The sequence below is a fragment of the Embiotoca jacksoni genome, unplaced genomic scaffold (assembly GCF_022577435.1).
Source record: "Embiotoca jacksoni isolate LCO1_2020_lvr unplaced genomic scaffold, fEmbJac1.0.p SCAF_11, whole genome shotgun sequence".
NCBI classification, from domain to species: domain Eukaryota; kingdom Metazoa; phylum Chordata; class Actinopteri; family Embiotocidae; genus Embiotoca; species Embiotoca jacksoni.
The window spans coordinates 5,415,745-5,476,692 of record NW_027185241.1 but is presented as its reverse complement, the minus strand read 5'-3'; the positions used below and the strand labels follow the sequence as shown (position 1 = coordinate 5,476,692).

Below are 60,948 nucleotides of genomic sequence, written 5' to 3'. Positions count from 1 at the left end.
TTGAGAGACCATTGCCATCCAGAATGTAATAACACTTCAAAACTGCTCAAAGTAATAAAGAAAGATGGTAAAAATGCTGAGTTATGATTCACTCATCTTCACGGAATCCATAAAAGCAGACATGGTCTCCTTTATCTTCTGTAATTGGTGTTTTAGGCTGTTTGTTTGAACATAAACACACATTCTACAAAATCCAAACAGGCAGAACAAGTTTTATTCATGTGGCAGTAAAATCAACTTGGGCTGCAACTAATGCTTGTAATGCCTCTATGCCGGCGACAGTCATATGTATGCACAACATACATCCAAAACTAAATTGATTAGATTAAGGGGGGGTCAACGGTCAAATGTGATAAAATGTGATATCTCAGGAACGCGTCTTTTGAGTTTCTTCAAATTTGGCACAAATGTTCACTTGGAATTAAAGATGAACTAATTCGATTTTGGTGGTCAAAGGTCCCTGTGACCTCACAAAATATTTTTGTGGCCATAACTCAAGAAATCGTGCACTAATTGTGACAAGATTTCAGGCAAATGTCTAATAGGATGACATTGTAAGGTAACGGCATTTTATATCAAAAGGGTCAAAGGTCAACTTTACTGTGACATCAAAATGTTCTCCAAAATAGCTTTTCTGCCTGTCATTCAACACCATACCTCAGGAACGGATGAGAAGATTGTGACCATTCATTTAATATATTATATATAGGTTTGGACAGACAAGGATGTAAACTGTAACTTGACTGGTTGGTGTAGGCACACAACCACAAGGTGACTTAGACTTTATTAATCCCACAGTGGGGAAATTTAGTCGTGGTAATTCTTGCTTGCCTTACAAATTGATATGTTGATGATTTTTTTCTCAATTAATTGAATAATAGATTAAAACAAAACTAGCAAAACCTCCCAATTTCCTGGAGTCTGAGGTGACCTTTTCAAATAGCCCAAAGATATTCCGTTTACAATATATCTTAATGCTTACACTGAAAATGTGATGTTTTTGCAATTAATTAATTATCAATATCATTATCATTATCATTAAAACAAAAACAAAAACTCAGTGATTAATCAACCTTTAAGCAGTTTATTCAATAAGCAAACTGTGGTTGCCATGGAGACTTCCAATCATATGTTCAGTGCAACACGTGGACTGGAGAGGTGAAACACATGTGGAAAACATGGAGCTGTCATCCATGATTAGTGCAACATAAGCCTGGCCCAGAGTGGCATTTTCCTGGCCTCACACTAATCGCTTCTGTCAAACCCACATTCATCGAGGGGCAAGCCAAAGCCAGACCTCAACTCACCTGATGGTACTGACTGTTTTTTAACTTCAGTATCTCTGACTGATCCCTGCAAACAGCTGGACCGTTTATTACACCAAGGGTCATTTTCTATGTATATTGCACCACCTGCTGGTTGTATCAAGCATTGCAAAGGGCACGTTTGAGGCCCACTGCTTTATGTGTATGTGTTCTTTAGTTGAATATTTAGTTTTGAATTTAAAGGTTAAGGTAATTTAGATCCTCAGACTTTTATCCATCACATGATACCACCACGGAGTCTTCTGATTGTCCCAAATTAATTCTGCAGAATGACAACAAACTCAAATATATAGCCAGAGTTATAAAGAACTATCTTCAGTACAAGAAAAACACAAAGTCCCCCACAGAACGAGTTTGGCGGCAAAGGGTTGTCACACCAAATATTATTTGATTTAGTTGTTTTCTGTTAACTGCACTTTGTAGTAATCTGATAAACTATTTACTGCATTTTTGAAAGCATCCCAACTTTAAAGAATGACCAGAAATGGTAAAAGGGGGCACACAAAGGCATTCAATTGTAGCTGAATGCTAAAGTTTAACCAGACTGGGGCAGGGAAACACTGAAAAGCATGAAAACTGTGATGGGAAGGAGGACAGAGGGAGGGGGAGGAGGAAGAGAAGGAGGGTGCAGGACAGGGAAGGAGGGGAAAGAAGAGAAGACAAAAGATTCATAAAACTAAAGCAGTTGTGGACGACAGCAAAAGTTGTGAGTACGAGTTCATTATGTTTCTTTTTCACCTGATTTTTACGTATTTGGTAGGAAATACACACAGGAACATCTGCAGATGGAAGATAACTCATCCACAAACATGAATTGAAGGATATGTCCTAATGATTAGATGTAGACGTGAGTTATTAGGAAATGTTTGGTTGGTTAACTGATTCACTTCTTAACTGACTGTAAAATAATGTGATGTGTGGTTGGTTGCATGCAGAGAAAAAGCAGTGAAAAATGTGGTCCTCCCAAAAACAAATCAACAGGGACATGCAGCCAGCTAAACCAGGACAATGCACAGTTTTCAGTTCAGTAATTGCAAATGTGTGACTCTGGGCTTAAATCTGCTGAAAGACTTGTGACAAAACTGTCATGCTCGGACTGGCTAGTGATGATTGTACAGTTGGAGAGCAGTGATATGTTCTCTGAAAGGAAAGCTGGGAAAGAATGTGCGACTGTAACAGAGGAGGGGTGGAGGGGTGCTCAAACAGGGCACAAAAAACACATTCTTTGGAGAGAACTCACATCTTGGACTCCAAAGTTACACTGACACATCACAAGAGGAATGATGCAGGGCGGGAGAGAAGAGAGGGAAGGGGAAAGAGGAAGAGGGGAATCAAAGAGTCAGGCAAGGAAGAAAAACAAATTTTTAGAGGTGAGGTGTTTTCTTTAGTTGCTCCATTGCTACTTTATCTAGCTGTTTACAAGCACTCCAATAAATAGTGTAAATAAACGTAGGAAAATGACATCAGGCGCTCTTTCATAACCATGATAACTACCCAAAACATTGCACTGTATGCTACACATCTGGGATTTTAGCTGAAGCAAAACTTAAGGGAAAACATTACAGTGACCTGGAATGTTGGAGCATTTACATGCAAGGGGATTAAAGAAACATAAACAGTATTAAAAAAAATCATAGTGAGGATATTGAGCAGTTCCACTCTGTGAAATCATCCTGACTCTTTTCCTCTTCGGTTTCCTCCAGCTCGTAAAGTTTACCTCTTACAAGCTGAAGGAATGGGCAGCCTCCCAGTGGTCCTGCTCCTCTGCAGTTTCCACGGTAACGCTGCCAAACAGAACACACAAATCATCCTGTTTAATTATGGTTGTGGTTTGTTTTTATGCTGCGAAACACTCCCCTCATGTGGTTTCTGTTCCACAGCGCTCACAGCTGTAGCCCGAGCCCAGCAGACCGGTAATGTTCTTGCTTCTTCTCATAAGTCACACTTTTGATCAGGAGGAGTGACATCTGTCAGTCTGTGAGTCACTGACCCAGGTCACTGGTGAGATGTTTTCACAATCCTGATGATGTTTTCTTTCCTTGTTTCCAGAGACCACTGAGGCAAATGGAGGTGCTTTACCAGCCAGTGAGTGACTGCAGATTAAAAAAGGGTCTCTAAACTCCCTCTTGGAGGTCTTGGGGTGCTTCATTATAATATAGTGATTTCCACAATATGAATATGACATGTATCTCCACTGTAACTCTCCACAGACTGCAGGGAGGAGATGTATCCCTGCACCAGGATGTACTCGGTTCACAGACCCATCAAGAGATGTATTGGTGGTCTTTGTCTCTACAGGTCATCTGCACATTTTCTACAGAAAATAGTTTTACTTTGCCAGCAGAATGGTTTGCTTTGAATAAATGAACAAGAACAGGTTTAGAGTTGCACATATGATATTCGTGGCTGTTTCTTCAGTATTACAAAGATCAGTGCTAAAAAGAGAGGACAAATGCTTTAAATAAATGCAGTAATAACACTCCATTACAGGTGAAAGTATTCAAGATGAAGTGTAATCAAAAGTGTGTTTGACTGTGTTATTATTGATACATAAATGTGCCAGCAGCATATTAATGTTGACATATTGCTAATCAGTTTAATCCTTAAGAATTTTCATGTTGTATAAACTGATGATGTTTTGTATGTAAAACCTTGATTCTCAAATAGCCAAATAACAAAGTCTACAAACATCATATGAGTAAAGGAAATTGAGCAGAAAAATGGAAAATACATCAAGGACAACCCAGTTATGTGAAGTACTTGTGTAAATGCACTGAGCTACTTTTATATGCTGTGCAAAGCTTAACCTTATAAGGATTATTGAAACGCAGTCACCCCTGTCAGACTGTATCCCCACCGCTCTTAAAGGCAACACACCTAATGTTCATGTTTTATCCTGTTGCTGGCGCAGCCTCCCTCGCGTCTACGTGATCAACAACGAGATCTGTATGAGGACAGTGTGCCAACAGGATGAGTATCTGAAAGGTGAGGCAGTATCATGTTTAACAAGGTGATGTGACGTTAGGATGCGTGATTACACATTTGAAGTAATCGCTTGACTTTTGCACATCCCAGCGGAGCTGTGCAGGGAGCTGTCCGGGTGGCCCAGACGTATTGAGAGGTCATCTAATAGGAAACGCTGTCGCAATCGCCGTAGCAACCCTAAAACCTGGGCAAACAAGGCCTGACGTTGTCCAGAGTGACGAGGTGACCACCAGTGTGGATGGTGCCCCTTTGGAGAGACAATCCAGGGGGCGCTGTCATAAAAATAGCCCATAACACCATAAACACATAAACACACACACACACACACACACACACACACATACACACACACACACACACACACACACACACACGAGCTGAGTCATATCCATGTTGATGAATTAGTCTTTAAATTGTGTGTGAATATTGAAGGTGCGCTCATTTTCTGTTGATGGACACAGATCATGTCTTCCATGGTTTACGATCCATTTAAGGTACTGTAGTAATGGGCCTATAGCAGCACTGAGTCATTTCATTGTAACAGGAAAACAGAGAAGAGAGAGCCGCTCTGTTGTGGATTGTAAGGTACTCATTGACAATCCCGTATTATGTGCACTGTTGTATCCAATAAAATAATAATGAAAAAAATAATGGAATTTGTTCATGACTTCATTTACCTGCTGATATAAATTAGCTAGTAGCTAAATCTGGTACAAAGCATTTCCTCTCTTTTTGAGATTTATGTATTCTGTACAAGGTCCCTACTATAAACAAACGTAAACTTGTTTACTTTTAAGAAAAAAAAAACAACAAATTAAAGTTATGGTCATGGCGTGTTTTCTTTATATTTTTCTTTGCATATTCATTTCCATACACATTTACAGCTTGAATAACAAGTAGCATTTGGGAGAAACACGTATAACCTAGACAATAAACAAACACTGTTTGGATTTACACTCACACAATCTCTGCGTTTCAGTCAACATCCAGCATCACACCACTTGCCACAGCACATCACATGTGCAGGTGATATCAGTTCAATAACAACATCACAACAAAATACTGCATCACACACGCATTAGCTTAGTCCCACATTACATGTATCTGCATCAAGATACCATTAATAACATTATAGCTCGAAATGGAATACAAGTTCACAGTTAAACTCATTTGCAGAGTACAACATGCTGAGGTCGACGACCCTCGTCACCTCTCTCACAGAGAATTAGGGGGATGAAGCAGACCTATTCACGGAGGAGGAGAGAGAGATCATGACCGCAATGACTCACCAGTCACAGCTTTAACAGCTGTGCTGAGGGGAGATGACATAACATGGACTAAATCATCTCAGTTCCCCCATGAGGCAAAGATAAAAGCACTTGTTGCCGCTCACTCTTTTGCAAACGCCCTCTCCCATCTAACATTTCTGCTTCCATGTGTCTTAATTTACAGTTACAACAATGCACACAGCTCCCGTGACCCCATTCCCAGTGGGATGTGTTCAGCAGCTGCAGAGCCACAAGAGTCAACTAGAGAGGGCCAGAGAGCACCACTACTCAGTAAATCAGCTGCAGATTGACAGGTTTCTTTCAAGTAAAACCATTTTGTGGTAAACTTTGCCAGTCTAAATCTAATATTTGACAATCCCTGCGTTAAATGCAGACTTTATGAATTACTCACCCCATAGACAGACTCGACTGTCAATCAGTGCATATAATCAGTCCCACTGCCGGAGACTTGGAGAAAAATAAACTACAGTACGTTAAGGTGACAACACCAATGACAATAATTGCAAACCACTGACTATATATACACATTTAAAATAAATATTCTCTGTACATAAAATTCATTCATTAATATATTTTATTAGATTTCATCAATAGATGTTGATGCATCTCTTGATATACCTATGATGTGTACTCTACGATAGAAATTAGCAATTAAAACATTGTAAGGAGGAGGAAGAGGGCAAAGACAGATTCCAAACTGGAAACTAGAGGTTAGAGCGGATACAGAGAAAGAGGAAGATCCACAGAGACGTAGAGAATGATGGGGATGCAGAGCCTGCTGAGATGGCCAGTAGCTCTAAATGTGTCTGTTTAAGAATGTGCTGTGAGGTCAGAGCAAAACCTGTGAGGAATTCCAGGAAAATAAAACAAAATAGCAAAGGGGGTTACCCTGCTTGGCAGGGAGAGATACAGGACCCCGAAACAGGGAGAAAAAAAGTTGCAAAAAGTGCTGCATAAATACACAGAGAAAACGGGGAGAATAACAGAGCAAATATCTCCTCAGTTCGGGGATACAGAGTCAAAGTCTCCCCACAGGTCAGAGCTGGCTGTGGAGGTGGGGTCGGATGGAGCCACTGAGTTGGAGTTGCTGGAGTCCAGGTCTAGCAAAAAACCTTGGGTTTAGAAAGAAGAAAGTATATATTCTTTAAGTCACTTTTCTTAAAGTGTAATCTGACAAATGTATTTTCTTAAAGGACCAGTTCCCCAAATGAAAAAATAAACATAGTGTTTTTGTACTTACCCTCGGGGTATCTAGTCATGCAGGTGGCTCCAGTTTTATGTGCGGAGCTTTTGAGATGTCTTACTGTGAAAGTTTTGCCTCCATTTTGTGGATTTGTGATTTTGTGGATTATCCAGACAAATTAAAGCATCATTACTGGAAAGACAAATTGTTGAAACTTTCAGACGTCTTTCAATGCTCTGAGCACCACAGCCAAAATTCCATTCACCTTCATTGTATTGAGATGGCTGAGGAAGCCTCATCTCCAAATTTTAGCACATGAAACCAAAACCGTGTGCACGGCTAGATACCATGAGAGGTATGTAGACAAAACACTTTATGAAACAAGGTGGTTTGCAGTATAAAAGGTATCTCTGCTACAGATAAAACAATATTTATCAAAGGAAAATTCCATTATTTTACAATTTATTTGCCATAATTTTGGCTGGTGCTCCTGGAGGTCAGTAAAACACTGCACTCACCAGCTCCACTGTAAAGACGTGTGCTCCGCTGGAAACAGACCCCGGTGGGTTCAAGAAAATACAAGCTTTCAACGATGCAATAACTTTCCTCTGCTTAATCCAGACCATTTATGTTAAATTTCATTCTGTATGACATCTGAGGTGCCACAGCCATGTAACATTTCATGTCCCACTGTAAAAAAAAACCAACAACAACAGCTGGAACAAGCTCCAAGCTGAACGTGGACGTAAAGTTGCCAGCAGAGCTTTACTGAGGTAACAATGTTTAACGTAATTTACACTGTACATTCAAACTAGAATTTCCACCTTGCGGCTGTACGCATCCACTAACCAGTCTAGTGTCAATCTGTTGAAATTATTATATGTTATGAAGACTCTGAAAGAGTTTGGCTATTAAAGCCAATTCTGATAGAACACAAAATTGTCACCATGACGGCAAACAATATTTCAAATAGCGATGTTGTTTAGAAGGAGCTACAAACTCTAAAATGCGGGGATGCTTCACACACATCTTCATCCCAATAGAACAGATCTATACAATCACCACACTGTCTCGGTGTGCATGCAAGATTCAGCCCCCCCCCCTCCCCAAATGTGAAACATGATCACAATCTGCCCTTCTGTTCCTGAGTTATGGGGTTAAATAACAGCCAGAAAAGAATATTGTGATGTCACAGTCTATTTGACCTTTGACCTTTTGCATATAAAATGTAAATTTCATCCAATTACACATTTGTGTGGAATTTTGTCATAATTAGTGCATAAATTCTAGAGTTATGGCCATGAATGTGTTCTGTGAGGTCACAGTGATCTTTGAACTGAAATCATATCAGGTCATCTGAGAGTCTAATGAACATTTGTGCCAAATTTAAAGAAATTCCCTCAAGGAGTTCTTTGGATATCGTGTTCGCCAGAATGAGACGGACAGACGGACAGAAAAAACACAACGCCTCTGGCTAAAGCTGTCGCCAACGCAGGGGCATAAAAACAGCTTTTGACAAATGAGTTCAGACTGGGCTGAACTGTTTCCAGCAGAGTGCACAGTCTCTCCAATAAAAGTGCTGAGTACAAGACTATCCCGACCCATAAAATATCTTGGTAAAACAACTTATTGATGGGAATACATTTTACCATCTTACCATAATGCTTTTTTAAGATCATATTTTAGTTATTTTGAATGTGGTCTAGAGATAAAAAGCTATAAAACTGCTTTCTTCTGATCCTGGGAAATTTGTTTTCTGATTGCAGCTTATTAGGTTGTGGTCATGATATATTTTTTTACTGATCACGAAAAAACAAAACAAATCATGAGACTAGCAGAATTATAGTTACTTACCAGTGTCACTTCCTCCTGTTGGTGGTTGTGTGTTATGATTGATGGATCTGGATGACGGGGGAGGGGCTAGCTTGCCCCCAGGAGGAGGTGGAAGGAGCCCCAGCCCGCCTGAACTCTGTGGACGGGACCTATCCTTCTTTTTTGATTGCTAGATTACGTTTAGACAGGAGAAACAAAACTGAGTGAGTGAGTGATTATGGATAAAAAAAAAATAATTAAAAAAAAAAAAAAAAAATCCCTATGGGTTTCAAAAGCATCAAAAGAAGAAATCACAGACAACAAGAGTGATAGTCAAACCAATTGAGTTCTACATTGCCTTAAAAAGACTAGGCTCCAAATTAAATAAGCAATGTTGATGTTCCAACCATTCAAAATATGAAAATAAGGTTACCCCGATATTAAGAGTAATGGTCTGTCCTTCTTTGAAGCCCAGGTCCAGTTTAGGGGTGGAGTCTGGAGCCTGAGCCTGCTTGGTAAATTCATCTTCCTGTTTCACCCATCTGTGGAAGACAAAGGAGGAAGGCAGAGATACAAAAAGTTTACTTCAAAAATGCCAAAAGAAGTCATTCACGACACACTATGGAGCAGCGGCATACTTAAAGTGGTCCTGAAGTGCAACATTGAAGTCAAAGGCGTCGCCTCGGTCTGCAAACCCAATGCCTATGAACGCACTTCGGCCTTCGAGAAACAATAACACAACATAGTTAGAGCAGTGCAAACAAAAACAAACCAAACCTGCGTGATGTTGTACAGAAAATCCAGTTCTATGATAACTGATATGCCCTTTGGTCAGACATCTTCAAAATTCCTGAAATTTTGAGCACATTTGCAAAATATTTATGGCTTGGCAATAAACAGTTTACCTACCGTTGTCATCTTGGATGCGGAGCACAAAGTAACGACTTGAGTCACTGACTGTTTCCACGACGATGCCAGGGTACTCATCCACTGGTGCCTGGGCAAACAGCTCCCCTGTGGGTTACAACAAAAGAAATGTGTTCATTATCTATTTGGCAAAATGATCTGCAGGCGATTTGGACCATGAAGAAACACTGAAGCTCGAACTCCACTGAGAAACTATTGTACTGAAATGACTTGTTTTTTCTATGTAAACAAAAGAAAAGATGGATTTTCAGATAACAGATCATATTTTTTTTTGTTTTTAAAGGGCCAATAAAAGGTGTTTTTTTTTTAAGAAAGCCAGCACGCTATGTTTCTAAAATGCTCTGACAGCCTTTTCAAATCGACATAAACAGCTTACTTGGATGCAGGCTGGGTCACCTTGGAGTAGATGAGTAACAGAGAGCTGGGTGGCGAGCAGGAGACTACACAGTGAGATGATTTACAGCAGAGGCAGTGCCAGTAAACAACGTTGCTGTCCTGTCTGCTTCTCACCAGAGATTTTGTCTTCCAATTTCACGTAGGCCACTTTGCCCCGGGCCGTCACACGCATGCGGCCCGTCCAGTCAGGAGCATCCAGCTTCCAATCAGCAGCCCTGGGACACAAACACACACACACAGCCAGTCATGATGTAGGTGAAACGGTGACAGACGTCTTTCTCGAGACTGATGTGGACAGAGGAGAATAAACAAGAGACAGCAAAGTTACTGTTATGATTCGTCAGTCTCACTCAGACACGCTCACTCTGTATGCGAGCGAAACGTGACTAAGGCATCAGACAGGCATTTCACTGAGACATTAGGATGAAACATTACATCATCGCCCTTACTCACTATACATATGGTCACTGGTTGACCAATCATGTGTCTCGTGGGACTCGTCCTACTGTTTGGTCGGTGCAATGTCCAGTCAGAAGCAGCTGCAGCAGGTCAGCCAATGAAAAATGAAGTAAACAATCTACTTAAAGACATAACAATGCATCACAATAACCCAATAACTGTCTTTCAGTTGGAGCATCTGTGTCCAACCCCTCGACATCAAGCATCATAAAACTCTGCTGAAGTATCCTTGTCCAAGACCCTACTTACAATTTTAAAGGTTGAGTGTGTGGGATTTACGGGGATCTATTGGCAGAAATGGAGTATCTTATTCATAATAATGTTTTCATGAATGTGTAATCACCTGACACTGACAAAGGTTGTTTTCATTGCTTTTAAAACGAGCCCTTAAAGGCCGTTTGAATCCGTAGCAGTTCCTGTGTTATCAATTTTCGTTTTTAGCTGTGTAAGCATTATTTCTCCTCTGGACGAAAGCCAATAAACACACGGACACTGACAGGAGGTTGAGCTCGACTGCCTGTTCAGTGGGCTAACACAGTGCCCGACAACCGTTCATTTGTTTTTTTTGTTGTTGTTTTTTTTCCTTTTGCTTCTCGTGACCTTGTAAACACGCAGCATAAACAACCGGTCTACAAAACTACGGCCGCCGTCACGTGAGGCTGCGTGACTGCGGGGGATGAGCCCGGTAGGTAGGTCGCTCAGGCACGGGCTGCTTCACGGCTGCAGCTCGCGGACGCGGTGGTCGGAAAGCTCGCCGCCTCCCGCTCCTCACCTGATAGCCCGGTTAGATGCTCTCGGTGGGATTCGGTAAACGTTGACTTCAGGTTTGACACAGAGGATCGACTCGTACTCGGACTGACCCTCGGTCGCCATCTTGACTTCTATTCAGTCGTACTGCGCCGGTGGCGGTTGGAGGTGGTGGTGGCGGCGGCGGCGGTGACGTTAAGTGGTGTGTCCGTGCAACGTTAACGGCGGCGGGACCGTAATAGACGGTGTATGTGCGCAGTGCGCAGTGCGCAGAACCAGGCGACCCTGCACTTCTGGTACTGTTCAGTGATGCCCTTAAAGGGGCATTCTACTAATTTTGCACACACAGAGCTGCAGACCGCAGATCGGGACGGTGCTCGGTATATGGGCGGGGTCACATTTAACTCCGCCCACATTGAGCACCACCTTGCACCTTTTGAACTTTCCAGTTCAAAATGCCATGCTAAACTTTGGCCGTTATATAACTCTTTAATTAGTTCACAGCTAATGTACCTTTTTATTGTTGCTGTTAAGAGGGCTTATGATTACAAGATAAAATTTTAAAAAAGTGTTTAATGTCAAGTGTTTCTACATTTCAACATCTACCACTATTGAAGCTTTGCCCGTGACAGGACGTAATGTGTGGCGTTCCTGTAGCTTTCAAAATCAAAACATCCAGCCAAGCATTGAGCAGCACGATACCCTGTTACTTCCAGTTCAAGATGCACTGGAAAATAAACAAATTTAACTGTTATGTTTTAAAGGTTAAAATAATGCTTGAATTCAAATACTCTTTGAAATGGAGATAGGCGGGTTCATCTACAGAATTACTTGTAAAAAAACAAAAATATTATAATATTTGAAAATAAATGATTCTGTCATCATATTGTCTTCTGGTGCGGGTGGACTGCAGCCAAATTGACGAACATGGGTACCAAATTAAAACGGGGCAAAGGGAGGAAATATGACAAAATTCATCTGAGTGAAACATATGCAGTACTATACACAGTACTGTACTTAGTTACCAAACCAATGTGAACAAAGATAAGGACTAGATGTCCCTTAAACGGCAATTGTGAACAAAGCATTCCAAAACCTTAATTACAAAGTTATATATTGCGCTCTTAGTTTGGATTTATCCTCCCACTGATGAACCGGCAGGATGCTTTTATTTTGAAAGATACAGGCACTACGTCCTGTCACGGAATTAGCAAAGCTTCAATAGCAGTACACGTTGAAATGTAGAAACACTTGACATTAAATAGGCTTACTGTGGCCTACATTTTTGAAGCATTTACTTTACTTGAGTATTTCCATTTTTTGCTCCTTTATACTATAGGCTACTATACAAATAGGCTATTATACATTTCAAGGGCAAATATTGTAGGATACTTGTAACTTTCAACATTTGTCTGACAGATTTAGTCACCAGTTACTTTTCAGAATACAATTTATCATATCCTTCCTGTCCAAATAAAACCACACATCTCCGGATTGGGTGATTTTGAATTGAATTGTTCGTAAAAACTGAAGGATTAAATGTTTCCTTTTGGGTGGAGAAAATGCCCCTTCTTAAGCTAAGTAAACTATTGAAAACCCTCTTGGATCAGCTGGAAAATGCATTGTCATGAAACTGAAAACAGGGCCGTTTTCTGAGCTGGTTGACTTGTTAGAGTTTTCACAACACAGCAACACTACAAACATGATAATCGTATATGATATAGCATTACTGTCGATTAAATTAACCAACAGTACTTCAAATTAGCACAACCTTAAATAACTACAGCAGTAACATTGAAGCAATATTTTTAATCCAGAAACATCATATATAATAGTCAAACTCTGACAGGGAGCATTTTCTGCTTAGTGTGCACTTTTACTTTTGTTACTTTAAGAAGGTTGCGCATATAATCCGCACACATTTTTGCAGGATACAGGACTTTAACTTGTAGTGGAGTATTTTCACGTTTGGTATTAGAACTATTACTTAAATATAGGACCTGAACACTTCTTCCACCACTGATCATGAATCAACATCAGTAACACAAAACAATATCTCATTGTATATTCTTTTATTTTATCTGACTATATTGTCTTACAAACAGCAAGCAGCAGCTACCTAATGTTACAAGCCTTGCCACAACTTGGAAGCTATTTTTTCTCAGTTTTTCAAATTCTCAGTTTAGCAGTTGTAGTGATGGACCAACACCAACATGTCTTTTTCTCTTAATGCCAGACAATCATGGTAACACCAGAGGTGGTCCGGGTGTCTTTCACAGTCCAAGAAGCTTGAAGGCATCCCTTAAGTCCTCTGTCTCACAGGGCTGGGGCAAAAGAAAAATAAGAAGAGATTATCATTATTGCATTGGTCTCATCCTGCTTCCTTGAAAACATGTGATAAATGTTGTACCTGGAGGATGCGGTTGAGTTTTCTGGCCAGACGGACAGAGTTTTGGTGCAGCTCATCCCAGGGCTTGAACCGACTTTGTTTACGAGCCACAAAGGTCTGCCAGCAATAGAAGAAGTCTAAGGAAAATTGACAAAATAATTATTGTTGTTGACACCCAGAGAATGATTAGAAAAATAAAAAGGACACTTTCTTTTTTGTATCTCTGCCACATATACACAGAAAAAGCCTTCACCTTTGTAACTCATGACTGTAACGTGCACGCCGGCTTTTTTCAATAGTCTGAGACCGTCTCTTTCACGGCTGTCCTCCATGTCACAGAAGTAAAGGCGAGCGACAAAGATCCTGAGGCGAAGATTGGGCGTCTTGCTGAGGAACTGGGCTAGTCTGAAAGAGCAGTTGGCACAGGGAGACCAGGAGCAGAACCAGGTGACGGAGTAGCTGAGCCTCCTCTCTCCAGTACCTCCTTGCCCCCACAGACCCGGGCACAAGGCTCCCAGGTAGCGCAGGAACAGCAGCTACAGAAAGAACACAGAAAATGCAAGAATGTGTATATATTATAATCATCCTATATTTTCAATTGTTATTTTCTGTCTTGCCCCCGAACAGGCCCTTCTCATGCTACACCATCTTCTCCCACCTTACTTACCTCTACATGGCATCCGCTGCGATTACGGAGATGTCCGAAGTCAAAGGACAAGGAGTCCGGGCCCATTCGCCTTTTCACTACAAAGCAGAGGTATGTCTCGTGCCGGCCCCTCGCCCAGCGCATGTTCTTGTAGTGATAAATAAACTTTTTGGGGGGCAAAAGCACACTGGGACAAATGGAGAAAATGAGCCATTTCATTTGCTAATGACATGTGAGGCAGGTAGAACAGAAAACGGCACCACAGTGAGCATAGTACAGCTCATAAAGAGAGTATTTTAAGTTTCTTTTAAGTCTTAATTCAGTCAAGTGTTACCATTTTCTAAACATCTTTGGTATCAGATAACGTCAGCATAAACAGTAATTTCATGACAGTAAAGTCTGAGACAAAGCATTCGTTAAATTAGCATACTAGCATATTTCTATGCAGACGACTCACTCATTAATTCAAGTTTTATTACAATAAGTTAGCGCAAGAAATGCAAAAACCTGAGGTTAACCAAATGTGCTTGATGGACAGTCAGAGAGCAGTTAACATTCACTAACTAACAAACTTTCTTCTCACTCTCAGTTTCACAACTTTTAGTGAAAGCAAGGCAGATGTTCATCAGTTATTAATACTGAAACCTTGGTGTTGCTCAGGAGTAATTATTGAAACCAATTCCCATTGAAGAGTCTTTTAATACTAATATATTAATGATAGTTTGTAAAAGCATTTTTTTTTTTACTTCCAGATTTTTTCATTCAATCATTTGCATGAGCTATATGTACAAATCTTCGTCGTTCGGAAAGATAAATGTAATGTATGAATAGAATATATGCGTTTTGCTCACCTGTCTAGCTTTGTAATCATTTCAAAAGACCCGCTTTGTCACTCGTCGGCGGTGGGTATTAAATGGAGGTAAATGAGAAAGAGTGAAAGTGTGTGTGTGTGTGTGTGTGTGTGTGTGTGTGTGTGTGTGTGTGTGTGTGTGTGTGTGTGTGTGTGTGTGTGTGTGTGTGTGTGTTGATGATGATTAAAGGGAGGGAACTGAGAACATATATCTCTAAACGTAAACATCCTGCATACAACAGATGCAGGTTCTGGTTGGACAGAGTGATTTTTCAAAGTAAGTTTGGGGGCGTGATACAAAAGAGATGTTTGGAGGACATTGTCTCTTAAACAATGAAAGCTTGAAATGGATTGTTTTCTCATGTTTTTTTTTTAATATATATATATATCTTTTAGAAAAGTAACAGTTAGTTTACATAATGATTTAAGTGAAACCATTCTTTTGGTAGAAGGAAAGGGCACAGGAAAGGAAAGGAAAGGAAAGGAAAGGAAAGGAAAGGAAAGGAAAGGAAAGGAAAGGAAAGGAAAGGAAAGGAAAGGAATTTTACTGGAGTGGCAGATTACACAATAGATTTCCCAAAACAATCTGAGTGATCATACATGAGAGGAGTGTGACGTGATTTGCAACCTTTGGAGTTTTTCACAGACGTCAGTAAATGAAGCCAACTGGCTGGAACTTTCCACACACTTGGTGCTCAGTGTGACCAATTCACTGACCTCCCCACTTTTTTTTTCCCTCCAAATCATTAAGTAAAAACTTCCAGATATCTTCTCACCTTGATCCACAGCGGGATCGCCACTGACCCCTCCTGCTATTCAGCCTTTCCACCTAACTTGTCCCCTACCTCCTCGGGGCCCCAAGATTTGGTGGAGTTACAGGCGTTCCCAGACCTGACACTTACTTTGTCCTCTGATCTGGGTTTTTCCAAACTGTGTCAGGCTGGGAGCAGAGCTGTAATCGACCTCCCTCACCCTACGTGTCTGCTCGAGCGGCCAGCCAGCTGACCGACCACAGTGTTCGGATGAAAGTCACTCTTAAGCCTTTGAACCGTCAGATGTTGTCATCCGTTGGTGCCAAATCAGGATGTGTATTATTTTGCTCTTGTCTTTATTTTGCTCTGTCTGTTTTAGCTCTGGTCCAGCCTGCTCACTCAGTGGCACTGCACTCCTGCTTTCCCATGACTCCCCTCACCCTCGCATGCACTCTGTGGTTTGGGGAATTCACCGTTTCCCAGGGTGGCTGTTTTTGGAGCTCATCTGTGTGTATGTATGCTTGTGTGTGTTAGCCATCTGTATGAGCATGTCATTAACACAGTCTATATGTTGTACATCATCTGGAACTAATTTATCTAATTTATCCTACGATTGTGTGGTGCCCCAAAATTTTAGAGTGATTCATGTGTGTGTGTGCGTCTGCATGCTCCGAGCAACCTCACATCATATTGCATTACTCTGACAGTGCACTAAGCCTAATGTCTCTGCACATTTGATCTTATGTGCATGTGTCTTTTCTCGACTTCAATAGGCTGATTGAATGCCAAACTACATGTAACCACTTCCCACCCAGCGCTCTGGGTTTGACCACACTTGACCAAGGTCATCGCACAGTCACACATGAATGCTCACGTGCACTACCGCCCCTCTCGTGCACTGTGTGTGTGTGTGTGTGTGTGTGTGTGTGTGTGTGTGTGTGTGTGTGCAGAAATAGTAAGAGTATGGCCAGACGTGTGCATTTAACCCGGAGTCAGGGGCAGAAACTGGGTGTAAGAAATGCCGAGTCATACTTTCCAAAACCCACCCGCCCACACCCTTCACACACACGCGCATACACACACACACACACACACACACACACACACACTCACTCACAGCCATACCGTGCAGACGCGTATGACCACAGTCACAAAAAGACTTTCTTTCCAGTGTGTGAACTCACATCTGTTTCCTGACAACAATAATAGCTACAGATGAGGCGGGTAGAGGCCCAGCTTACAGGTGCTTGTTGTTTGACAGTCATGAGGAAACAACCTGATGAAGACTAAGAAGTGTCACGAGTAACAAAAAAAAACAGCTTTTACAAGGTGAAAATGGCCCGACCACACACCTAGTGCATGTAACAACACTGTCGTGTTACTAGGTGTCTCAGCTTTTTCATTGAAGGTAATTAAAGGATGGTGATTTCCCGCTACGGCTTGGCTTGCAGGATTTTGCAGTGAAGTATAAGCCTATATTTGTCTTCACATCATGTGAGATATGCCTCGTTCCCACACACATTAACAGTGTACAAACATCCTGTGGTGTTTGTGTGTGGCAGATTGATGCTGTACTGACATCGTCTGAGGTTAGTAAACTCACGATGTGAGCTTAAGGGCTGCTAAACCATATTAAGGTTAGCCTCAAGCAGAGCGCTGTGTGCATTTCCCCACTTAGTCACATAAACTGCCATTTACCTGCAAGCCACACACGTGTAAGTCAGAGTAGCTCTGCACATATTAAATGTGCTACGCTACAATCTGCATGCAAATGAAAACACAATGTCAAACAAGATGTGATTTTGATTAAATCTTTCTAATAAAATATTTTCAAATTATTGCAAATACAAGTTATCTGTAGTTGTACTTAATTAATTTGATAAATATGTATCTTCAATTGATAGCCTAAATTTGGTTGTAGAAGTGCTAAAGAAATCTTTACATTTGAGGGTTTGTAAGCAGTAACACTTGTTTCTTATTTGACTTGACAAAAAACATAATGGACTATAGAAATAATACTGAATAAAATTCTAAACTCTCACTGAACTGTTTCCTGTCAATCAATTATCCAATAAAGAGTCTCAGCTCCTGTACCAGTAGTGTAAAACACTACTTTTATCAACAATAAAGAATGCAGGATGTAGAACTCTCAGTCATTTATGTCCCTTCTAAAATATAACAAAGAAAAGTAAAATTGGACTGAAGAGAAAACAGAAGAAAAAGGGGGGTGTGCTGCTTCTGCAGACTCATGGACCCACAAACTGTATGCAAAGGTGAGCAGCGAGGAGCGCACAGATCAATTCTGCAGTCCCATTAACCACACATACTTCCTATACAGCAACTGTACAACCTCCTACACATCTTGATGGTTTCACATTAAAAAAAACGTGTGCAGTACCACTTAATGTACTTGAAATATTCAACAAAAGATCCACACACATGGTTTAGGAAACACATTTTTAGATACACATTTTACTTCACAAATGGTGAGAGAACAGCACACCTGAGGCAGCATAATGTCATTTTAAAATTATTGAATAAAGAACAAACATTTGTTTTTATAAAAATGGAGATGACATTTTAAATGATAGGATGATATAAAATGTACTTAAAGTAACAATCATAATGAGCACACATACAATAAATAAACACTTGAATAAATAACCATAAATTATTAACTCAAATATCCAAACATGCTGCAGCAATGACATTATCAACCTCAGCAGAGATCTACAGTTTGCACTTATCTCTTCTTTACCTTTTTTTAACTGCATGAGTCCATCACCACTCAGTCACAAGTCTTTGTAAAACACCTTAGTGAGGGGGTATCCCAGAAAGCCCCTCTCCGGAGTCTCCCGTTTCACCTCCTCATCCTCTTCTTCATTAGTCTCATCCCCCACCTGCTGATAGCCCAGTTTCCTGAAGAAGGCTTCCCCCACCTTGGAGGGGTAGGGTACGTGTGCATACACTCTGTGTGCCCCAGTCTCCCGCTCTCTCTGCTCCAGACTCTGGACAAGCAGTCGTCCCAGGCCCTCCCTGCGGTACCAGCAGCCTGTCACCAGACGGCAGATCCTCCTGATGCGTGCTCCCGTCTCACTCTCCCGGAAGAGGCAGCCCAGGATCTCCCCATCGCTGTCTGCCACCCAGACCTGGCCTGCTGCTTGCTCCCTGTCTGTGGTGATTTTCTCTGTTGACATCTCCTTATCTTTGTCTTTGGAACCAACTTTGCGCCTTGACTGAAGAAAAGACTTAACATGAACTGGCTGTGGAATTTAGTCACTATAGTTAAAAACAAAGGGCAAATGATTGCCCCAGGAGCTGCTGCACGCAAATGGACAAGAGCACCGTGCGGTCCACTGAGTAGGTTTGAAGTTATTGCCTTCATGAATAAGTTACATCACTTGATCAACATCAGCACATGAGTTAGACACGTTTTTGTGACCACAAGTACAGGCGCAAGCTGTGATGTCACCGTGGACCTGAAACTTATGCAGAGAGTGCTCATCAAATTTTTTTTATCAAATTTTTGGGGAGCAGAAAGAAGTGGCAGTGAACCAAAACCGATGAGTAGGAGGGGTGGGCAGCTGCGATCGTATTGATGTAGGCGAGAAGAGCCCTTTCAACCCCTTGTGAGCAGGCGTGGGGTCATGTGCCATCGCACCACAGTTTAGCTCAGTTACTTTCTGCCCCTCCTAAACATCAGTGTCATCTCTCCAGCCTCATTGCTTCATTGCTGTAGTCTATCTGAAGCAGTTCAAGGGTCTTTATTGACAATTTTTAGAGTCTGACACAAAATTGAATGTGCACTCGCTACTTCAGGTCAATGGTGACATTGCAGTTGTTCATGTACCAGTGGTAACAAAAAAAAAAAGTCAAATCAAGAGACTGACCTTTTTTATCACTGGTGTCTTGCCGCTGATCCTGCAGTAGGGATTCTGTAGTGTTTCATCCTGTGTCCCTCTGTAGCTGCTACCCACATAGTCCCAGCAGGGACGGCTGCTGCCTAGAACCCCTGTCGACCGTGGCATGGTGAGCTTGAGAAAGATAATTAGCAGGAAAACAGGAATAGCCAAGGCCAGGATGAAAGAGTGGACAAGGCAGCGCAGGATAGAGGAGAAAACAGCCAGGATGAAAAGGCAGAGTGGACGAGTGAGGATGTGGAGGATGAGACGGTTTTCTGTGCCCTCGCAGCCCTCCTGGAAATAAATTGATGCACATTCAAATCAACACAAGCCGCACATGGGTATGACTCTACTCCTAACACGATAAAAGCAGCCCGATGAAATCTTACTCCGAATATGTTCCACAAACCTTGATGAGGGCTTTGACCATCTCAATGTCGTCCTCCTTCATCCTCCTCATCACCACCTGGTCCAGCTCCAGCCTCACCATGTTATGGCTTTGTGCTCCAACAGCAGGCTTGCTGCACCACTGTTTCTACACACAGTGCGTTGCAAACTCCAACATCCACACTGTGTGCACATTTAAAGAAGAGTACATGGACAGGAACACTTTTAAATGATTGGTTCTAAACCACAAAGAGGACTTGACAGACTGGTTAGTGTCTCACTATGTCATCTATGCTATGACAGAAACGCTGTAGTTGAAATGGGTCAGTGTATTTACAATTATGCAATGCACTAGACTTTGCCTCCAGTGAGCCAGTAGTTGCAGTGTAACAACACGTCCACAGTGGCTCAAAATAACAAAGACAGACAGGGGATTATTGGGGATTAGTTGCATATGTGGAGAGAAGAAAAAAAGAGAGGAAAAAAAAAAAATCGTTTTTCTGTACATGTACAAATACGCACACTTTGAGCTTCCATCTCCCCGTTTAACAGCAGTCATCAAAGGTGCAGTCGAAAGCGACCGGGTTCAAATCCTTATATGGTTATTACGAAGTGCTGCAGTCCCCTCACTCATGTCCCCGCTCCCCCTCCCCCCGCTTCAGCCTTGAAGCCCCGCACCGCTTACCTTCTGCACCACGCAGCTTAAATCAAGCTGAAAGATACTAAATACACGCTGTATGTTTGTTGGAAGCCCACGTTTGATTGAATGACCACTAAGTCGTTTCTTGCGCAAGGAACGGAATTCTGAATACCAGCGTACTCCGTTTTATGCCCCGTTGCGCGTTATGAACGTGCCTATCTACGTCATTTGCGTACGTGCAATACGCACTACGTAGATGCAGCGTGAATAACAAACACAACGTCATAGCGTTTACTGGGCTGTCTTCGTTGACTTTTCTCTGTGTAGATTTAAACAGAAACTACAAGAAAAGGAAGCAACAGGCAAATGATAAAATGTATTACCAGATTTATTAATAATTAGTTACTATTTACTATTAACACTTGTGAAGAAAGTAGGCCATGTACAATATTTATTCACAAAACCATGTTTACTTAATAAACAAACTGCCAAAGACAGTATCATTTAATATATATATATTCTGAGGTCCATGTACAGCCTATTTGAATGTATAACATTTCTAGTAGGTGGCACCATGGCATTACAGCACAGTACTCATCTTACTGCATGTTCTCTCAGTCCCAGGAGACTCAACTGACTAAAGTGCTAACAAACGGCCCTCAAATTGTGAGGCATTCACTCACACGCAACCTTTCTTGTTGTCTAACATGCACACAGCTCTCAGTTGGAGAAATGTATCTCTTTAGAGTTAGATATAGGTCCAGCTCTTATTTCTTCAGCTGACATTTGTACCTCTGTGTTGTCTGTGGAGTTGTGCTCCTTTACAGACTTTTCCTTCGTTTCAGCCGTTTCACCTTCATATTTCACCTCACTACTTTGCGACATCTCTCCGTCCCCTCCTCTCTCCATTCTTCCTTCTCTTAAGCTACTGGTGCTGACCTCAATTATTACAATTTCATCTCCGCTTTGCAGCTGGAATATACCGTCCATGGCTCCTCCACCCTCAGTAACCGTGTCACTGCAACCTGCATTGCAACCTGGCCCCTCTTCTCCCATCATTCCTCCTTCACCTTCTATCAGTGCTATCATCTGCATACCCTCCTCACTTTCCTGCTCAATCTTGGTCTCACTACCAAGCTCAAACACCACCTCCTGCCCATCAAGAGGTACCAAACCTTGGGTAGGTGTGCAGGAAAGCTGCAGGCTGTTGTCTTGCCCTTGGCTGAAGGTAGCAGTGGATGGACCACTGTCCTGCGCCTCAGTGTGGAAATGAAGGACATATGACTCTCCCTGGCTTCCTTCCCCTCCTGCTCGTCTCGCACTCTGTTTTTCTCCACCCCATTCACGCAGAAGTGACATCATCCCTCCCTTGTCTACCCCCTTTTCTCCCTCACCTTGTCCATCGGTCTTAAATTGCAGCACAAGGGACTTTCCCTCTCCAACCATTCCCCCATCAACTGCCTCCCCAGATGCATTCCCTTCAAACTGTAACACATATGACTCCCCACTTTCCTCAATATTCACCCCCTCCTTTGTCTGTCCTTCATTATCAAAACATAACACAAACTGTTTCCCCGTCATAGTTTCCCCTGTCCTCATTTGCTCCACAGCGGAATGAGGTTTTCTTTCTAGGGTAGCAGGGACAGGAGTAGAAACTGATGCTGTGGCTGCTGGTGTAACCATGGTAACAGCTGGTGGAGGTCCTGAGGTGTCCACTGTGGGGGTTACAGCGGTGGAAGATGAAAGAGTTGGGACAGTCGTGCAAGACGTTGACAGGGGCAGGTGGGAAACAGTGGATACAGAAGGTAGTGATGACTCTGTCGTAGTGTTAGCAGCAGTAACACTCTGGGTACCACTGATCGCATTGCAGTTTGTTCCTGGAACAGCTCCACCTGCAGTCTGACTCAAAGGAGCTGTTGCAGCTTTCTGAAGAGCAGCTTTTGGTTTGCGCCCCCGTCTGCCCCTTGCTGTCCGTGTGCTCTTCCCCAATATGGGCTTGGTTAGTAGGGAATTGGCTGATAGGTTGTGTGTTGGTGTGGCAACAGGAGTATTTGCATTGTTATTATTGTTAGTGATTATGATCCTGGTCTGCTGTTGCTGTGATACAGCTGGAAACTGGGGTATCTGAGTCTGTGTTTGGTTTAGGACGGGCTGGAATGCTTGGATAGTCTGGAGAACAGGGAGGGACTGAGGCTCGGAACCTGGCGGAGGGTTGTTTGCTGTGGGGACGAGAATCAAGCTCGAATGGCTGCCGTTGTTGGAGGGGCACTGCAGAAGGAGAAAGTTTTGGGTCTGGGACGGAGGTGGTGGTGGTGGAGGAGGAGGTGGAGGGGCAGGTGTAGGCAATGACAGAGGAATGAGCTGTAGGCCGCTGGCTGTCTGAATCATGAAGTAGTTCTGGGAGGTGTTGGGGGGGATATTAAGTGCTGGCTGGGACACAATCAGGCTGCCACTGTTTCCTGAGGCTTCCAGGGTGATGGGGTTGAGCAGGGTCGTGGTGGTTGTTACTCCTCCGACGCTGGCTTTCACAGCCACACCATCTTTACCTCCACCACCAGGGCAAGGCAGGGAAACCACACTGCCATGTGTGCGGATGTGCCTCTGTAAATAGGAGTGCATGACAAACTCCTTGGAGCAGTACGGGCACTTGTAGTCCTTACGTGAGGAGTGTGTGCGAAGGTGGAGCTGCAGGTTGGAGGAGTGTGTGAAACTTTTACTGCAGTGGGTGCACTGGAAAGGTCTCTCACCAGAGTGGGTGCGCTCATGCTGCTCTCAGAGAAATAATAACAACAAGACAAGAAGAAATCAAATTAGGAAAACAGTTTATAAATCAGATGTATTCAGTTTGAACGGCTATGAATCAGCATGAGGTCTGTTTATACTGACTGCACTGACCTGCTTGAGATTTGATGTCTGCGAGAAGGACTTTGAGCAGATGGAGCACGTATGAGGCCGTAGACCGGAGTGCATCTGACTGTGTCTACGCAGGCAGCTGGTGTTCTTGAAGGACTTGCCACACTCTTTACACACATATGGCCTCTCACCTGTGTGCTGCCGCAGGTGGTACTGGTAGTGAGAGCTCCATTTGAACGTGAGAGGGCAGTGAGGGCACTGGAAGGCCCGTACTCCCGTATGTACCTGGATATGATATGTAATAAACGGAAAATATTTGATCACTTTTTGGCATTGAGCTTCAAGTTTTTGGTGTCCTCTCAAAAGCTCTATCTGATAGTCCTGGCAATAATATAAACCCTAAAACCAATCTCTGTTCACCCAAATTACATATTTAGAAAACGTGATTCAAAAAAATCAAATAAAAAAATGCATATTACACTTAACTGTCAGTGTGACCTGAATGCAGCCCAAACGTGTCAGGCAGCGTTGGGAACATCAATAAACAGGAAGAATGCTTACGGAAGGACTGCTCCAACTGAGGCAATGTTTGATAATAAATCCTTAGCCACAACAGCCATATGACTGCAAAGTGAGTTAGTGTATAGATCTTTTTATATATACAGTTTTTTTTCTTCTGCTCTTTAGATTTGTCTGTTGTAGAGTATATTCAGCTGCAGGGGTGAATGATATGCCTCAGAGATGAAGAATAAAGAGTTTTATATTCCTAAATTATGAAATTTGACTTCCAAATGGTGATTTTCTTATTTGGGAACTTGTGATTCAGTTCAGTGTAACAGAAAAGTGAGGCTTACCCTCTGATGGATAGAGAGCAGTGATGACCTCTTGAAGCTCTTTCCACACTCAGTGCAGCGGTAGGGTCTTTCCCCGGTGTGATCCCTCATGTGGTACTTTAGTCCTGATGAACCTTTGAAGGCTTTTCCGCACTCTGAACAGCGGTATGGCCTCTCTGAAGAGTGAGAACAGTGTAAGAGAATTACTACAGCAGGTGTGAAAGTACAAACCAAAAAGCAGAGTCTTTGGGTCATATTTACCTCCAGCGGGAGCGCTCTTGCTGGATCCTGTCTTTTTGTGGGCTTTGGTCGGCTTGGCTGGCTGCTCCTCTTGCTCCTCGCCGACAGCAATGATGTCAACATGGATCTCCCTCTGGCCCCCCTGCTGCTTGTCAGCCTGGCTCGGCAAGGAGGGCAGGGGGAGAGACAAGGAAAGGGACGGAGGACACACTATCTCAGCCTCTGCCTCAGCCAGAAGACGCTGCTCAGGGGTGTGGGAGTGTTGGTGGGTGAGCAGTGAGGAGAGAAGAGGGAAAGAGCGGTCACATGCGGAGCAGCTGAACTGGGAGCGGGACTGTGATGAAAGAGAGTGAATCTGGAGAAACAAAGGAGGAACAAAGGGGATAAAGTTTATTTTAAAATGAATTGGTACCCAAATTTCAGTGCTGCAATCTGTATAACAATGTTCTCACCAGCGAAACATGTCTGTTGAGGCCTCCACTGGTCTTAAAGGTCTTATTGCAGTAGCCACATGACAGCCCTGCCCATGTGGTTCTGGCCTCTGGCTGAACGGTCTCAGAGCTCTGAGTCACCTCGGTGAAGCTCTGCAGCAGGTCAATCTGCAGATGGGTGGTGCCGACATTCTGAGGACAAACCAAAGGAAGTAATACATATCAAAAATATACAGTATATCTTCAAACTGAATTCATTAACTTTATAACATTGGATTTTTATAGATCGATTCAAAATAGATTATCTAGACAGAGGAGTGGTTTGATTTTACAGGTTGGATTATACAATTTAGCCAAATAAAGAGGCTTAATTGGCTTTTTGCTTCACTTCATTTATTTTGCCTGAGCTTGTGTTTAAGTTAGCAATGCATGTTGGGCAGTGGACCTCATCAGTAGTGATCAGTAGCAGTATATTTTGCACTTCCTTCTTCCTCAGTTGACACAAAAGCACACGGTAACAGTTGTTGGGAAAATTAAAGGGGACTTATTCAGCGACATTTTCAGTTTTATTTCTTAATATATTCTGAGACTCTTCTAGAGTAGCTTTGCATGAGTCACATTTCAAAAAGTCCTTTATGGTCCCAGTTCAGTCCTTTATGCAGCTTCTCAGTTCATCGTCCGTCTCAAACAACTTGTTTTAGTCTGTCTCTTTAAGGCGCCCATCCCTGATTTTTTTTTTTTGATTGGCCAAATACCAGAAAGCCTGCAGAGCAGCAGCACCCTGTGCCCCCTGCCCTGCCTCATCCTATCGCCGGCGTGGAGATTACGACAGTTAATCTACTTGCATAAATGGAAATTTTGTGACAAGCTGACATCAGCAATTTGCAAACCGAGTGTCGAGGGCTTTTTTTCTCGCAGAAAATACGTTTTGACCTTAATATTACAAACTTTGGCCACGTTTAATATGAACGTCTGACATTGGAACATTTTATGTACATGACAGAAGAAACAAAAAAGCATAATAATCCTGTTTAGTGACACAACTTTGCATGAATGCTTGGTGGCTAGCTAGCTATCTTTGCAGGAAGATTAAAAACTCCCCATTCCCAATCTCGTCTACTAACCTCTGTTGGCTGAAAGGGGTGCAGGGCTCTCATAGGGCACATTATCAGACTTATTTGAGTTGCTAAATTGACCAAATCTGAGATGTGCGTGCTTGTCAGCTTCAGTATTTTTGTTATACTGTGATGTGGAAGGGTTTAATTCTTCTCATTTGATCACTTACTGCATTGTTGCCATCTGCTCCCTCCGTTAATCCAAGGAGCACCTCTGTCGTGTGTCCACTTTCAGCCGCTGCGGTAGTCTCCACCACCTCCTCAAAGTCAGCCAGCAGGTGTCCAGCTCCCACCAGCCCATCTCCGACCTCCATCCCTGACCCCTGCCCTGCCTCTCCACCGGCCCCGTGTTGCTCTGGACCCATGTGGATGGCCTGGTGCTCCTCTAGCTCTGTTCGTGTGCCAAAGGTGTGGCTGCAGCTGCCGCAGCTGTACAGCAGCACACTGGCTCCGGTGTCGGTGCTCAGGTGAACCTCGGTCCCAATGGCCCTAGATGTGCACACGTCCTCCCCGGAGGGAGTCAGGGTGAGGTGGGGGAGAAGGCTTGGATTCTGGCCAGAGGAGGTGGTTGACAGGAACACTTCTTCCATCCCCAACCCGACTCCATCAGTTCCTTCCTGGCTCACAAAACCCACCATCTCTGTCAACATTGACGATGTCACTTCCTCCGCCCCGACCACCACCTCCACTATCTCACTTCCCTTCCCTTCATTCTCTCCCCTCTTTCCCTCCTTCCCTCCTGCATTGAGGTTGGAGTGAGAGTTCTTGTGAAGGGCAAGGTTCGATGAATGTGTAAAGCTTCGTCCACACTCACCGCAGATGTAGGGCCTCTCGCCTGTATGTATCCTCATGTGCTGCCTCAGGTTGGTGGACTGAGTGAAGGATTTGTTACACACCGAGCAGGTGTAAGGCTTGAGACCAAGATGGACATTCTTGTGTCGCCGCAGACTGCTGGAGTTCTTGAAGGCCTTGGGGCAAGTGTCACAGGGGTATGGGCACTCTCCAGTGTGTTGGCGAAGGTGATACTGGTAGTGAGAGCTCCATTTAAAAGTCAGGGGGCAGTAGGGGCACAAGAAGGTTCGCACCCCAGTGTGGACACTCTGATGGACCTGGAGATGGACAGGGACAGTAAAATCACTCTCCCATTTGTAAGCCTTTTATTTTTCATATTTAAAATCCTTATTTATAAAACACATTAGTTTGACATCTGACCTGGAGCAGAGATGAGCGTTTGAAGGCTTTGCCGCAGTCCTGGCATTTATAAGGCTTCTCTCCTGAGTGAGACCTGCAAAACAAAAGTAACAGCACGGTTAATTAAAGGTGTGAAACACAGTCAGTAAATACACACATTGTAAAGCGTTCTCCCTGTTTTACAGCGGCACCAATTTTGTGGTTGTGAATTTTACATACTACTTTGCCATTTTAACATTTTTTTTTTGTTGACCTGAGTTGGTCCACACTAAACAGATTAGGAGGCAGATTAAAACGCACTCTGTTCTCTGGCTACTTAAGGTATACTAACATTCATGTGAAATACACCCCCTCTTATTCACTTTAGTTGAACTCTGTATGACAGATAAAGTCAAGCATGCATTTCATGTTTCTGTCTGATCTCCCGGCCAGAAGTGACAGGTAAGGATTTTTACTTTGTAAAGCTGCAAATTGAAATGGTCAGCCAACAAAAACACTCATGCACTGGGTTAAGAAAAGGCGTTTTTCTTGGATCCTTGTTGTTTTTTTAAACAAACAGTATTGCAATATAATACGATAAGATTTATCTTAAGGATTGCAGACATTAAAAGAAAAAAACTTAAAACTATTATGTGATTGTTATTAGTTCATAAAACCACAAAAATATCTTGTGGATATCAAAGACAAAATGTATTATATGGGACATTTTATTAAAAAAAAAATGGCAACATCAAAACACCAGGGACAACAATGAGAATTTGATGACAGAAGTAAAACCTTCTTTGGAAAATTCGTTATTACCCCAGTCATGACTTGACTTCTATATGCCCCTCTCTTTTTTTAATAAACACTACACTAAAATGTACAATCTTCACAATTTTGATTACTCTGCTGCGTATTTATTTAATATCACCAAAAATTGATGTTACATCCTTTTTTTGTGGTTCAGAGAGGGGAACTTTTGCTGGCGGCCAACGCAAGCACTTTACACCTTCGGCTTCGATTACCATTTGAATGGTAGCACGTGTGGAGGCTGACCACATCAGTACAGGTGTGGGAGGGTGAATACATTAACTATTATTAACTGATTAGGTCATAGTTGTATCAGAGGTCCAGTATAAGGATGGGAAAAATATTTTGGCTGTGGGTACCGTTGGTGGTAGAGCAGAGCAGAGGAGCCCTTGAAGGCCTTGGGGCAGAGGTTGCAGCGGTAGGGTCTCTCATTGTTGTGGCTCCGCTGGTGGTGGGTCAGCCTGGACGACCACCTGAAGCTCTTACCACAGTCCAGACACTGGAAGGGATGATCCGACTGCTCGGGCTGCTGGGCTGGTCCTGACACCGACGACGACACCATGTCCAGAACCACCTCCTCTCCACCCTCCACTACCCCCTTGTCTCCCTCCACCAGCTCTCCTCTCTCCCTGTCATCCTCGCCATCCTCCCCTGAGCCAAGAAGGGATGGGAAAGGGGAGAGGGAAGATGTGGGCGGTGGCGGTAGGAGTTCTGCTTGGACCACTAAGGCCACCGAGTTAGCCATTCCCAGATCAATCTGGTGGCAGATGAAGGTATTCCTTGGAAGCAGGTGTGGATCAGTTCTGGTGCGGTATCATGGCCTGTCTTTCACCTTTCCTTAATTCAGTCATGTTTTCTTCTGTCTTCGATGAATTCCTTCCCTGTCAGCCACTGGAAACACCAGCTGTCATCCCAAGCAGTGAGATCAGGGCAGATCTGACATGGAGTGAAATGGAAATAAATACACTGTTAGAACTTGGTAACTCCGGGTAAGAGTGCTCCCTTTAAATTCCTCCCCCTCCCACCCTGTAGTCCCTGACGCTGGTCCTCCCCTCCCCGCTGTCTTTTCTCTCCTCCGGCCGTCAGTCCGTTCACAGTCTACGGTTTCTGTCCGTCCCCGCAGTGCGGTGCTTCACAGCAACACGCACGCACAGGCTACAGCCAAATTACACACCAAGGTACTTTTAAAGTGAGTCCTAATAAAAGCGTTGAGCCCGGCAATCCAGCAGACAGCACACACATTTTTTTTTTTTTTTTTTTTTTTTTACAGTATCAACAAAAGCAGTCAGTGGCCTGCTTTTAAAGCTAATCAAGCCCTCCTCAATGCGGAATAGCTTCGTTAAATTGCCCGGTAAGGTTATGCATGAATACAGGCGGAAGCAGTACTCACCGCGCTCATTTACCTCATTTTAAAGCTATAGTGTTGCTATATTGAAAAGAAACTGGGTACCGCAGTGCTAATCCACACAACCTTAACAATAAACACAGCGCAAACTAACAGCAGTTCTCCGCCCGATGCCGCCTTCCAAGAACAGCGACGGCGATTGGCTGTTCGTTACGATACATGAGCTACTGCCATTGGCCAAGAGCGCCAACAGACAGATTGACGTTTTTAAACCGTACAAGAAAATATTTACATCACCCGAATCTGACGAAAAATACATCTTAGTGAAATCCATACACTCCAAAACTTTCAAAATTAATTTATAAAACTTTATTCAAAATTAATATGTATAAATTTTATTCCGACTCTGCCGCACAGACTTCTGGGTAACGTAGTGTCCACTCCATCTGTCACAGTTGCAGGCAAGGCAGGTCATGGGTATCAAAGATATACTCAAATCCATTGTGCACATTCTTTAGCATTTATTTCACCAAGGCACATATTTCACATTGAGGCCAATCAGTGTGTGGAAGAGGCATCTTGATGTTACAACAATAATTTAAACGTGATGGCGTAATAATAGTGAATAAGAATTAAAAACTGTATAAAAGTACAAAAAGATTGGAGACTTGCTCCACTGCAGCACAAAAATAAATAGTTCCACCAAGTTACTTAAATAAATAGTCAATACTGTAACAAATACTAGAATAGGAATGAATAAAAATTATAGTGATAAAATTGGTGAAGTAATCTACATTATATTGTAGAAAACCACAAAATACACAAAAGCACTGTATACAACAATTTACATTCTTGTACATTTATGTACACCTGTACAGAACATAGTGTCACAATACATAGTATTTTAAGGCTTTGGGTGTTTAACTAAAATAACAAACTGTTTTACCCAAAAGCACAGGTTCAAAATCAGCCATCTCACTCTTCCAAGAGGCTAATCCTAACAAGTTTGTGCAAAGAATCTAATCAGGACCATCAGTGCTCAGCAACAGGGCACATTCATACAACTTTACCACAATGTTAATATGCCTCTTCACGCAGAACATGATAGGCAGGCATTGAAAATAGAAACTCTGCGTGTGGTACACAAGGAAGGGTTCACTTCTCTTTGGCTGCTATGCTGACATTTACAAATAAATGTAATGGATTTGATTAGCCATTAATCAATGCATCAATACGTGGCATGTTTACCAAAGCTTCTAAAATGTTTACTTTAAGGGCACTGTACATGAGAGATAGTGAAAACCTTGGCTGTTCCAAATGTGTGCTACATCTACTGGAAAAATGATTGGATGAAGAAATATACAAATACATTAAGTTTAAAATAAGTTAGTTCCAACAAAACTTATTATCAGAGCTATAGGTCCAGGAATTGCTACTGTTTTTTATTTGGGGGGGAAAGAGGGTTGGTGTTTTTTGAGGATCAGTGAGACACAAGAGAAAAAGAAAGGTTACAACAATGAGGGCAAATAAATTCACGTTAGTACAGAAATAAAGGTGAAAGTGACAAATTACAACTTCAAATAAATAAAATTAAATAAATTACTAAAAGTCAATAAATAAATAAATACATAAATAACATGGTCATGAACAAGGCCTTTAGGAGAAAGTCTGGGGGAATCATGACATAATCGTTGTACTGGCTGTTTGCTTTAACGGTAATCTGGATGGTCGTAACTGGGTGCAGTGGAGTGCATCCTCATTGGCTCTGATGGAAAGACACAATCTTCAACGCACATGTCATCGGTTGTTGTTTGGACCTCTTAAGGGATGCATTTGACTACAGTGCACACTGACGTGGTCCTGGTTCCCCTTTGACTGAGGAGGAGCTCCGTGTATCCTCACGGGGCTCTTCAGCCATTCACTTTACGGATCATCATTGCACTGCAGACACTTTGGGCTTGAGGCTGATGAATGCTCTGTATGCCCAATCGCAGAAGAGCTTGAAGTGTTGAAGGAGCTCGTGGCTCGACTGCAGGACATCAAACTGATAGGGGAGGTGAGGGGGGAGGGAGGGGGTTGCAGGAGTCAGCCTCGGTGCTTCAACTCTCAGCATCTGTGGAGGAGAAGACAGGCAAACAAACCGATCAGAAAAAAAAAGTTCATTTATTGGAGGCCTGGTCCATTTACTGCTGAAACTCACATGTAGTTTAAGATTAAACAACTGAGAATCAAAAGGGAAAACCCAGCTCTTTACCTGACGGTGCAGCAGACTGATGAGAGATTTCATTTCTCTGATCATCTCCACCAGCTTGGGCACGGCAGGGTGGTGGTGCTTCTTTGAAACCTTGTTCAGCCACTCGAAGTGGTGCTCATACAGCTTCAGGTCAGCATGCAGCTGAGAGAGTGTGGGCTTCAGCTGGAAACAGCACAGACATAGTTTAGAGACTTAGCATGGGTGTGGCAAGATGTAACTGGTAGAAACAGGCCAGCCCCTCTCCCTCCAATTGCACTCATATACACACACAGACACACACACACACAGACACACACACACACACACACACACACACACACACACACACACACACACACACACACACACACACACACACACACACACACACGCATTATCAGAGCATTACCTCAAGATTGTTGAGGTCATTGGCTGATCTGTTGCTCATTTCTGGCAGAGACCTGAACCTGTGGGGCTCCACGTCTGAGTCAAATGCGTGCTCCTTCTGAAAGAGAAAACAAGACGCAGAGCAGCCCGTTAGTAATTTGCATCAGTGCAATTTTACTCATCCTGAGACAAGTCACGGCAACATGAGGAAAGTATTAGTCTAGCACCTTGATTGGAGGACTGTTTTCAGTGCTTAGAGACAGTAGCTCTCACTGAGGGGAGTGTGGTTGATCGGGTCAGTGTGAGTTCACCCACATTCAGCCTCCCCAAATGTCAACAATAAGAGCAAAGGACCTGAACCCACAGGATGTTTTCTGCTGGGACTGAGGATAACAACATATGCAGTGACTAAGAAAGCTCCAAGTGGGACAGACAACACAGGGCTGTAGGGAAACTCCAGGGTCACAGCTATAAAAAGATAGAATGACGCAGTGCTGCTGCCCAGCTAGAGTTGTGTTGTAAACTACATCCAGACAGGGGATGTAGTGCTCGTCTTGGCCAGCAGAGGGGGATAAACAACCTGACTGCAGGTTTATGGTCTTCAGGGGTAGCTGTGCTCATTAGTAGGACAATTTAGTATTAACGATTTAGGCCTGATTCAAGGATGAATGGGAACAATTGGAGATGACTGATGTGGCCTGCGTCATTTTCAATCAGTAGAGGAACATAACAACATCAGGATAATGAGTGCTGAGAAATGTTTTGGATAAACAGGTTGAGTGTGCTTAGTGCTTCCCTAACCTGTTGTGCTGTGTTTCCCTTGCACTACTGTTTGCTTCCAGTTGTTTGTGGGGATGTTTTTCGTGATGAATGTGCTGTATTGTCTCCATCAGCTTTTCATAAGCGCTCACTTTTGTTTTGCTGTCCAATGTTTTGTCTTCTTCGCTTTTGTCCCCCTTCGTCCCTTACTTCCCTCCTCTCTCCCCCTCTCCCCTCTCTCTCTGTCTCATACCAGGTGCACAAGCACATGCAGCATCACGTGCACATGTGCATGCATGCACACACATACACCACTGGCTTGTCATCTAGTTGGCCCTCTGATCTCTTCATCTCTTGTGGTTTTTGCTCCATCTTTCTCAGCCTTTAATTCTCCCTCTTATCCTCCTTTTTCTTGCTCTCTCTCTATCGTAGACCATGACCTCACCCGACAGAACTCAGCATCCAGTCTTTTTCTTCCTGAATGCAAATACTGGAATGTGATAAATCTTTTTGATTTTTATCAAGTCACTTTGCTGTGGCGACTGAAAGCAAAACACTAAACACCACACCTATACTACCATGGCTATTTACAGAACCCTCAATGGACACGCACACAGCCACAAAAATGAATACACACAAATGCATGCACATATTTACACATTTGCACCCATATTTTATGCTTGCAAACATGCACAGACTCACGCTCACACACATAAGTAGCCACGTTGGAAATATATTGTACACACAGACACCCATTCCTCTCTCTTTAAAGCATCAGTTTCATTGCTTTTTTGCAGGGACTTTCCATGGATTCCCATTCTATTTATCTTTCCTAACTTTGTCCTCTCTTTAGTGGAATTCCACACAAAAAGGAAAAAAAAAAAAAAAAAAAAAAAAAAATTAAAAATAAGTCTTCCATGCTACTGAACACTGTGTAGTACTGTCCCCAGCGCCCTGTGATAATACAGACTTTTTCACATCTGGATTCCAGGTTATACTGCTACCACACAATGGCCTGTAACATTGTTTTAAAACAACAAAGCCACACGAACATTCAGAACACACACGCACACACACTTTCTGAACACTATCTACTGGCCAAGACTAGAGAGAGTATGTGGCTATTTTTTGATTTTATCCTCTGAACAAAAGAGCTTCAAGATTTGCATAATGCAAAAATAGACTCTAGATCAGTCGTGTGTAACCAAAGATCCAGAGATATGATCCCGCTTTCTTTTCACCTGTTAAAACACAATGTTGATACAGAATCACCAGCTGGATCCAAATCTTGGCCAAGTTCTCAAATCTGATTTTCCTACCCACTTGGCTATCAACAAAACAGGATTTCAGGCCAGACTTGTTGGTAAAAAACGAGTTGTTCACATTTCATCGGCAAAAAACTGCTCCAACTCCCTTGACACCTTCTGGCTGCAGAGCATAAACATGTTTCTATGTAAATTTTAAACAGGCATGTGACATACTTTGCTGTCATTTCACAGATGGCATACTTGGCAGTTCGACCTTAGTTGGATGCAGGTACGATTAAATCTCATTACACCTTCATTGGTACTTTCGTTGCAACTCCTCTGACTTGGCCACCAATCTTCCTGCAACTGCTACCACCAATGAGGTGACCAGGCACACCAGGAGGTTGCTGAGTCAGACCTCCTCTCCCTTGTGGATTTCAGTGTGGATTAAAAGTGAGATCACTCAGTCAAATATGCCCTGAGGCGTTTGTTGCCCTGATCTAAGCATGCAGATGGACTCCAGCCAGTCTGTCATCAATGAAAGCAGCTTAAGGCAACCGGAAGCCCTGAGCAAACCTGGTATAGTTCAGTCAAACAGTGTTTGCACAACAGAGCATGATGCAAAGTTGACGTAGTTTAAGGTGTGAGGTTTTAGAAACAGAAGGCTAACATTAGCACCAAAATCCAGTTAGTGAAAGAGCAATCTGTGGTGCAATGACCAGCATCCTCTTCCACCCTTACAGTAACAAGTCAATTAGCATAGGATGGTCAGGGCCTCGTTAGCCTCCTCCGAATCAAAAGCTGATTGGTAATGATCATGACGACATTGTGACTTACCAACAGTTCTTGGGTGAGCTTCATTAGATTTTTGGTCTGATTGGACAGTTTATCCATGTCACTGGGCCGCCGCTGTGGTACTGGAGAGGCAGACGTGAAGACAGGCAGCTGAGCCAATAGCAGCGAGAATAGGAGTGATGAAGAGGAGTCGAGCAGCACTGTAGGGGTAGAACAAAACGGAAGCAATTAGTGGAGAGCTGCTGTCATCTCGCCATGATGATAATGACCTCAGGCCACGGCTGTCAGCTCCAGGGGAAGATATTGCACCATAATATAAACAATAGCTCCAGACTTGGCAGAGGAATCCTAAAGAGCTTCAGAGTCAGAGTCATGTTTTCACAAGCTGAATGCATATCATTAAATCATTAGAAGCCCGGCTTTGACACAGAATATCTCCATCACTACTTCACCATAAGCAAGGCAATGAATGCTGCTGATTGTCACACCTGCAACTTGATAGGTACGTGAGCTGGTGGTATAAATTATATGGACCAGGCCAAGTCAACTCTCTAACAGTAAGCTCATTCATTCTTTTCCTTTCAAGTTCAAATACAAGGTAGACTTAAGTATTAAAAGGGAACCACAGTGGTGTTGAAATGATGAATGCTTGATAATTACAGGTGAACCACAAGAATCACAGTCAAAATAACACTGCAGGAGCATCTGAGCTCCCTGTCATAGTGTAACTTTAACAGTGTAGAGATCACCAGACAACATATGTCTGTCCATATCAGTCAAGCAAGAAAGTTAGGCTAGTTGTTTTCATTTTAATCTATAAGTAAATAATTCAGTTTAGCTTGTGAACAGTCACACAAACTTTATAAAATCACAAATGTCAAATATTAGAGTTTAGACATAAAATAAAACAAAGCTGAAACAAAAGTTAGAAAATAAAACATAAAGTATTGTAAAAAAAAAAGTCAATAACCTGCAGTCAAACCATCACTTACATTTCATATTGGTTCGGATCCCAGGGATGGGTAAACCAGCAGACAAACGGAGGTAAATAAATAAATAAATAGAAAATTAATAAATAAATTCAACTCCGGAAATTGTCACGTGCTCCGGTTTCTTCTTCGTACGCTTCAGTGTGAGGAGTGAGGAGGAAAGTTGTCTGGACAGAATGAATGAGAGAGCAGAGTGATGAGTGGAGCACTCAGGAGAGAAAGTAAGAAAGTCAAGGTCAATATCGTCCAACTTTCTGTCTTTAGTAAAAGTTTGAGAGGAGCCCCTGCCGTCTTTATAGAGTGCTGAAGGCAGAAAGGCACTTAGACAGTTTGGAGAGAGAGAGAGAGAGGCACCAGAAATGCAGAGGGATGCGAGTGTGGTAAGTCCAATTTTTGCGCGCAGTGAAGTGTTTAGGCTTGTTTAAAACTTCCTTTATAAAGACGTCGGGCCTATGACACATCGGCAGTGACTCACTTCATTCATAAAAACACACACACACACACAGACACACGCTCTCTCTCTCTCTCTCTCTCTCTCTCTCCCTCCTCTCCCTCTCTCTCTTTCCTCCTCCCCTCCCTGCTGCCTGTCTCCCTTTACGAAACTTTAAAAAAAAAAAAAAAAAAAATGTTCCGTTGTTTTTTTTTTTTCTTTCCTCTATCACTTTCTCCCGTCCTGTCCCGTCCCTATCTCCAGCACTTCCTCCGTTGTATCCCGCTACCTGCGCCAATCTTTTTATCGTTCCATCTCCAAATCTCTTCCCCCCCCTCTCTTTATCACTGCAGACGTTTTAAAAAGCCCATTGTTTTCATGTGTATCAGCACATCTCATGTAACCATGTATCTTTTCGAGCCTCTAGTTTTACCTGTCCTCTCTTTTTCCTGGGCTTGCCGGTGTTTTGTGTTGTATTCAAGGGTGAAATGTCACATAAAATGTGTTCCTGCTTGTGTTTTAGGGCTACACATGTCACATTCCCTGTATTATGGCTAATACGCTCAGCAACACCTTTTCTCTCCCATATTTCTCTCCCTCCTTTTCTCACCCCTTGCTCTTTTTTTTTCAGAGCCCCTCCTGAGACAGCAGCCTGTTATTTCCACTGCCCCCCCACCTACCTCCTCTTTTTTTTTTCACTTCTCCGCTCCCTCTCCAGGGTGAAGGAAAGAGTGAGGAGTGAGAGACGGATAGGAGCAGTGGAGAGGTGTTGTCCAGACCAGAAGGGGCCTCTGAAAGTGTTGCATAGAAACAGTGAGTGGACACGCGTGTACACACACACACATACACACACACACACACACACACACACACACACACACACACACACACACACACCACAAGGCATTAAGGTTGATGGGTTGAGGGGTTGATGGGATCAACATATAGAAACGCACACTCAAAACATGCTCATGGATGCACTCACATGCTACTCGAATGAACCAAAACACACCAAAAAGATCTTTCTAGCACCAAAACACACACACGGATGCATGCAGAAACATCACAAACTACAGCAACATGTTTGTTTCTCTCTTTCACACAAACACACACACACATGAGGAGCAGGGCAGCCTGGAAACACTCAGTCAGGTGCAGTAAACCGTGGCCTACTGTTGCAAAGGGCAAGAATTAGTTTCCAGTCATCACAGTGGGACAGTTAATGCATCATACTGTACACACACTGTATAGTATATCACAAGGGAGTCTCACACACACATACACAAAGAGAGAGAGAGAGCAGGAGAAAGGAAGAAAGCGTTTTTAAGTCTGGGTGTGAGATTAGGAGACCCTCATTCACAGACATACACTCATGGTGTGGTTAGAAAATAATTAGTGGTGGGCTTTGTATGCGCACACTCGCACACTCATGCACATATACACAGAGTTGCCAGTCCGGTGGTGGGCCTACACAGACAAACAAACACTCTACAAACGATGAGGGCCTGGTGGCAACGAGTGGGTGACGGAGTTGTTGTGGTGAAAAAGGGTCATGGCTCTGTTTTCTCGGGTCAACAGTAGAGAAGAAAAGCAGGCGAAGGAGGAGAGTAGGAGAATAAGGAGAGGAAATAGATGAGTGCGGTTGGACGTAGGGAGATATTGACACACTCGCTCTTTTTAATTTCCCACATCAAAGGGACGTTTGAAGACACAGCTGGGGAGAGAAGAAAAGAAAGAGTGAAGTTAGTCACTCTCCCTCATTCCCTCTCCGGGCTGCCTCTCATGATGGGGGTCTCCTGGGTGGTTCTAAAGCACACAGTCTTCTGTTAGGCCATCCGCCAGCGCTGATCAGTCACACACCATGACACAGGATGGGTGCCCTTTAAGTGTGTGTGTGTGTGTGTGTGTGTGTGTGTGTGTGTGTGTGTGTGTGTGTGTGTGTGGGAGTGCGTGCACACATGCGTAGATGTCGATGTGCAAAATCAAAAGGGTTATGTATCTTTGTTTAGACGTTTGTTTTTGTGTGTGTGTGTGTGAGAGAGCGAGCACACAGTGGCGCATGCCTGTTGGAAAAGGGGGAATCCAGGGTTTGTGTAAATGGGTGTGCGTACAGTATATGTGTGTAATTATGGGTATGTGGTGGTATAAGTGCGGTGTCTGTATAACGTGCATGAGCATCAGTGTTTGCGTGTGCGTCTGTGTGTGAGAGTGTGTTTGTGTGTGGCCTTCATATGCTACCCATTACATCACCAATCTGTGTAAACCGCCATAGGAGGAGAAACAGAGTGAGACACTCAGACTACGACCTCAAAGACATCAGAGAGGAAGGGGAACCTGTGACAGGGCCTGCCAGCCTGCCTCCTTGCCACACAAACTTTACTCACACAAGCTTCACTCAATTCGCTCATGCTTTACACTAGGTTTCCTGTCCACCATGGCGTGTATTCACACATTATTATGCAGGCTTCACATCACTTGAATGCCTCGCTCTCTTCACTCACCTTTTGCCGGGTTGTTAATCCACACAGTTGCTCAATTCATTCCTCATTTGCCAAACTCACAACCATAATGTATTTAACTAACAAGGAAGCGCTTGCCCAAACACAGATTTTGTTATGTTGGGAATTTTTGTTTAGTGTTTATTCTAGTGTGATTATGGTTGTCTGATTATGAGAACAAATACCAAATCAGCCCATTCTGATAATGTTGGTTTACTGCTGCGGTCTAATTTCCACGTCCAGGTGGAGGATAAAGCAGTCTTGTGGATTTTAGGGTTAAGTCTCATGTTCTGCTTACCTCAGAGTGTCGTGTGTAAACAGCGAAAATGTTGGCCGTGACGCAACACTGCTCCGATGGTAAAAGGGATTATGGGAGAAGGAGTAGTAATAAATTCATCATTTTTATGTTGCACCTTCATTTCCGTAAGGGAATTCCAGCAGGGCCTGTGTAAACAAACCCGGAGATTACATTCAAAGGGAAAACCAGAAGTCTGACCTATTACTGTTAATATTTACTCTCCTATAACAGTACACTTTCAAGTTTCCCCATGACCTCCTCAACCTCCTGTCTCCTTCCTCTGTACTCCGTCATTCCGTCTCCCATTCATTTTCTCCATCTCTCCCCTAAGTTAGTGACTCCAGTAGAGTGTCCTGTCTGAGGAAATGCCATGGTAACCCTAACCTAACTCACTACCCACTACTATCAGTACCACCCCCCCCTGCTTGCCCCCCCCTAAAGCTCAACCTACGTCAGAGAGCAAGTGAGTGTGTTAATAGTTTGGGGGGGAACAGGAGAAGTAGAGACACACAGGAAGGGGCTGCAGTCATTGGGCAATAAAGTGACGTCTCTAACTCTCTTTCTTAATGTCAGAGATCAGTGTTAATGCTCTGTTATCCTCTTTCAAATGGATATATGTCAAGAGACCCTCCTTTCAAGCCCCCCCTCCATCTCCGCTCCATTTGAGTCTTTAGTTGAGAAAACTCCCGGTGGAAGTGATATACAAATTATGTGTGTCAATTGCTCTCTTCCTTTTCCATGCGAGCGGCCCACTCAAGACAGATATGGCTGTTGTGCATCTGTTGCTTTGCCTTTTTATTAGACCATTAAAGGGGGACATTAACCAGCATCATTACTGCAGGTTTCCTGCACTGGCTCTGCTCACAGAGCTGCGCAAAGGGCAGTATGCAGGGATGAAAGGGAGAGCATGAGGCAAACGTCTCAACCGGCAGAAACTGGGGGAGCAAAATGTTTAAATCAGCTCTCTATTAAACACACATTTACAAGGCTCATTTTGTTTGGAGACCAAACGCTATGGTATGTGACAAAACACAGTGTGAGTGTGTGTACACAGGCATGTGTAACAGTGAGTCGGCTGAAACTCTCTCCCTCTCTGACTATGTGTTGCTCACCTGCTCACGTTCCCCTCTCACTCTCACTCTCACTGCTTCCGAGCAGTTTTGCGTCTGCCAGTGAGGAAATCTCTAAATGAACCATTTGAAGCAATAGGTCACAGACAGAGTGTGAGAAGAAGAAGAGGAGAAGGAGAGGGGGGTACAGCGGGAAGTAAGCAACCCACGCAAAAGGAACTTTTTACTGTGCAAACACTCTTTCCATCTACCCTGCTTGCTCCCTCCATCTCAGACTGGTGTTAATACACTGCAGAGCCCAGGCCTGTCTCAGAGCTCCCGCTTTCTCCTCCGGTCCTCCCTCCCGCTCCTCTCACCGCCATTCTCAGTCGCCCTAAACATTCTTTCCTCCCCTGTCATTGCGTGTCCTGTCTGCATCCCTCTCTCTCCTCATTTCTTCCTCCTTTCAGATTGCTTCCCCTCAGCTGCCTCTTACTTTCTCTTTCACACACTCAACTTGCTTCCACCTCGCAGCCCTCTCCACTCCTGATCTCTCTCTTTTTCTCTGATGTAGTCTGGTGCACAGGAGGATCTATGAACAGCACATGTACAAACAAAGCTTGTAATCAAGCATGTGCATGTACGTAGTGATTTATTTTTATGTGGCTGTAATATCTCTGCCCCAGTGACCCTGCACAAACTTTTTCTGAAAGTAAAGGAATAAAAAGAGTAGAGTGAAAGTGACAGTTCTATTTTTGGTGCATTCCTCAGTGTGCAGAGTAGTTACCCAAGAGACATTACTTGTGCATTCTCTGTCTGTCAGTCTTCCTCCATTTCTGCGGTGAGTTACTACATCTGTGAGTGTCTGTGAGTGATGTATACTGTATCTGACCACTACTTGCCGGCACGCCATGCTTCTATGTCAGCCACACATTGAGACCATTGTCATGTTATATGTTATTCTACGGAAGCTGTGAGGTGCTGACAAACACACAGGGGAAACGGGGAGGGATGTAATGTGTGTATGTGTAAGGGGGGAGGGGGGCGGGGCCTGCTGAGACCAGGGGGAAAGAGTGAGGGGAGCCTGTAGACAAAAGGAAGACTACTTGTGTGACGTCACGGTTTGCCCTACTGAGTAACTTTTTCAACATGACATGACCTCAGTCACATGGGGGGGAAGGGGGGCTTTTGTAGACAGATGGACACCTACATACACACAGTCACACAAACAAACTCACACAAATACACATATAGTATGCTTACGTCTGTTACGACAGTTGATCCCAACATTTATAACCTGCTACCATCTTTAACCTGACAGGATCTGCCGTTTTCTCTGAATGCTGACGCACTTCAGGCCCCTTCACGGGCCATTCATTAAATTAACACTCATTACACACTAACAATCATAAATCAACCTCCCACAACAATGATAGCAGATAACAACTTATAACAGAGCACATGGGCAGCTCCTTCCACCGACCACTTCCTGTGCGTCAGCCATACAGAGTGTGTAAATTTCATCATAACGAAGAAGAGCAAACACAGGAGAGGAAATTTCATATCCGCACGCTGTCACTGTTCATGTTTTGAAGTAGCTATGGACAGGTACCGAGCACAACGGTTTTGGAGGCAGAGTGCATTTGAAAATGTTTGGAAATCAAAAAGACTTCTCTCCACATTCAGTTGGCTGTGCTTTGACCGCACTGGGAGGGGAGGTGGACCTCAGGTTCACTGAAAAGTCAGGCTCGGTTTGAAGTGACTTTGACTTAAAGCAGTGCAAACATGGCACAGAAGATACATTGTCTTCCTCTTTCAGATCTAAATTTCTGCCATTGCTGTTGTATTACCTTTTTTTGTATTCTCTTGTGGAACAAAACAGTTTACTGTCAATGTTTATATACATTTTGAACTATCTCTTCCCCATCCTTCTTGGACATGCTATCTTATCTCTTGAAAAGTGACAGCAAGATATGGAAGTAATGTGTTTGCGTGCATTCTTCTTAACCACCATTATCATTATCTCCAGCTGACAAGTCTGACAGCCAGTTTTTACTTGTGCATCTGTGTGCCCTCTGACAACCTCTATGTCTCTTGAGTTTTATTTTCTTGACCTTTACTCATTGTGGAACGCACAAAAGCTCTGTTCTGTATGCAGTTAGAGGGCCAGATTTATCGTTTGAGGGCTGTGACTAAAAGGAATGAAATGTAATCTCTCTATTCTTGTTCCCAATGTTTATGTGCACTTTGACCTCCTGATGTTCCCAATTGGCCATAAACTGCTTTGTCGGGAGACATTTAAATGCCTTGCATGCCTTCTTTTACCAATAACATTTTGTAAGTCAAGGACTCAGAAATGAAAGCTATCCGGAGATTTCTATTTTTGGCACAGAGTACACACACATTAACATTACGTCCCCATCGCCTCTATCTTTTTATGTCTCTCCCATTTTTTTCCCTCCTTGGCTCCTCATCTTCTTACTGTTCATCAATCACCCTGTCCATCCTCATCAGGAGGTTACTGCTAAGTATGAATGCTGCAGATACAACTGTCTGGACTCCTGGTAGTGCCAGGAAGTATGTCAGGAATGCAAGGAATGGCCAGTAAGTGATAAGAAGGAAAATCCCTGCAGCAGACTGGACTAAAAGCCCAGAAACAACAGGGGAACAGACATTCACTGGGGAGAAATGAAAGGGATGACGACAAAGAGTGGGTTGGGAGAGGATGGAACAGGAAGCCTGGACAGACATAGTTTTCGGTTGGACTCTAAGACAATAAACAGAGTGACAGTGGCTGTCCTAGGCAGCTGAGAGCACCGATGGCGCATGATGCATTCAAAGAGACAAGAAAGGAATAGGATGGGTTGGGATAGCTGGACAGAGATAGGTGGGGGAAGTCATGGGGAAAAGAGCTAATGAGCACTAACAGAGGTGAATTAGAAAAAAAACAAAGTGATGCCATGGAAGACATTGACTGACGAAAGATAGCAACTGCAAAGACGTAAAGCAGACAACCATCCACCTAATGGGTATTGGGTGAGTGCAAGGGACAACTTTGGGACAACAGGAAGAGGGTGTAGAGATAGAGGCCTGTCACAGGAAAGGTGAACCCTTTTAATCAGTCCCTGATTGGGTGACAGTGGGTGGGAAGAGGAGGACACACACCTCACAGACAGATTTCTGGACAGTGAATCCCTGGCTTTGACTGACAGCACCGCTTTATGACTCACTGACTTGGCTTTTCTACTGTCTCTCACACTGCCGTCTACACAGGCTTTCAAGCTCGGTTTAAACAGCAAACATGACGTTGCCAAACGCTGATCTAGATTAGCTCCCCCTCTGTAGTGACCTACTAAATCTGACTTTACATCAGTGTCTACTAACAAGCCTACGTCCCTTCCGTCTGGCTGCCAGTTAGTAATTGTTGTGAGTTGCCAAATTGCAACAGGAGGGATTGGATTACCTACCACCAGGATTGTCGTCCACCCCCACCTCCCACCTCCTTCTTTGTTTCCCCGTTTCCTCTGGATTACATCAGAGGAGAGGCTCCTTCATCTGTGAGTGAGAACATACCTCACAGTCACAGGGGAGGCCAGAAACATGTCCGATGTGTTAGAACAGAAAGAGCATAATGGGATATACGGAGGTGGGCAGGATATGTAAACAGTCCTTCCTGTGCATGGTTTTCTGTTCGTCTCCAATGGAAAGATAAGACATGTAGAAGAAGGTTGATGGTGATCTAGTTTCTGTTTATGCTTGCTTGTGTGTGTGTGTGTGTGTGTGTGTGTGTGTGTGTGTGTGCTTCTGCATGTTGGCTTCATATCTGGCCTAAACCCATTCTTTTCTGTGTTCAGATCATAAATAATGAACAATCTAAGGAAATGAAACATTATCCATATAAAACTCCCCAGGGTGTCCTATCTTGTATTTCAATGATTCATTCCTGTTATATCATGATCACAGCACAGACCTCGGCCGATTATAATAACAAAATCGAGATAGATAAACAATATTCCCTGCCACAATCTGGGCTCCTTCTCACAAAAACTATTTAATTAATCTTCAAAGTAAAAATAATTCTTGCATGACAAAGCGAGTCCTGTAAGCCAGTCAGGGAACAGTTTCCTAGGTCAGGTCAACATTGTAAAGCTTAACAGAGATTCAGTAAGTGCAGAACAATGAGATGAAGACCAAGGCATGAGACTTCATTTGCACTTTACGGTGTGGTTGTACAGAAGAAACTGGGGTCAGAATTCGATCCAGTGAACGTGGACATTTCTACTTCTCTCTTGTATGTTTAGGTCAAACCCTCGTATAATGATTCGGTGCGGTTCCCTGGCTTTTCGACCCATCTGAAACAGCTGACACAAGGCAGATAGGTGGGTGTGTGAGTTTTGAGGTGAGGCAGTGAAAGGCTCAGGCAGACAAAAAGGAGATTTTTTTTTTTTTTTTTTTTTTTTTTTGGTAACTCCATTAAAAAGAACCCCTGGGAAGTTTGGACGACTGACAGCTGAGGTGGAGCCAGGGGCAGCCAAGCAGGAGGCAGAGTGTTTTCATGTGTTTACGTGTGTGTTTTCCTTCACTACCGGGACTTATATATATGGCTGGAGGGCTGTCTCTCAGGGCCTCAGCTGAGTGTGACGGGGGTTCACTCAGGGGTATAAGAACAGGCCCTGGGGACGACCTGTGGAACACCCTCATTATCCTCCAGGGAGCGATGCTTTTGAGGTGCGGTCCCCCACCACCCTTCACCTCCAATGTGCCGAATCAGTGGAAGGCAGAAACCCAGAGAGTATCCCTGACACTAATATGGAAAAAGGCCTGTTTGGAGTGAATATAAGGGCAAATATTATTCTTCCTGAGCGTAACCACGGCGAGCACCTCTGACCTGGCAGTGAAAGTGCTGAAACAAAAAGCCCAAAGACTTTTTCTGCTCCATCAAAGGAGCGCTACATAAAATAAACATGGCCATCAGATTACCACGCTGAACACGGGGCCGCGTTAGCCCGCGCTGGCCGCCCTGCCGCCCAACCCCATAGCTCTATGGGAGTTAAGTGTGGGGTCCGCTCAGTCAACACCATGACGCAAAATGGAACAAGCCTCTGACAGAAGCCCCAGGCTGATGGAATAAGGCCCCTACCCACAGGCCCACAGGCCCCCCGGCCCGCGAGAAACGTACTGAGCAAGAACGAGGGAGAGAGAGGCAGGAAAACAGGAGGAAAGAAAAGGAAAGGAGGGAAAAGGTAGATGAGAACATTTTGGAAAAGAGGAAAAGACCACCCGTTCCAAATTGGTGCCATTGGCTCTGTCCCAAACTGAGCAGCACACACATAAACATACTGCTGCCTCAGAGAATCATCAGCAGCAGGTCAGTACAGACAGCCGTCAGTGAGGAGAAGGCCGGAGCAGGGCAGGGCAGGGCAGGGCAGGGTAAGGTACGGTGGTTGGTGGTGGTGCTCGTAGCTGCCAGTGAGACTGCGAGGCTTAGCTGGCTTGCCTTACTAACAGTAGACAGCCTCAGCTCGGTGGATCTGACCTCACAGGGCTTCTTTTATATCCCTGCGTCTGCCTGTGTGCATCTGTGTGTAGGTGCATGCAAGCATGCACCAAAAAAAGAGAGGCAAGTTTGTATGTTTATGTGTGCATTTCACGTTTGGGTGACGTAACCAGGAGAAACAGATCTGTCCCTTGAGAAAGACCAAGGCTTTTCTTTTGGCCTTTTCATCACCTCACTGAGGCTCTGCTGTCCATTTCATCCACGAGTCTCCCCATCTCCAACCTCAGCCACAGTCTGTCGTCTGTCTGTGTCTGAAAGATTTCCCTGCCAGCACCTCTGACCTTACTCTCAGTCATCTCAAACCTCATGCAGTCCTACACCCCCAGTCTGTTTTTTTGTCTGTCTGTGACCTAACAGAGATTCCCCTGCTCCCTTGTTTCCTTCCTGGCCTTAACACAGGACTCAGCCCAGGGCCATGCATGATATTCCACTCTCACTGTTTGAGTCTAGAGTTGACTCTCTGGTGACTGTGTCTCATACAGACAGGTTCTTAAATATTTTCAGTCTGAGACTTGAAATGAGAAACCAGATTCTCCACTACTATTACTACTTTGGACTTGAACCCTCGCACTCTCCAACCTCCATCAGTGGCCCTGTTGTCATCATATTCTGCCCTTTCCCCCTGACGTATGACTTCAAAAACCTCCTTATACTCCAGGCTCTGGGATGACGCAGGGCTCAGGTAAAGTGTTACCAGATCACAGATAGATACTGAGACCGTGCCAGGTTGTAGCTGTTAGTGTTAAGTGTGAGAGCCAAGGGCTTTTTCTTGTTCCTGAAAATGACTCCTGCGTTTACAACAATGAACACAATCACTGTGGTCCACTGGGCCTCACACCAGCAGCATTGCATTACCGTGCTTGCCTCCCTACTGTTCTCCTGTTCTTTTCATCCTTCCCTCTTTTCTCCTCTGACTCAGCTGTTTTGTAGGAAACTCCGTCTCTTTGAAGAAGGGAAGAATCTTTCATTACTCGACAGCAGGGAGAGAGAAGGAGATGATAGGGACAGAATAACTGCCCCATTGTCTTCGCCCTTCCCTCTATCCACCAATGATAATTGTGTTGAGCTAATTACAGAGAGCTGCTACAACAGGTGTGGGACTCTGCACCTGGGTAAAGACCTCTGAGTGCATGTGTGTGTGTGTGTGTGTGAGACAGAAAAAGGGCTGTGTGTGTGTGTGTAAGACAGAAACAAGGGCTGTGTGTGTGTGTGTGTGTGTGTGTGTGTGTGTGTGTGTGTGTGTGTGTGTGTGTGCGCGTGCGTGCGTGCGTGCGTGCGTGCGTGCGTGTGTGTGTGTGTGTGTGTGTGTGACTACGCAATTCTGGGTGAAAGTGTGTATGACATTTTGTGTATGTCAGTGATTGAGATCACACAAAACTGTGTGTCACATGCTTACTAAACCTTACATGTTGCTTAATAGCACTCAGACATTGGTCACCATATTGTATCACAGACAACTGTAATGTCACAATCAGCACGGACCTATAGCAGTCTGAACCCCATCTGTGGTTAATTATAAAGCTACAGACAACATCTGTATGACATTACTGGAAAGTTGAAATTAGCACACAAACACAGTCTCACTCTCACTCATACACCACATTGAATTTCAAATGAGAGTGATTACAATCACCTAATTGATAAATGTAACCACAGGGAGCCTCTTCTCATGATTCATAATCTATAACCAGTCTTTCTCAGTGGCATGTTTTTTGATGTCAGCACAGTAAGAATTTGGGGAGACAGAACTGGAGGCAAAAGTGATGATGTAAGCAGGGTTCTCTCACGAACTGATGTTTTTTCTGGCTTTTTACCGTAAAGCAATTCATTTGAGAGGCTGACCGGAAGAAAGGAAGCCATTTGGCCGGACGCCAGAGGAGGATCATGATAGTTTGAGTTTTCTGGGACGTCATAGAGCTTCACTCTCAAAACAAAAAAAGTGGGAAAATGTTTTGTAAAGACGTCTGGCAGACTAGACAGTGAAACTGACTGGATACTACAAAACTGTGACAGAAACAAGTTCATGTTACTCACTCCAAATGATATCACCTGTCTGCTGTCTGTTAATGACAGCTACTTGCTGCTTTATGCTTAATGAGCTGGATTTTTTTTATAGGGCCAGGGGAGTGTACCACATTAATGAAAGTGGAAACCCTGCCGGTCTGTGTGTTACATCAACCAAAAGGGAAATTAAAATGTCCCCTGCTTTTAAGTCACCAGCTTTGTCCTTTATGACGGTTTACCTAAAGGTAAGGTAAACCTTTGTGTGTGGTCGTCACAGTCTCATTTGCTTCCCTGAGTCATGTGACCAATGTGACCATTATTACAGGAAATGAGAATGTGCCTTTGGAGCAGACGATAATGTAGCTGTGTGATCACCTCCTTAGTCAAGCAGTTCTACCTGCAGACTCATCATTTAACATCAACGGGGAATGAGTCCTGCATCGCCACCTTGTGGAATGTTTCTCTGGGGTGGCGGCTGAGGCGAGTGCCAAGCCCCAGGGGCCCTGCTGTGGGAAACAAGCTTGTCAAAGACCATACGGAAACTGTAAGTCTTTTAGACTAGAATTCAGCATTTTATTAAAAACAAGTAGTTCGAAAACATACATGGAAGCCAAGTAAAACACTCATGTAAAGCATAACACTACGCGGCCCAACAGACATAGGGTTTTACTCCCTGCTTTAAAAAAAAAAAATCCTATAAAGAAATACCAAAGCCAGTACATTTCTTTTACTTGAAAATATCTAAATGAATAAATGAAATGATATGAAGATGTCATGAAAAACAAACAACCTGCCAATAAAATGCAGAAAGCATGTCCAGTTTGCATTTTAATGGTGTGCAGTTGGCTGTTTCTGGTGATATCCTTTTTTATTTCTGAGACATCCATAGAGAGACAAATATGGGCTTCCTCAAAGCCGAGTCCTCTGATTGGCAGGGAGCTCATCCTGGTCGAGTCCCCACAAGAAGGTGCGGAGACGTGTAACTTCCTTTTGGAGCTCGCAGCTTGGGATTGGCTGGGAGAGGTCAAGGCGTGGCGTCTCATTTGGCAGGATAAGAGGAGGATGGTCCAGGAAACTCTCAAAGATGTCTACAATATGAGAAAAGAATTAGCAACAATGGACAAAACAAAATCTCATTGTATCATTTTCTGATTTGAATGTTTGATTTGTAACTTTTATTAGTTTTATTTATTCATTACCTCCATTGAGCTCTGTGCCAGGTGGAGGAGCCCAGGATGCTGGTGGGGCTCTAGTTGGTCCCAGTTTGTAATGGGTGAGCAGGTGGTGCAGCTGGGCAGGACTCAATAAGGCATGGTCCTCCTGTAAACTGGTCCAGGAAGACTAGAAGAGGACAAATTGTTAGATAGTATTCTAGCTTACAGCTGAGAAGGTATACTGCACATATATATATAACTGTCACCTGGATGAGTCGAGTCTTGGGAATACACAGAAAGTTGACTGTGATGGACAGTTTCTTCATAAATTCAGAGGCTATGTCTCCTAAGCCCGCCCCCTGTAGCCAGTCCAGAACCAAGTCCAAGTTTGTACGGATCTGGACGGCTCTGGACCAAGAAAACAGTCCATCTAAAAAAATGGAAGAGGACGTGGGGAAGAACAGAAAGAGAAATCTGTGACAGTAAGTCTAGATGGATATTGTAAATTTCAGATTCAGTGCTGCAACTTTTACAAATTATAGCACTTAGCATTATCTCATAATTGTCACTTGTGGTCACACAGGATTTATTTAACCCGTGCATTCTCACCTCTCTCAAGTAAAGTATTGAGCAAGGAGGTGTTGGTGAAGAAGAAGAGGTAGCCAAAAGTTTGGGAGGTGAGTGGTGGAGAAAGACACGCCTCCCGTGACAGCATCAGGGAACAGCGGTACACCTCCATCAGTCCGGCAACCTTTGGCGGTAAGGCGGACACATCGTCCACCTCTCCTCCTTGTTTCTCTTCTCCCTCTGCGCCCAGAGCTCCATCCTTCTCTTTGTCCTTCTCCTCAGTGGAGAAAGGGTTGGTGTCCAGTAGGGCTGGAAGAAGTGAGTACAGGGTCTTTGTGGACAGAAAGGACAGAACGTTAATGTGTTTATAAAATTAAAAAACATCTTTTGGATGATGGATGGAAAAGGTATAGTTTAAGCTTGGATATATTCAGCTGAGAGGAAGGTGGAGAGTTCTTTTCTCATTCGTAGCCACTCTTGTGGTGAATGAAAATGTTGGTTGGTCAGTCCACCCTTTTGATCTAGAAACAAGTCAATAATTGTGATTACCATGAAATTTGGTACAGACATTAATGGTCCACGGAAGTTGAATCCTACTGACCTTGGTGATCCTCTGACTTTTACTCTAGCGCCATCATCAGGTCAAAATTTGAATTTGGTGTATATCATTAAATTCCCAACAACACAAATCTCATGACATTTCTGTCAAATGTTGTTATGTTTTCAGTTAAATGCTAAATTCTGTAGCATATGAGAGCAAACTAGCACTGAATACATACCTGCAGTATACATCAGACATCTATCATTGTTGTTGTGCACGTTTTAGCTACTACCATGTCTGTAAACATGTCAGTGTGTCCCAAATCCATACTGCTCTCATTCTAAGCTGTTTCTTCATTTGTTTATTGATACAGTGATAAAACAAGTGATAAAATGATGTATAGAGTAAAAAAATAAATGCAAGTAAATACTAAATATGGCTTGTTTTTTAAGTGTGCTTTTGATACACTCTATTGTCCCACAATGCAATGCACAAAAGACAAGGAGGAGCTGCGCACAGCTGGAAAACATTTAAATAAATTGTGGGTGGTGGTGAGACAGTTCCAGAAAAAAAAAAAAGAATTATGTCTTAAGAAAGACAGTTTGGTATGAAGTTTAATTGGAAGTTGCTCTCCAAAGTTACAGTTTAACAAACATGTCATATCACACATTAAATTATATAGTATGCTGATTTTCATACTAACTGCTTTAACAGTATGTAGTGTTGATTAGTGTGTAGAACACTGTATAGAATTATCATGTAGTATGGATTTGGGATGTGACGTTTGTTTTTTTTACCTTGGTGAGGTGATACACACACTGCTGGAAGGTGTGCATGATGACATCATCCAGCTGTGCCAGAGCTTCTGAACAGGTGTCCATGTCAGCTGTCAAAACTGGATCCCCAGGGGCTTAAAAAAAAACAATCATTAAGATCAATCAGAGACTCTATCAGCTTTCAATTCTGTGTTCAACATTGCCAAAACCTTGTGATAATGTATTTCTGTTCAGCCTCTAAAGGTTATTTTTTCTGAAGCCAGTATTTTTCCAAATTACTCTCACCTTCAAACTCCCACTCCTTTTCCATGGTTTCAACTCTGACCTGGAAGAAGTTTAGGAGCTCTGTGGCATTTGACATCCAGAAAATGAGGGGTCGAAGGTCAGATGACAGTTTTTGGACATTTGGCGCGCTTATCTCCCCTTCTTGCTCTGTCGAACTGGACACAACATTTATGTAATGCCACAGTCATGCTAGATGTAAAATTATTGTGAACATTCTCCTGTCACTGTTTTGTTTATGTTTTAAAAGAGAAACATATCATACCGTGAGTAAAAATAGACCTAGTCATTATTACCCAACTATATTCAAGCCATCACTGTGTTAGAATGATTTCATCATACCACAAAAATGTACCAAAGACATAACAGCACAAGCACAAATGTATCATGATTCACTCAGCAGGAGATCTCTAAACAGAGGAAACATTACGTCGCACATAAATGTTCTTACTTTTGCGTGGGATGCTTATCCCCAAATTCCTTAATGTTATCCTGTAACGAGAGTTGGAGACAGAAGAGAGGAGAGACATCTTAGTGTGGGGGTGGAGGAGGGCGAGCAGAGTCTAGCCCTGCAGCCAGGACAATTACAGCACATTTTCCAGCAGGAGGGAAGTGACATCAGCTCATCCTCGCTCCCGTTCACAACCCAGCAGGCCACAATGAAGGGCATATGTCTGTCTTCTGGTTTTGCTGTCTGACTGAATGTGGCAATCTCAATCTGCCTACCTGATGTTTTTCTGCCAAGTTTTGTCTACGTGTGGTCGGGGCCATAGTATCATGAAACATTGTCCTAAAAAAGTTCACAGGCAATTTGTCTGTTAAATGAGACATTTTTTTACCTCTGATATGTGTTAAAAATTAACTGAACATATCTGAACATATCTGTACATCCTAAGGTTTTTTTTTTTTTTTTTTTTTTTTTTTTTTTTTTTTTTTTTTTTAGATATACGAACAGCATGGCTTTTTGGACAATGATGTCTGTCTGTTCTCTGGTCCACCAATTGAAATGCCTTGAAAATTGGTGCATACATTCATGGTCCCCAGAGGATGAATCCTACTGCCTTTTGTGATCCCCTGACCTTTTCTCCAGCACCACCAGCAGGTTGACATTTTGAGCTTTTAGTGAATCATCTTGACAACTTTCCCCTGACCTTTGATTTGGCATCATCATAAGGTCAGTTTCAATTTGTCCACTGCTTTGGTTGACAAACAAGACAAATGACATTTCCATCAGCATCAGCTGTACTTTAGCAAATGCTGAACTATGATCAACAAAGTGAACTTAACAACCATTACACCTATACCTGCAAAAAAAGAAACATATTAACTTGGCTGGATAAAGCTAACAGTTTTTGACACAATTTCTTCAAATTTGGCTCATTTCATTGAAAGGATGAATTGATTTGATTTTTTTTTTTTGGGGGGGGGGGCAAAGGTCAAAGGTGAAGGTTATTGTGACCTCATTTTGACGCATTCTTGTGAACGGAATATCTCAGGACGCCCTCAATGATATTTCTTCACTTGGACTCATTGATGCACTAATTTGACTTTTGGTGGTCAAAGGTCAAAAATCACTGTGACCTCACAAAACACGTTTGTGACCATAACACAAGAATTCATGCACTAATTATGAAAAGATTTCACACAAATGTCTAATAGGATAAAATGGTGAAGTCCTAACATTTTATGTCCAAAAGGTCAAAGGTCAACATATATTCTAGGAGTTTAGGCAGACACTAAAAACACATCTCTTACGACTTTACCTTGAACAGTAGAACTTTAGTAGCACTTAAAATGACACTTACTGATAGAACTTTGTAGTTTGGCTTTCTTGAAGAAATTGTATTTACTTGAGTCCTGTTGTTCTGGGTTTTGTACCCTCATGGTTGAAATGCACTTATTGTAAGTCGCTTTGGATAAAAGCGTCAACTAAATGAAATGTAATGTAAATGTAACATGGTTGTAAACTGCAACTTGACAGAGGCATACAAACTTGAGGCAGTAGTTCTAGTTTTATTTCATAGATCAAGCTGTTGTGTATATGTTTACTTACCCAGACAATTTCTTTGATTAGATTGGCTGACTTAAGTAATATCTGTGGTGTTAGAGCAGGGTCCAGGTGTTTGGAGGCGTGATCTATCATGATTGACAGTAGATAAGCAGGAGCTAAAGGCCCACCACCAGAGTCTGGAGAGGAATTTTTGGAGATTATCTCCTAAGAGGAAAGTAAGGGATAAACATAACGCATGTCATGAAGACAATTTTTCTACAAGATAACAGTCAGACAGTTTATCTAAGTTTATTCCCTTCTCACCTGTAACAAGGCATCTGCATGTCGAGGATGGAATTTCAAAACAGCCTCAGTAGATCCCAGGTACTGCCTCAGTGCTTCCTGTCTATCCACCAACCCTGAAGGGCAGCAGGTGGTGGAGGCATCCGCCTGCCATGGCAGAGTCAATGCCAGCGGTGGAGCTGGAGTCACACGAGGGTCACGGTACAGGAAAAGGAAGTGGTTCCCTAGACCAATCACATCCCCAGGCTTTAGGACTGTCTCCCTGTAAACAGCCACTCCGTTGTGTGTGACTGCACCGCCTCTGAATGGCCGCATCAGGACTAGGATAAAATGAATATAGATTTTGATCAATTTTATCAAACCATGCAAGTCTTATACCATGGATCTACGTTTGATTTGAGCCAGGGTTGTTGGTACCTTGTCCAGTAGGTGTCTCTGGAACAGCCGAGTCTCTCCTGACCAGTAAGTGTCTGGCCAAAAGGTCAGGAGCAGAGAGGAACGTGTCCACTTTCAGAGGCCTCTTCCCCTTCCTCTCCCTCTCTCTGTCTTTCTCTCTCTCCTTCATTGTGGGTTTTCTTCCAAACACATGTGTATGTCCCGCCATGATGTACAAAACAAAGTCCTAAACAAAACACAGAGCGGAGAGTCAGGGAGGTCTGTTATCTTTTAAGTGCTACGGTTTATATCAATCTTCCATCAGATGTTAAGTTGGACAGAAGGCGGTTGAGAAGGAATGAAGTGTGTCACAGTTTGCTACAATGGAGACCTGTGTGAGGTCATTGTGGGAGATGAAGTGATGTACACAGATGGGTTCTGGGCATTCGATGGGTAAATTGTTGAGGCATTGTGCTGCTCTGAGGCTGTTTTGTGCGGGATGGTGAATGGGAGAAGCTTGTTGAGGGATGGAAACCCTGATGGTATGTGGCGATTATAGACATGCAGGTATGATGTCACGTACAGGGTGTGTGCACGAGTGTTGCTCTGCGCAGCTTCGCTGCACTTCGTTTGCATATGTGCACATCAAAGCACCTTGCTATTGACTATATGTGCATGTCATTGTGTTTGTGTTGGTGTGTCTTCATGTGTTTACATAGTGTACGTGTGTGGGTGTTGTTTGTAAGTATATGGGTGTGTGATATAATCTGCTAGCATGTCTTGCCTTGCTCTGATCGTAACCCTGCAGCAACAGGAAATAGGGCCGGTCAGTGGGTGGAAGGATCAGACTTTGTGACATCACTTCCAGGTCACAGCTGGAGTAATCTCTCTCGTCCTCTGCTGGCTGGTTTGTCCATCCAACCTTTGCTTCAGCTTTTGACGCTCTAACCTGAAGAAATGGTTTAAGACATTAAATTATTGTTAGAAGAAAATAATGCATGATTAATTCTGTTTGTCCTCACTGTATCATTATCTTTACCTCTCCTGGCTGTGGGCTGATCATGCTCACAAAGTTCTTCCTGTCTTGCACCCCTCCACTGTTGCTAGGCCGGTTGCCAGCACCTCGGGGGTCATTGCTGACATGGTTGCCTTGGCGACGGCGCAGACTCAGGTTCATGTCACTGATGCTCCTCCTGAGCTCTGAGTTCCTTCCACGGTGACCACGCTCGCTCTCCTCTGGTCCACCGCCTGATGAATTCCTGCTCCGCCTCCAGCGCACACCTGTAGCCCAGACAACCCGAGCATCAATCAGTTTCTCCCTGTGTTGTGCCAGGTTTCCCTTTGCATTCCACCATACCTGTCTGCTGAGCCTCACACATACCTTGGTAGTTCTCTCCCTCTCTCTCACGCTCCTTCTCCCTCTCTCTCTCTTCTCTCTCATAGTCTTCCTTCCTTTGAATTTCAAAGCGACGCTCAAATCCTTCCTTAGGCCGCCACATGTCCACTAACAACAAAGGACATTCCCATGGGGCAACGCTTCTCCGGCACTCTGTCTCCCATTTGATAGCTCCATCTGGATGCTGGATGGGCTTTCCAATGACATCACACAACAGGAAGTCCTCAGGGCTGTGTTTCTGGAGAACTAGAAGGTAATGGAGGAAGAGAGGAGGAGGAGGAGGAGGAGGTTAATTATTTTTCCATAACACTGCTGTTTATGTTTATATTAAGTCATTCCCAATTGGTTTAAAATCTTTGAGCAAACAATTCCTAGTAATGGATCACAGCAGAGGTCCCAATGAGAGAAAATTTCCCTCTCTCGTACCTGCGTCATCTGTCTCTTCCCTCTCTCTCTCAGTGTAGCGAGTGATGACCTGGGCGATGAGCTGCCGGGCTGTAGAGTGGATGTTGGCCAGCAGAGAGCGATAGTTGGCTCCACTGGAGAGAGCATCCCCATAGATCTTGATCAGGCCTGGGGCAGAGGAAGAGACAGGGGGCAAGTAGTGGTGGGAGGAGGGGGCAGCCGAATGAGCCCAAACCTCTCTCTCCCTCTCCCCCACCGCCCGGTCCCGGTCACTGTTGGAACGCCCCCTCAGGAAGAGATGGGAAAGGCGCTTTGTGCGGGACTGGGACCCAGCAGGCCGCGGCCTGAGGAAGGCCGGGGAAGGAGACGGGGATGGGGTAGGGGAAGCCAGCGAAGGGGTGGAGTTAGAAAGGGAAGAGGAAGGAGCAGAGAGGGCCTCGTGGAGGGAGGCTGCGTCAGAGCTGGTCGTCGACCTGCAAACAACAGAGCAGGGGAAGACAGATGGAGGAGAGAGGAAGGAGAGAGGAAGGGACTAGTCAGCTGTGAATTATGACTGACAAACAACAAGAACTAAAATAAAACACGGAAAGGTTACAGGGTTGAAAAGATACTAATGACAGTAGAAGTAAGATAAGATGACATCAAGACACAAACATTACTCATCAGCCACTGAATTCTAACTGGACAATATTTAGCAATTTCGTCCCATATTAATACACATGACAAAGAAACAAGAGATAAAAAGTGAGTTAAAGAACTTCACACTGACTTGACAGAGACAGCGCTGGGCCAACGACCTCCAAGCTTGGCAAAGTGTTTCCTCGGGGAGTTAATCCACAAACCCACTGGGAAATGGAGCTTTCTGAAGCGAGGACTACCAGACCCCTCCATCTGACCAAGAAGAATGCAGAGATTAAAATGTTTTGTTCTTTCTTTCTATTGAATCATCTGCTACATTTCAAAATACATGAATGTTAGGTTCCCTCTAATCTACTGACAAACTCTACCAGAGAATGGATCAAAACAATAAAACAATGGAATGATGTCACTCTCAAAAATACCAACAGGATACCTACAGCAGGTTGTCAACATGGTGAAAACAAACAAGAAGAAATGACATCCCCTCATGCCCCCACCCACAGCCCCTGAAAATCAGAGTGTGTATTTCCCATTCTCAAACAGGAAGCATGTTTTGCAGGACTCTGTCCCAGCTGTCGCACTGACAGGGGAAAAACCCACTCTAAAGGCCCTGTCCATATCTTGAATTACCATCACAATTTAAGTACACAAATGCTTTTTTTTTTTTTTTTACCTACAATCAGAATTTGGAGGGTTTAAAAGTAGTTATTGTACCCATGTGGAAAACTATCACCTCTTTGGAGCATAATATCTGAAACTAATACGATATATCAACTAATATATAATATCATAACATGAGTGTTTGCACCTTAAATCTGCATAATCATTGGCAGGTTATCTCTTGACACAAGTGTCCTCACCTAGAATCTGTTATCATTTAAGGCAGAAAAGATGGCAGTTTTCAATGAGCCTCTTCTCGTACATTATACTCTGAAGTATTCTAAAAACCAAACAAAATGATACAAGACAGAAATACAAAATTAAATTACTCCATTTTGAATAAACTTACCCACAGTTACTTCTGATCTCTTTACAGTGTATTATGATAATCCTTCGCCACCTTGATGCAAATGCGCAGCTCACAGTAAATTAACACCCGTGTATGTTTTCTTCTTCTCACGACGAAAGTCCATTTTTTAAAGGCCTCAGCTCATCACACATGTACATAGGCATCTCTTATTCTAATTGCCTGTTTGTTAACGTCTTTTCTCAACTAAAATGCTCTTGTCTTTAGTTCTTCTCTCCAACTGGGAAAATGCTGCCTACCTTTCTCTGGCTTCTAGCCGCTCTGGGTCTATAGATAGAGAAACGGGCCCATTGTTCTAAGTGACAGAATTTCCTTCCTTTGCTTTGGACAACACCTATATCCTGACTGAGTGAGAGAGAGAGAGAGAGGGAGAGGGAGAGACTGGTAAAAGTGAGGGAACGGTAAATTTATACACTTATGGGTGTCTGAGACCTTGTTGGGAATATTATATACACTATTGTACAATTCAAAGCAATCAAGAAATGTATCTTTTGATCTGTCTGGGTTGAACAGAAATGTGAATTTGTCCTGATTAAGTTTAATTACACAAAACAGGGTCTAAGAGCTTCGACAGATTCTAAAGATTTAAATCTTCTCTGATTAGAGAGAATATCACAGTGCATTACAAAATACAGAAAAGGGCCCAGTTTGAAGTTTTGCTGGAAAGAGAATGAAGGAAACACACACAGAGAGACAGGAAACTTGAGGGAGACACCTGTGATCTTTGACCTGGTCTTCAACAGAAGGATGTTAATGGAAAGAGAAAGGAGACTGTCACAGTGTCCCAATTCAGGGGCTCGATCCTCTAAAGTCCACACTGCTCCACCGAATTCGTCATAACAGGCCACCAAGACTTGTTGGCTCCTCCACTGTTTCCATTTTCCTGCTGAGAAAAGATTACTTTGATTTAAATAGGGACAAAGTACAGCAACAGTATGATGAGCCTGACACTGTCACTAATTCTCACTGTCAGTTCCAAATAAAAAGGCATTATATTACACTTTTATTTGTGAACAGGTAAATACAGAACACAGACTGCCTCCTGTGTGCCAAAGATTAAAAAGCAATGTCTGGACTTAGACATATTGGAATCATCATGTTCATGAGTCATTAATGTTATGACTTTGGACTTAACAAAAAGAAGATATACACTTCAACTCTAAAACTAAAAAAATACTTAAAACACCTAGGCCCAAAGATATGCACATCTGGCTGTAAATGCGTTAAAACTTGACCCTGCAGCAGAAACAGGGGCCAAGTCTGCAAGATATGAATCTCCTGAGAATACAGACGGTCACTTACACTTACAAATGGTGTGTTTCAGGACAAGTATTGTGGGTAGTCGATGTTAAGATGCCCAGGGACTCCAGATAAAAATTTGCCATCAGCTAAAACTGGTCTTTCCTCTTTTTGAATCGATGTTGTACATTGTCTCTGATATAGCCCTAAATAAGTTTAATACATGAACTAAACTCACACTCGCTTTGCTTCACTGCTGCAAAAGCAACATTTATAATTTTTTTTACACGAAGTCGAGCTATTGACACCGTAACAGATCAATAAAACAGAACAAAAAAATAAATAATTGTAAACCTTTAAAACTGAAGTTGACAACACAGCGCTGTCACTGAAAGTCAGCTGTGACCTCACCACCTCATATCCCATCATGCCCTGCGCCGGCTGCTGATGCAGGGAGGACATTTTTCCGGAGAGGACACAACAAGAAGCGTCCCAAGGTTAGCTGTGGGTAACCCTTACATTTTGTGACACGACCTTTAACTTTATGTATTTGTTTTTTTTTTAACCTACAACAACTCTAAGAACACTTAAAAATGTTTTCAGTGTGTTTGCTGACGACTAAATCCAGATAAGTTAACTCTTCAGCAGCGAGCGAGAACGTATGTCAAGCTATGCTAATTATGCTAACAAGAGTCTGTCAGTGGTTTCAACCGAGAGACTTATAAAACATTAAACTGTATTATGTTTATCCCAAGCTGTGATTTAAAAAAACAACAACAACAACCTTAATTGTAAACAACATTTATAAAGCGAAATCTACTCCAAAGTTTACTCGGTGCGTCGACTGTAGCTTAGCTCGCTGACGTTGACCGTCATGTCGCTCTCGTTAAGTCAGATCTTTCTTTCTGAGGATGATTTGTAAACGTTTAATAAATGTTTTTGCAAACGGGTTTCCAGCAGCGTCGTTCACAAGTCTGACTGAAAACCTACAAAAATGGCTGAGACTATTGAAGAGAAGATCAAAAACTACAGGACTGCTCCGTTTGACTCCCGCTTCCCAAACACCAACCAGACCCGAAACTGTTTCCAGAACTACTTGGGTGAGATCTTGATCAACATCTTGTAATCACACGTCAATAAAGACAAAAGACAACTGTGACATTGTTCAAGGATTGACAATACAGATGAACACTGTGACAGGGCCTGAACTTCTCAGTGTGGTTATATACAGTACTTCTGGCAAAATCCATCACACAACAATAACACTGTTGTCTGTGTTCTTGGTTGTTTGTATATAATATATATACTGTACTGTATATACTGTGCATTTTATATTTTTTATTGCTATTTTATTGCTTTCTATTATTCTATTATTATCTTATTGCTTCCTGTATGCTGCTGTAGCGAAAAAAAATTTCCCCTCAGGGATTAATAAAGTGACTACCTAACCTAACCTATCAGAAGTAAAAAAAAAAAAAATTACACCCAAGAATAATTTTGCTGAAGTATTGTAATTGATATTATCAATGACTTTATTAGATAATTAGTTCTGGAGCATCAATGTTGTAAGCAAGCGTGTTACTGTCGTAGCTGCTTTATATCCAGTTTTACAAACAGGCACAGGAGATGCATCTGATGGGTCCGTCAGACGATTACTGGGAGAGAAAGGAGAAAAAAAACTAATGTTTTCACTCTTTGGACTTTTTCTCCAATCTTTGATTTTTGCTGAGATGTTTGGATCGTTTAAAAAAATTTATTAAAATGAGAAATAACTGTTTGGTGGAGCTGTTAACAACTTGTAGACGTCTGAAATGTGACCCTGACTACACAGTAATGTTGTTACGCTAGAAGTCAAAAAGGCTACAAGCAACTGCGTATAATCTAGAGCAATGGGTTGTATTTAAAATGCTTGATACATTATCCACTGTTTCAAATCTTCATCTGAAAAGTAACTAAAGCTTTAAAAACTGTGGTGGAGTGAAATGTACAATATTTCCCTCTGAAATGTTGAAAAGTGACTTTGCTCCCTTCCACCACTGAGGTCTCTCTACAGTGTACTGTTAATGTTACAAACTATTTTAATGGGAGGTGCACTAATAAAATCGGCTGAAATGAGCATGTTCGTGGCTGCTGATGTAAAATCTTTGTATACATCTGTAACAAATTGTAGATACAACCCTATCTTCTTAAGAAAGGTGGTGGTTTGCCTTTATTCACCTTACAATGGAAACAATGCCACTTGACAATTTTTTTTATTTTTTTTTTTTAACTTGAAAATGTGACTGTTATGACCCTGTAACATAGTTCATCAAAGTACTACAGTGAAGCCTGCTTGATAAAATCAAAAACTTCTCTTGCGGTGTACAATTGATAACCTTCCACCTCATATTGAAGTTTTAACATCTTGCTAATCAAGCAGACCACCGAGATCAGCTCTGAGTTCCACTTCATGTTGGTTTGTTCTCAACATGTCTTTGTCTTCTTTTCAAAGGGATTGTTGGTATGCGTGTTGTGTCATT

General features: G+C 43.1%; 8 protein-coding genes and 1 long non-coding RNA gene across 17 annotated transcripts in view; 3 read left to right on the top strand and 6 right to left on the bottom strand.

The window, feature by feature from the left end:
- Window positions 1-1,939: 1,939 nt before the first annotated feature.
- mfap5 (microfibril associated protein 5) lies at window positions 1,940-4,941 on the top strand. Its single transcript, XM_069142566.1, has 7 exons — window positions 1,940-2,031; window positions 3,029-3,103; window positions 3,206-3,238; window positions 3,375-3,410; window positions 3,536-3,623; window positions 4,237-4,310; window positions 4,401-4,941. Exons 2-7 carry the CDS (start codon window positions 3,061-3,063, stop codon window positions 4,511-4,513), a joined length of 387 nt encoding a protein of 128 aa, XP_068998667.1. The 5' UTR covers window positions 1,940-2,031; window positions 3,029-3,060; the 3' UTR covers window positions 4,514-4,941.
- A 189-nt stretch (window positions 4,942-5,130) lies between these two features.
- Window positions 5,131-11,401, bottom strand: LOC138194107 (adaptin ear-binding coat-associated protein 1-like). Of its 2 annotated transcripts, none has more exons than XM_069142562.1 (7): window positions 11,149-11,400; window positions 10,032-10,132; window positions 9,504-9,608; window positions 9,233-9,314; window positions 9,028-9,136; window positions 8,637-8,784; window positions 5,131-6,711 (listed from the first exon to the last, which is right to left on the bottom strand). In XM_069142562.1, exons 1-7 carry the CDS (start codon window positions 11,247-11,249, stop codon window positions 6,599-6,601), a joined length of 759 nt encoding a protein of 252 aa, XP_068998663.1. In that variant the 5' UTR covers window positions 11,250-11,400; the 3' UTR covers window positions 5,131-6,598. The 2 variants fall into 2 exon arrangements, with proteins under 2 accessions (XP_068998663.1, XP_068998664.1); XM_069142563.1 differs by lacking the exon at window positions 5,131-6,711 and adding an exon at window positions 6,870-6,974 and having other exon boundaries at window positions 11,149-11,401.
- On the top strand, window positions 10,891-17,800 carry LOC138194109 (uncharacterized). Its single transcript, XR_011177905.1, has 4 exons — window positions 10,891-11,061; window positions 13,852-14,030; window positions 14,140-14,269; window positions 15,948-17,800. It is a non-coding gene; the product is annotated as an uncharacterized lncRNA (long non-coding RNA).
- On the bottom strand, window positions 13,222-14,404 carry aicda (activation-induced cytidine deaminase). The gene is made up of 4 exons (XM_069142565.1): window positions 14,180-14,404; window positions 13,766-14,048; window positions 13,534-13,649; window positions 13,222-13,447 (listed from the first exon to the last, which is right to left on the bottom strand). The coding sequence occupies exons 1-4, from the start codon at window positions 14,375-14,377 to the stop codon at window positions 13,397-13,399; spliced, it is 648 nt and encodes a 215-aa protein (XP_068998666.1). The 5' UTR covers window positions 14,378-14,404; the 3' UTR covers window positions 13,222-13,396.
- A 416-nt stretch (window positions 17,801-18,216) lies between the features above and the next one.
- Window positions 18,217-20,878, bottom strand: nat14 (N-acetyltransferase 14 (GCN5-related, putative)). Of its 4 annotated transcripts, none has more exons than XM_069142558.1 (4): window positions 20,735-20,878; window positions 20,072-20,232; window positions 19,651-19,956; window positions 18,217-18,996 (listed from the first exon to the last, which is right to left on the bottom strand). In XM_069142558.1, the coding sequence occupies exons 2-4, from the start codon at window positions 20,150-20,152 to the stop codon at window positions 18,553-18,555; spliced, it is 831 nt and encodes a 276-aa protein (XP_068998659.1). In that variant the 5' UTR covers window positions 20,153-20,232; window positions 20,735-20,878; the 3' UTR covers window positions 18,217-18,552. The 4 variants fall into 4 exon arrangements, with proteins under 4 accessions (XP_068998659.1, XP_068998662.1, XP_068998661.1 ...); XM_069142561.1 differs by having other exon boundaries at window positions 19,651-19,794; XM_069142560.1 differs by lacking the exon at window positions 20,735-20,878 and adding an exon at window positions 20,572-20,673.
- A 181-nt stretch (window positions 20,879-21,059) lies between these two features.
- On the bottom strand, window positions 21,060-29,651 carry znf628 (zinc finger protein 628). Of its 2 annotated transcripts, none has more exons than XM_069142556.1 (9): window positions 29,535-29,651; window positions 28,504-29,080; window positions 27,374-27,446; window positions 26,332-27,270; window positions 25,068-25,238; window positions 24,637-24,970; window positions 24,397-24,551; window positions 23,585-23,827; window positions 21,060-23,455 (listed from the first exon to the last, which is right to left on the bottom strand). In XM_069142556.1, exons 2-9 carry the CDS (start codon window positions 28,887-28,889, stop codon window positions 21,410-21,412), a joined length of 4,347 nt encoding a protein of 1,448 aa, XP_068998657.1. In that variant the 5' UTR covers window positions 28,890-29,080; window positions 29,535-29,651; the 3' UTR covers window positions 21,060-21,409. The 2 variants fall into 2 exon arrangements, with proteins under 2 accessions (XP_068998657.1, XP_068998658.1); XM_069142557.1 differs by having other exon boundaries at window positions 29,548-29,651.
- A 1,771-nt stretch (window positions 29,652-31,422) lies between these two features.
- il11a (interleukin 11a) lies at window positions 31,423-35,909 on the bottom strand. The gene is made up of 5 exons (XM_069139170.1): window positions 35,903-35,909; window positions 34,953-35,110; window positions 32,132-32,227; window positions 31,744-31,905; window positions 31,423-31,602 (listed from the first exon to the last, which is right to left on the bottom strand). Exons 1-5 carry the CDS (start codon window positions 35,907-35,909, stop codon window positions 31,423-31,425), a joined length of 603 nt encoding a protein of 200 aa, XP_068995271.1.
- Window positions 35,910-48,284: 12,375 nt separating this feature from the next.
- rasip1 (Ras interacting protein 1) lies at window positions 48,285-57,434 on the bottom strand. The gene is made up of 16 exons (XM_069142555.1): window positions 57,173-57,434; window positions 56,294-56,415; window positions 55,546-55,997; window positions 55,105-55,365; window positions 54,763-55,004; window positions 54,508-54,672; window positions 53,766-53,970; window positions 53,370-53,668; window positions 53,109-53,270; window positions 51,507-51,547; window positions 51,059-51,213; window positions 50,795-50,907; window positions 49,499-49,787; window positions 49,156-49,319; window positions 48,935-49,076; window positions 48,285-48,823 (listed from the first exon to the last, which is right to left on the bottom strand). The coding sequence occupies exons 2-16, from the start codon at window positions 56,413-56,415 to the stop codon at window positions 48,645-48,647; spliced, it is 2,991 nt and encodes a 996-aa protein (XP_068998656.1). The 5' UTR covers window positions 57,173-57,434; the 3' UTR covers window positions 48,285-48,644.
- A 1,416-nt stretch (window positions 57,435-58,850) lies between these two features.
- cox6b2 (cytochrome c oxidase subunit 6B2) overlaps window positions 58,851-60,948 on the top strand; it is a 2,804-nt gene continuing 706 nt past the window's right edge. Inside the window, exons 1-2 of one of the 4 annotated variants that reach the window (XM_069142554.1) lie at window positions 58,851-58,926; window positions 59,390-59,529. In XM_069142554.1, the coding sequence (XP_068998655.1) occupies window positions 59,424-59,529 (106 nt within the window). In that variant the 5' untranslated portion in view covers window positions 58,851-58,926; window positions 59,390-59,423. Of the gene's footprint in view, window positions 58,934-59,386; window positions 59,530-60,948 lie in introns of all 4 variants that reach the window. The other 3 variants (XM_069142551.1, XM_069142553.1, XM_069142552.1) reach the window with 3 other exon arrangements.

Coding starts and splice junctions, on each gene's coding strand:
- znf628 (XM_069142556.1), bottom strand. CDS start 28,889: ATGGCTAACTCGGTGGCCTTAGTGGTCCAAGCAGAACTCCTACCGCCA. Junction 27,447..28,503: donor GCTCTGCTCTACCACCAACG/GTACCCACAGCC, acceptor TTTGTTTTGCAG/GTCTCACTCAGGAGAGAAGC. Junction 23,828..24,396: donor TGCTCTCTATCCATCAGAGG/GTAAGCCTCACT, acceptor TATCATATCCAG/GTACATACGGGAGTACGGGC.
- LOC138194107 (XM_069142562.1), bottom strand. CDS start 11,249: ATGGCGACCGAGGGTCAGTCCGAGTACGAGTCGATCCTCTGTGTCAAA. Junction 9,315..9,503: donor CCGCATCCAAGATGACAACG/GTAGGTAAACTG, acceptor TGTTTCTCGAAG/GCCGAAGTGCGTTCATAGGC. Junction 9,137..9,232: donor GCACTTCAGGACCACTTTAA/GTATGCCGCTGC, acceptor TGTCTTCCACAG/ATGGGTGAAACAGGAAGATG.
- il11a (XM_069139170.1), bottom strand. Junction 32,228..34,952: donor AGCTCACCCAAGAACTGTTG/GTAAGTCACAAT, acceptor TTTCTCTTTCAG/AAGGAGCACGCATTTGACTC. Junction 31,906..32,131: donor ATGACCTCAACAATCTTGAG/GTAATGCTCTGA, acceptor TGCTGTTTCCAG/CTGAAGCCCACACTCTCTCA.
- rasip1 (XM_069142555.1), bottom strand. CDS start 56,415: ATGGAGGGGTCTGGTAGTCCTCGCTTCAGAAAGCTCCATTTCCCAGTG. Junction 51,548..53,108: donor TAATCAAAGAAATTGTCTGG/GTAAGTAAACAT, acceptor CTCTCGTTACAG/GATAACATTAAGGAATTTGG. Junction 48,824..48,934: donor TGGCACAGAGCTCAATGGAG/GTAATGAATAAA, acceptor CTCATATTGTAG/ACATCTTTGAGAGTTTCCTG.
- nat14 (XM_069142558.1), bottom strand. CDS start 20,152: ATGGTGAGGCTGGAGCTGGACCAGGTGGTGATGAGGAGGATGAAGGAG. Junction 19,957..20,071: donor TGGTCAAAGCCCTCATCAAG/GTTTGTGGAACA, acceptor ATTTATTTCCAG/GAGGGCTGCGAGGGCACAGA. Junction 18,997..19,650: donor AGACACCAGTGATAAAAAAG/GTCAGTCTCTTG, acceptor TCTTTTCTTCAG/TCAAGGCGCAAAGTTGGTTC.
- mfap5 (XM_069142566.1), top strand. CDS start 3,061: ATGGGCAGCCTCCCAGTGGTCCTGCTCCTCTGCAGTTTCCACG. Junction 3,624..4,236: donor GGTGGTCTTTGTCTCTACAG/GTCATCTGCACA, acceptor TTGCTGGCGCAG/CCTCCCTCGCGTCTACGTGA. Junction 4,311..4,400: donor ACAGGATGAGTATCTGAAAG/GTGAGGCAGTAT, acceptor TGCACATCCCAG/CGGAGCTGTGCAGGGAGCTG.
- aicda (XM_069142565.1), bottom strand. CDS start 14,377: ATGAAATGGCTCATTTTCTCCATTTGTCCCAGTGTGCTTTTGCCCCCC. Junction 14,049..14,179: donor GCAGCGGATGCCATGTAGAG/GTAAGTAAGGTG, acceptor TTCTTTCTGTAG/CTGCTGTTCCTGCGCTACCT. Junction 13,448..13,533: donor AACTCAACCGCATCCTCCAG/GTACAACATTTA, acceptor CTTTTGCCCCAG/CCCTGTGAGACAGAGGACTT.